Source organism: Pantherophis guttatus, chromosome 2, assembly GCF_059756535.1.
Source record: "Pantherophis guttatus breed Tessera chromosome 2, ASM5975653v1, whole genome shotgun sequence".
In the NCBI taxonomy this organism is placed as follows: Eukaryota; Metazoa; Chordata; class Lepidosauria; order Squamata; family Colubridae; genus Pantherophis; species Pantherophis guttatus.
The window spans coordinates 131,530,423-131,602,511 of record NC_142064.1 but is presented as its reverse complement, the minus strand read 5'-3'; the positions used below and the strand labels follow the sequence as shown (position 1 = coordinate 131,602,511).

The following is a 72,089-nucleotide window of genomic DNA, read 5'->3' as shown; positions in this document are numbered from 1 at the left end:
ACAAACAAACACTTTCCATTGTGTGCAGTGGGTTTTCCAAGTAAGAGGTGCAAGGTAACTGCACCGGGGCTGGGTTCTCACAATAAATCATAATATTCTTTGGCTGAATGAGAAGTACTTGGTGTTTGTTTAGCAAACCATGACCTAAACAAAGTATTATGTTAAGCCACAGAGTACTTGGTTCAATGTTTGTTTAAAAAAACTTTGGTTGAAAAGAGGGTATAAGTAGTCTTCAACTTACATCCACAATTGGAACTAGAATTTTCATTGCTAAGCAAGGTGAGTTGTGCCCAATTTTACAAACATCTGGCTTCCCCCATTGCTTCTCAGAAGCCAGTTGGGAAGGTCACAGTGACCCTGAGACACTGCAGCCATTGTAAATATATATATACTGGTTGCCAAGCGCCCAATTTTTCATCATGCAGTTAGTGGGATGCTGTGACAGTCATAAGTATGAGAATGGTTGTAAGTAAGTCCCTTTGTTGTAACTCGGAATGTTCGGTCAATGAATTGTTGTAAGTCAAGGAATACCTGTAATATCGCAAAGCAAAGGGGGATTGGGTGAGCAGGGTAGTTTCTTCCATCTGCGTAGTGATTTGATCAAAATAGAGCCCTCCATGCTACAGTAGTGTCACAAAAATCACAAGGTCAGTTGTAAGTCATTTAGCACGGGGGTCCCCAACTCCTGGGCTACGACCCATTACCGAGCCGTGGTCTGTTTGCAACCGGGCTGCAGGCCAGCACACAGGCGTGCAACGCAACTCGACGTGCGCGAGCGGCGGGCTGGCATGCACAAGCCTGCGCGCACAGCTCAACTTGTAGTCAAGCTGTGTGTGCATGCATATGTGCGTTGGCCAGCAACTTGCACAATTGAGCTACATGTGCATGCATGCCACCCCACTGCTAACACGAGTCAAGCTGTGTGCACGTGTGGACCAGCCTGCCACTTGCGCAGCCCAGTTCCCCGCTACCCTCCCTAGTCAGGCCGCCAAGTCACAAAGGTTGGGGACCACTGATTTAGCATATCATTTAACCAGCTTTACCAAAGGATACAGTAATATTCTTCTGACTTGCATACAATATTTAACATTCCCTTCTTGGCCTTAAAACTATTTTTACTTTTACTTATTTTTACTAATTGTATAGTATTGTGCAAGCTGAGTATTTTTTACCCTACCCTAACTTTAATGGACTTTTGAAAATTTTGTAGAAAGGATATTTTTGGGTTTCATGATAGATATCTGAATATGATTATTTGCAAATGGGAGGGAAGTAGAGATGTTGTGAAGGTCCTCCCAAATTCCAGAAGTTTATTTTTGCCCCATATGCAATGAAGAATCCCAGTGTAGTTGGGGGGAGTACTTCACTTGCCTTAAAATATCAGGTGGGAGGGAAAAGCTGTTGAAGATAACTAGGATTTAGATTGCTAGCTATCAGTGGCAGGGAAAAAAAATCCCCTTCCAGTTAAGCTCATCTTCTGGTGATTCCTGGATGGTTCAGATAATAGAGATATAGGAGGGGAAAGGTCAAGAATTTTTCTACAGGAGAGCATAGAAACATTTTGATTCCTGAAAAGTTTATTAGGAATTCCTCAAACAATATTAGAAAGGCACCGGCTGACTTCCCAAAACAAGAACGTCCTACCATTATCATCTATTGACTGGATAGTTGTGTGCTCTCTGGACTACACAATGGGACTAAAATTCCCAAGTCATGTTTTCCCATAAGGTGTCATGATTACCATGCAGTTATCATTAATGATATTCATTTCAGGGGGACCTAATTATATGTTCCATGATATAGTAAAAGTGAAGACTAATGGGTCAGAAAGAACAAGCTTTTCCCTCTTTTGTAATAGTGTTGTCAACTGTAGCACAATTTCTTTCTTTACTGTAGCCCAGAGAAAGTCCAGATGTTTTCTGAATAGACTCTCCAGATGCATATGGTGTCTGGGTGAGGGGGGGGAATCAGTATCCAGATTTGTCCTTATGAGGAAAGAGAGATTCTCTTTCATTCATCAAGCTCTCCAAATTTATCTAATCCTATTTATATACAGAGCTTAGTCAGTTATGACAGTATTGTTATCATTTTTCTACCAAGGATCAAGGAAATAAGAAAATGTTTAGAAGGAACCCCCCCCCCCCCAAAAAAAGAGGAGCCTTTAAATAATATAAACAGTTCTATTGCTTTTTTACTTTAATTGTTCCAGGGAGGTTATCTTTGCAACATCATTGTAAAATACAGAGCACAAAGTACTTTCAACAACTTTACTGAAGGCAAAGGAAGAACCAGAGTAAACAGCCAGCACACTTTGCCTGGCAGAAATACGATCTGGAGAGAATTTATGTCATTTTTTTATTAGCCCAATAAAAATTTAAAAGTATGTAACATAACCCTGTTTACTTCCTACTGTGAGTTTAACAGAGCATTGCCTCAATAGGAGGGGTCTTTGTAGTAATATACTAGTTATGTTAGTTCCTTCTATCCGAAGTTGGTTTATCAGTAAGACTGACTATGGAGCAAACTATAGAATTTATTAATCTCTATTAATTTCAAGGATTCAATGCAAGAGGACACTTCGACGAACCCTTCCCTCCCTGAACTTCTTGCAAGCAGCTTCCTTATTGTTGTGTATATAAAACATCGGAAGTCATTGTAGGCCAGAATATATGTATTAATTATTAGATTTTTATTTCACCTTTACTATTTTTACAAATAAATCAAGGTGGTGAAGAAATTAATGCTCCTTCCTCCTCCTTTCCCTCCCCCCCTCATAACAACAACCCTGTAAGGTGAGTTGGGCTAAGAGAGAGTGACTGGCCCAAGGTCACAAAGTGGCTTTTGTGGCTAAAGCAGGACTAGACCTTGCAGTGTCACGCTTTCTAGTCTAGTGACTTAACCACTAGACCAAGGGTCCCCAACCCCCATGCCGTGGCCCACTACTGGGTGGCAATCTGTTCAAAACCAGGCCACAGGAGAAATGTGCAAGCACGTGTGGAGCTGTACTCGCGTGAGTGGAGGGCGCTGGTGCTTGCACACTAAGCTCCATTGGCATGAATGGAGCTTTGCGTGTGAGGGCAAGTGCTTGCCACTCGTGTAAGTTGAGCTTCCTACATGAGCGCAAGCACCCTCCGCTCGTATGCGAAACTCCATTGGAGAGTGTGCACATGCACCATTCGCATAAATGGAGCTGTGCGCGCACGGGCACCTGCCACTTGCACACCCAACCACGTTCACTGGGTTGGGAAGCTGGGAAAGTTGGGGACCGCTGCACTAGACCAAACTCACCCTTGTGGTACTATGTGCTCTTCTGTATGCTACTCTGCCTAGCAACAGCTGACCCAAGTCTCTGGATAGTCTCCCACTACTTTATATTCAAAGCAAAGTCTCCCTGAAATGGGGCTAATCTCTTGGTAATTTTGTGGGCATGTCCATTTGACTTCTTGGCCACAGTACAGAAGTGATGTGTGGTTGCCACCTTCTGATTTTAATGTAGAATGAAATCTGGCCTTTCTATAGTATAGCCCAGAGTCACCTTGTAGGAGAAATGGGCGGCATAGAAAATTAATAAATAAGTTAATTTTAAAAAATAGCATATGGTTTTTCTATCATAGCAGCCCTTCCCTATTTCGTAATCTTCAGATATCACTCCTATCAACCTAAGACAGCTTGAAAGCAATAAAACAATACTGATGCTTTTTCCAAACTGGCGCCCTTCAAGTAAGTTATGTTGGACTTAAATACTGATCCTGCACTTAGCTTCTGCAGAAAATTGAGGATTTGGCTATGTCCAGACCCTTTAGGGATGGCATAGTGCCATCTTTACCACCGTCATCCTAATGTTTACTGTCGAGACCGTTCCCTATGTTTTAATTATGGTGATGGTATACTGTAGTGCAGTGTTTCTCAACCTTGGTAGCTTGAAGATGGGTGGACTTCAACTCCTAGAATCCCCCAGCAAAGGATACTTGCCTGGGGAAGCTGGGTTATTTTACTTTATGTATGTATGTATTTATATCCCTCTTTTATCACAATGAGATTGACTCTGGAGCAAATCAAAATCCAAACTATAGAATTGTTGGAAGGCAGCTCTATTAATTTCAAGGATTCAGTGCATTATGGTGCAGAGCGTAGACATATTTTAACATACCCCTCCGTCTCTAAACTTTCAGTCGTTCTTACCTAAAGCAAAGGCAGGCATACATTTAAGCAGGTATGGCTTCCTTATTCTTGCACAGCAAGCTTAAATGTGTACAATAAAGCATTGACAGCCAGAATATATGCATTTATGCATATATTTTTTAAATCTCACATTATTTTTATAAACAACTCAAGGTGACAAACTTACCTAATACTCCTTCCTCCTCCAATTTCCCCACAACAACCCTGTGAAGTGAGTTGAGCTGAGAGAGAGTGACTAGCCCAGGATCACCAAGACAGATTACCAAGATCACCAAGGCAGGACTAGAACTCATAGTCTCCTGGTTTCTAGGGCAACACCTTAACCATTAGACCACACTGGCTGTCAGGTTGGTACCTAGATCACTTTCTTTTTTTTTTTTTTGTTTAAAGTACTAATTACAACTTTTACCTGATTTACCAAATGTATTTGCTTCATTTTATAATACAACTTTTTTCTTTCTTTCTTTTTCTTTTAAATGATATTGGGTTGGTTTTTTTTTTGTATTACCTATTAGCCATCCTGAATAGGAGGTAAGAGCACACACACACACACACACACACACAGGCACACACACACACACTCACAAACTGACTTGGGAGAGCAAAGGCTCATTAATCCTGATTTTCCTTGCGTGCAGAATTATCTTATTATTGCACATCTTGGCCCTCTTCTGATAAGGGCCGATGCAAATGGTGCAGCACTTGTACAGCCACATATGGTGTAATTCCATGGTGGTAACTAAGAAGAAAATCTCTGCTTTCTGTGATGCTATAATAGAAGTTGATTGAGGGAGGAAGGAGGACTTCTCTGGATAGGCCATTTTTAGAAGACCTTGGCCCCTGATCCATGAGGAGAATCAGGCTGTCTATCCACTACTAGCATAAACACCCAACTGCCAAGTCCAGATGTGAGATTAGCAGGATGGAGGGAAAGTTGAATTGCCAGCATTAACAGATAAAACTAAACTCAGATAGGGCTTGTGTATTTTATCAGGCATTTAGTTTATCAAGATATAGTAGCGTCATGGCCTGGATTCTTTTTGCAACTATCTTATCCCAGCCAGGGTGAGGCTACCTGGTAGGTTGAAAGGGAAAATACCACATGCCTAAGGGATTTCCTTCATGCTTAGGTCTGTGCCTAATATCAAATTGGTCCATCTTTCATAGTTCCATCCACGGCCCTAGACAAAAGCCAGCCCTCTTAGCCGGAAGAGCCTTGCCGTCTGGAAGTAGCAAAGACAACTCCCGGAAATTGGACTCCAAATGCTGAATTGCTCCCACAGCCAATTTTTCTCCCAGGAGAGAAGCAGTTTAGCTGCCACCCTCCTCTTAAGCCATAAAGCCATCACAGGCTGCTGCATAATTGCCTCCTTCTCTGAGCTCCCCAGAGGCCTCCCCAGCCCAGGCACAACAGATAAGCATCTCCCCGCCTGGCCTGCGCTTTGTTGTTGAAGAGGGGAGAGCCACAAAGTGTCTGGCCGGGTCTCTGTTCTCTCCCCCATCTGCCCCCTGCACACCCTTCTCCCTCCCACGTCTTGCCCAGGCGAAGGCTGCAAAGAGGCCCAGGATATGGAGGGGGCGGCAGACTGCCAGGGTGTCCATCCGGGCCCTGCAGCGAGACACATCCTGCTCTGGAGAGGCATTCCACCACCAGGCCTCAAGCCAAGGTATTTATGGCTAGCCGCTGCTGGCCTTTTATTGCACTTGGTTGTGAGCCTGTTGTCTTGTCTCCTTGCGCTCCGCTCCATCTGTAGGAGCGCTCTTCACACAGAACAGAATTGTCCCTCCCAGGCCTCAATGGAAGGGATGCCCAGCCCTCAATCCCTTTGAACCATGGCAATTATCACATCTGCTTTCCCCAGTGATTTGTTTTCTTCTTGTGGTCCCCCCCCCCCCACTCCTTCATGTCTGTCTTCCGAGGGAAATATTCAGTTTCAAGGCTGACAGATGAGGATGGGCTCTCCTGGAAGGCATGAATATGCAAAATTATAATTTGAGATGAAATGAGTGGTAAAGAGGCACACCTGGGGATCAAATTGGTGTCTGAAATAAAACTAAGCAAGAGTCGCATAAACTAGGGAATATGTAACATTGAAGGTGTACATTCTTTTTTTTTAAGTCGATAAGTGCCCAGGTAATTACCTTATTTATTTATTTATTTGTTTGTTTATTCGCACCTATGCATCCTTACTGAAATTTTCCCTGTGGTACTCCAGGCAATGCCCTCTAGTGGGGCAAGTGAAGGATACCATCTCATGAAGCCTAACTAGTTACACAGTATAGTAGTGATATTTGTGACCTAGCCACTCCGTAAGTGATTTGTCCTTCATCCACACATGTAAAAGATGCAGGATGGAGCCTCCCATGTCTTATCTACATACTTTGGAGTTAAGATTTGTTCCAGAATTTCTGACCTCTTCAAGTTCCTTAGCCTATTTCTAAGGTTTCTCCTCTCAATAAATTATGGGTAACATGTAAACAAAACTAACCTGTCAGTTTCTGCACAATAGAAATGCTGTTTTTCCACCTTTATAATAAACATCCTCCTTCTCCTCTTAATCACAGACTGGTTGTAAATACTCTGACATTTCAGAAATTTAGGCGATTGGGAGGATGTCAAGCTATCAGACTAGTATTCGTTGGTAACACCATATATTTGTTAGATAAATCACTTGACAATCCATTGATTAAAAGCTGTCTCTCCCTCTTCTCCCCCCCACCCCATATTAACTGGATAGCTTTAAAAAAAGAAAGAAAGAAATATATTAGTAATAACAACTACTTGGAAGGCAAGAGCTATTTGGAGAGGCAAAGAAGGACCTAAGTAGATCCGTCAATTTTCCACAGAATGATGGTGTTATTGGAGACCTGGTAGCAAAGAGACTCCATCTCCTCTCTTCTCTCATTATCCGTAGAAGTGGCATCTGAGGGCCCACCCCCGTTTCCCTTCTGGAGCCCTGGCACCAAAGGCAAATTGAGGTGGACTGCAGGTAAAGGTGGACTGCAGGTGAGGCCCCTCTAGTTTTAAAGCAGCTCTGCAACTAGCAGCACACGGGGCATGCAAAATATAGAGTAAATGAGTTGAAAGGGACCTTGGAAGTCTTCTTGTCCAACCCCCTGCTCAAGCAGGCAAATCTGATATGGATATAAATCCCTTGCAACTGACCAACGAAAACCTATCCTCAGGGAAAGGGCCTTTTCAGCCAGCACCCCTATAATAAAGTAAACGGTAAAAGAGTCCCTGCGGATTTTTACTCTGTTAGTTGTTGCCAACTTTAGGGTGTGGTGCTCATATTCATTTCAAGGCCATTGAGCCAGCGCTGTCCGAAGACATTTCCGTGGTCATGTGGCCAGCATGACATCACAGAATGCTGTTACCTTCCCACCGAAGTGGTACCTATTTATCTACTTGCGTTTGCATACTTTCGAACTGCTAGGCTGACAGGAGCTGGGGCGAGGATAGGAGCTCACCCCATCACATGGCACTCGAGTCTTGAACCCAGGCTGCTGGCTTTGCAGCTGATAAGCCTAGCATCTTAACCACTGAGCCGCCATGTCGTCCACTCCTATAGTAAAGAAGGGCTTTATTGACAGTGCTGGCTAAAGAATCTTTTCTACTCATTTCCATTTGCCTTTTTAGCCATCATGGAGAGAAGAAGATCTTTTTGGTGCCAAGAGTACCTGCACTCTAAAAACACTTTTTCTTTCCTCTCTCTCCTTTTCCACTCACTGTGGGATAGCTAGGCAAACAAAATAGATAGCTGCTGGACACAGCCTTGACTTTCCAAATTACCAAAAAATGGGCTCTGAAAATCATGACCATCAATAGGGGAAAGGGAGCCGTTTTACCAACTCTGAGCTTCAGGCAGAGGGCATGGCAAAGCCTGTGCCAGAAGAAGTCAGAAAGAACCATATTAAAACTGGAGCAGGAGAAGAAGGTGTCAGGCTGGCTTCTGCATGGGCCAAATCTTCTAAATTCAGCCTTTGGCTCCTGGGTCACGTAGAAGAACTCGGGCTCTGCTTCGGAGCAGTTTTCGTATTACTGAGGGATGTCCTTGTCTAGGACCTTTGCTACTCCTTGCATTTCTGTTGTATCCGAGCCTAACTAGACATATTAGCTCAGGGGTGAAATCCAAATTTTTTCCCTACCGGTTCTGTGGGCGTGGCAGGGGAAGGATATTGCAAAATCTCCATTCCCACCCCACTCCAGGGGAAGGATACTGCAAAATCCCCATTCCCACCCCACTCTGGGGCCAGCCAGAGGTGGTATTTGCCGGTTCTCTGAACTATTCAAAATTTCCATTACCGGTTCTCCAGAACTGTTAGAACCTGCTGGATTTCACCCCTGGATTAGTTGCATATTTGGAAAAGGGTGGTGAGGTGTTTTTTTTTTTAATGTGGGGAAAAAAGCAGGTTGAGTAAAAACAAATAGTAAATGATAAACAGCCACTTCTACTCCCTTGTCCGTTCAGCAGAAGATGGGAAGAAAGGGTGGCGATGAAGAAGCCCCATGATCCTTCCTCCTTCTCCCCCTTCCCCTCCTTATCCTCCACTTTTGAGCGCTGCCAGATTTAGAGCATAGGAAAACAAGCAAAGTCATCATCTGTTTTGTTTTGTTTTTAAACCCTTTCCTTCCTTTATCCCTTCCTGGCAGGGCTTGACTTTCCTTCCCCAGGAAAAGGATTCGGGCAAGGGAGAATTGGAACAATGGTGTTGCCTCAATGAAGCTGCTATCTCTGCTGTGTTGTCACTTTATCCTTCTGGCGTCTGGCAATGAAAAATGAAAAGCTGGTCATGGAAGCAACCATTTCGATCACGTTCTCTCCTTTGATCGCATGAATTCTTCCTCTGGATCTTATAGAGTAGCAGCTATTCTGCTCAGGAACCGATTCTCCCTAGGTGTGCCACTCAGAGGAAAGCCTGCCAGAGAAATGAGCAGCTCTGGAGGTAGTCCTCGACTTACGACCACGATTGAGCCCAAAATTTCTGTCGTTAAGTGAGACATTTGTTAGGTGCCCCATTTTACAACATTTCGTGCCCACTTTGTGAAGTGAATCACTACAGTTGATAAGTTAGTAGCCTGGTTGTTAAGTGAATCTGGCTTCCCCCGTTGACTTTGCTTGTCAGAAGGTCGCACAAGAGGATCACATGACCCTCGGGTACTGCAATGGTCATAAGTATGAACCAGTTGGCAAGCATCCGAATTTTGATTACGTGACCGTGGGGATGCTGCAAAGGTCGTAGCTGTGAAAAATGGTCATAAGCCAGTTTTTTCAGTGCCGCGGTAACTTCGAACAGTCACTAAAGGAACTGTCATAAGTCGAGGACTACCTGTATTACTAGCTGCTCAGCCTTTTGTTCTTTTGATAAGGATTCGATTAATGATGTTTCCCCTGATTCCAGTTGTTCCTACTTTTTTGTGCCTCTCCTGTTTGCTCATGTTAGCTGGCAAGGCAGCAGAACAGGGATTCCCAGTAGAGAGTAAAGGAAACTGGGCTTTTTATTCACCCTCTATAAAGAGTGGACTGGAAGAGAGGAATGAGTAAGCAAGAGGAAGGGTCAAAGGTGGCTGCCCCTTAGAAAAGCAGTTGTTACCCTTATTCACTCCTCCGCTCTGGCTAAGTGTTGTGGATGGCAATGGTCAGCCTGACTGGTTCCAACGTTCCTTTCCATCATGCTAATCAGGCGAGCCAGTCAGGGGTAAACTGACTACACTCACTTGTCATCAGCCCCTATGTTGTACCTGTCCCTCAATAAAGATTGTGAGCAGTGGCCATTTTCACTTTCTCTCTTAGCAGGATGGGACAAGGAAACTAAATGAGCTTGGAGGAGTGAACTCTGCATGCGTAACTATGCTAGTTACCTTCCTCACCTTGGAAGACCCTTTTGCTCTTGTTCCTACTCTGTTGTAGGCCAGGGCAAAAGCAGGAGGATTAATTCTATTAGTAAAGCAACTAAGGAGCCTCAAGGAATTTTGGACTACAATTGCAATTTTGTGGCATCTGTTCAGATGAAAATTGAATGGTCTAATGCAGTGTTTGTGAGTGGCCGTGCCTACTAAGGCAACCATTCTATGAATAAATACATCTTCTGCAGAAGCCATTTTGTGAGCTACCTAACCACAAAACTCCAGTTTGTTCTCGTCCCTCAAAAATAAACCAGTCAGGCCAATTTTACCCACTTCTACTATTACAAGAAGTGGAAGTTGGATTGACAACGACTTTGGAGATTGGAGCTGTATAGTTTTACATACTGGTACTTACACACCTGCATATCTATTTCCTACCCTCAGTCTACCACTATTCTGAAAACTTGAAGTTATAACACATCTGCAAGACACCAGGATGGGAAAGGCTGACATGAAACCACTTGTTATTGTAACACATGTGTATTACAGCTGCCTGGCAGCTATTAGAGAATTCAAACAGTTATTAACAAATTATACTTAAGGAAAATTCTGGCGTAACAAAAAGAATTGTCACTCTTGTTATTCTACTTTTTATGGACATGCGCTCTGGCATAGGATCTTGGTTACACATCCCTTTAAATGATAACTATCCTAAACCTGCATAAAAGCAAATACTACTGGACACAGTGGGATCTATATGGTGTCTTTTTTGACACAGCTTCAGCTATGCCTGATTACGATTGCGATTAAATTATTAAAAAAGATGAAAATCTCTTTCACTGCATACATAGAAATCTGGACATGGATCGCCCAAGCATAAAACTGTATCCCCAGATTTCCAAAATTGTCTAGTGCAATCTTGGATGCTTGTTAGCATCCTGATTGTGTCCTGATAGACACACTGCGAGTTAAGTATTGAAAGTTTCTCTAGTGCTCATTATTTTCAGAAGAGATTTACTGTCCTAATTTTGCCCTAATTAGCATTGGCAGGACCTCAGTGGGAGTAGCTGGACATCCATTTGGGTTCTTAGCCTTTTAAAAACAATGAAGAAACATGGGACAGGGATCAAAGGGCAACATTGAAGGTGATAAAAGGTTTCAGGAGGGAGGAAGATCCAGAAAGAAGGAAAATGGAAAGGCTTTAGCTTGTTTATGTCCAGTGAGAAAAGATTTAGAATCGGCAAGACAGACTTAAAGGGCAGGATGGGGGAAAAAAGAAAAAAGAAAACAAGGCAATTAAGGACTGAGAAGACTCCTCATGTTGGAGGTTTTCTAATCATGGTAGATAAACATCTTTGGTTTATGAGCTAAAAATCCAACCTCAAGTGAGCATCCAAAAGAAAAATGAGAGAGTGGCCTTGAAGCATATATCAGTTGAAAATTATTCCAAGTGGTAATATGGCTACCATACTGTGTAAGAAAGCAATATTACTAAATGTGTATTAAAATATATATTTCTGGACAACTCTGAAAGATGTGTCCCGTATAGTGTGTAAACCCTAGCAGCCTCTCCATGCACGTCTCTTCGACTTTAAGTGGCCTTTCTATTTACATGCCAGCCACTTTGCATTTATTGTAGGCATTTCTGCAACATATCTACCAAGTGTTAACGGAAGAAGTGTTAACATGGAAGGAGAACAGCTCCTATGGGGAATGTATTTCATGTGAACAATTACTTCTGCAACGTTCAGTTCAGAGGTGGGTTTCAGCAGGTTCTGACCAGTTCTGGAGAACCGGTAGCAGAAATTTTGAGTAGTTCGGAGAACTGGTAAATACCACCTCTGACTGACCCCACCCCCATCTATTCTCTGCCTCCCGAGTCCCAGCTGATCAGGAGGAAATAGGGATTTCGCAGTAACCTTCATCTGGAGTGGGGAGGGATTGGGGATTTTACAGTATCCTTCCCCTGTCACGCCCACCAAGCCATGCCACGCCCACCAAGCCACACCCACAGAACCGGTAGTAAAAAAATTTGAAACCCACCCCTGGTTCAATTGGATATGGTATTTTCCTGTAGACCACCTCTTGAATCAAACAGATCATTCATAGCATTTTGACACTGATGCTTTACCCTTCTATATATCAGGAGACATACCACTGTATTTTGTAGTGGAATAATCTAGAAATGGAAGAAATATTTAACTTGCATTGGGATTTCCATGTTGGCCACTTGCCAAACTCATGAACTTGCCAATCTGTCCATCAGCCTGGCCTATTTTCCAAACCCTCCAATAATGTCCTTCCATTTCCTGCTGTTTTCATGCCTCAGCCTCCAGTTTTAAAAAAGCTTTTTAAATTTGAATTGTAGAAGAAAACAGAATTATGCAAAGTTAATTAATGCAAAGTGAGCTTCATTTGCATTTGTTATTGTTAGTTGCCAAAGTTGGGGGAGAGATAGCTGGAGAGTATATCAAGTATATGTATCCACCTTGAGTAACGTAACCCAAATGGGACTTATAAACTTCTTTAGAAATTAAAAATGTTGGATAATTTTAGTTAAGTGCTTCATATCTGTGCCTTCATTAAATTGTGGATGTGCTTCAAACAGAAGCATATCCACAAATTATAAAAATAAAAATATGAAATACAAAAGTCTGTCTTCCTTATAGATATCTTACAAGTTTAGGTTTTAAAAAATTCTTTAATTTTTAATGTGTTTTTTTTCCTTTTCTCCTCAACTCCAAGAAGCTTATGCTGGATAAGTTATTTTAGCATGTTCAAATTAACTAACCAAAGAAAACCAGGTTGTAAAAAGCTCATTGTTGAAATGTGTATTGTTGGGTTTAGTTGATTAAAGGACTGGCTAGCAGTCTGGTACATGATTTCCATCCCATCCCTCTTCTTTTGATATACCATGTTTCCCCAAAAATAAGATCCTGTCTTATATTTTTTTGAACTCTGAAATAAGCCCGATTGGGCTTATTATCAGGGGATGTCTTATTTTGGGGGAAATAGGGTATGAATCAGTCATGTTTATTCTGTTGACTGATTTGATTTCTTATCCAGTCAATTTCATAAATTCAGCGGGAGTATTAATGTATAATGCAGGAACGTCTGTATCACATCAACACTTGTTATGTGATAGGCATTCTATTTAGGAGACTACCACACTCTGTAACCAATGTGTTACTAACTTTTAACCTCTTCTTTTAAAACATCTCTATCATCACCGCTACCAGATCATAGGTTTTTCTCAGTGGTAAGACTCCATATATCTGATATGGTAGAATGTGACTTACAAATGTTTGTGCTTGAATATTTTTAATTTTCTCTCAAACTTTCTAATGGTTTTGCTGCAAAAGTCTAGCAAAGTTGGAAGATTGCCCAGATTTTTGGCAAAGGAGAAGGGAAGCTCTCTGCTTCCTCCTTATCCAGTTTGTCATTCTCACCTTATTTATTTATACTTGGTGTCGATTGTATTTATTTGTTTTAGTTGTGAGCAGCCCAACGTTTGATAAATGAATGAAAATAAATGCTTGAGTCCTCTTGCAGATAAAACTGTTGCAAATGCTTCCTGGTATAGCCAAATTCAGAAGTTATACTGGTTTAGATGAGAAATTTAGACTGATTGACGGAGAAGCCAGCAATTCACATTTTTTTCAATGTTAATTTGATATGGTTGAGAGAATGTATCAAGAAAGCTTATTTGGCAGTCACATTTCCATAAACTTTGTTCTACTAACTAGGATTATGCATATAGGATTGCTCTGCCTGGAAACATGGGTGGATGGGATATATCATCCTTTCTTGATCCCAGCAGACATACAGCAATGGAGAAAATGGAAGGTATGAAGGACAAGGTGCTAATGAGGAAACTGCCCAGCCAGTCTTGACAAGAGATCAAAGATGGATGCAAGGCTATTTTGGGAAGGGGGGGTACCATTGAGCTCTTGAGTAGACCAAGACTGGCCATAAAATCGGCCTCTGTAAGGCTGCTATTCCTCCCACCGCCTCACTTGCAATTTATGGCCTGACCAAATGCAGACAGACAGAGAGACAGGCAGACTGATTGACGTGACAGCCCATTCCCACCTCAACCAGATTGCTGGTCAGTGGGAGTCTGCTGTTGCCCATCTCTGTTGGGCCAGACACCTTCCTGGCAAAGCCTCCTGTGTAAACACAGTCACTGATCCCATACAGATGGCCTTCACCAGCTGACCTCTGACCTCCTTGGATTCCAAATGCTCAACAAACAGGCAGGCGGGCAGACAGAAGAGCAAAGGAGGCAGGAAAAGCCACAGCAAAAGAGTCATTGCAGCCCCATGAGCATCCCTGATCCATGCCTGGCAGAGGCAAGGCTCTTGCCCAAACACCAAGATCAAGGTGGACAGCAGGACCATGCTGCTTAGAAGGAGGAAGGTGAAACAGAGGCTGCGAGTTCTTGGATCCACATTTTTCATAAGAGTAATTTTAAAGAATGGTGTGTCCCTGGTCACCCGCAGATAACCTCTTCCTTATGGCTCAAGTTTATGAAATGATAAAGGCTTCCTGTCACACCTGAGATGTATCACAGCTACTCTTTGGGTATTATCTATGACTCCAGCCATCCTCCCCCTCACCAGCCAAATTGGGAAAGGAAGGTTAGGAGAGGAGCAGGATGGGGAAAATACAAAAACCTGGGGACTTGTTTCTGAGTTCCAGCTTCCCCCCCACACACACACACACACTCAACCTCCCCCCAGCACCCCACTAATCCTGCCCCTGCAGTGCAAGAGTAGCTGGATCAACATATATACTTTCATCTTCCATCTGCGGCTTTTGCTGTTCTGTGTCTGGGTGCATGCACAGGCATGCACAGTGTTTGTATAGCTACAGCTTGATTTTAAGGCACCAGGCTAGAAACTGAGAGATCATGAGTTCTAGTCCCATCTTAGGCAGGGCGACTTTGGGCCTGTCCCCCAAAGGAAGGAATATTAGGTTTGTTGTTTGCCATCTTGAGTTCTCATTGGAAAAGTCCCTCATGTTAGGAAAGATTGAAGGCAAAAGGAGAAGGGGACGGCAGAGGATGAGATAGTTAGTGTCATCGATGCAGGGCGCGTGAATTTGGTCAGACAGTGGGAGACAGTGGAGGGGGGGGCTGGTGTCGGGGTGAAATCCAGCAGGTTCTGACAGGTTCTGGAGAACCGGTAGCGGAAATTTTGAGCAGTTCGGAGAACCGGCAAATACAACCTCTGGCTGGTCCCAGAATGGGGTGGGAATGGAGATTTTGCAGTATCCTTCCCCTGCCACGCCCATCAAGCCACGCCCACAGAACCGGTAGTAAAAAAATTTGGATTTCACCACTGCCTGGTGTGCTATGGTCCATGGAGTCGTGAAGAGACAGACACGACTTAGCGACTGAACAACAGCAAAAACCTTGAGTTATTTATAAAGTAATAAAGATGGGATAAAAATTAAATAAAAAATAAAATAAAAATCGCTTCTGTCTAATGTCCAGTTTTAAGATGGCGGTAGCAGCATTAACAGCACAACTTGTTAGCCCTACTGAATGATACATGATCCCAGCTACGAATGGAGACACTATGCCAGCCGGACTCCAGCAGCTTAATCTTCAGCTCACATGTAGGGACTGTCACTATCTGGAGATCAAAAAAATACGTATTGTTTTATGTTTAAAGGAAGTCAGTGTGGATGCCCAGAGAGAACCCAAATCTGGTCCATTGTGACTGGACTTCAGGTTCTCAGGTTCCCATCATTTGGCCATCTGATTTTATTTTTCAACTGAACATGTCTTGGGGCCAAACATAAGGTCCTTTGAGCACAATCCTTGAGCCAGGTTATTAAACTGTGGTTCCTGTAAAGGAGCAGACTTTCTGCCTGCCTTCTGATTTATTTTCATGGAAATTGTTTTGATTCCCTATTTTGTTTTACATCTTATTAAGAGCTAGTTTTAGAACCTAGACAGGGGGAAAAAAAACAGGACAGAGATATTAATATGAATATTTGAAATCAGAGAAGAGGAGAGGAGAGGAGAGGAGAGGAGAGGAGAGGAGGAGAGGAGAGGAGAGGAGAAAGAAACAGGGCCTGAGCCCAAAAGGGATGGCGCAATCCTGGCTCGATGGAACAGAGGCAAAGGTTGAGCTCTCAACTTGTACAGCATCCTGTACTGGCCTCCCTAATCTTGCTTTACTTTGATTTATGATTGGAGGGAATGTGCAAAACTGCCTTTTTGGGGGGCAGTTGGTGGGGGGGGGAGAGACTAAATATATGGATTAGGCTGGATAGAAGGAAGAACTGGCAAGGAATGGGAGAGGAGAAAATGACATTGGAATGTGGCAAGATCACCACAGACAGACAAGTTGGTTCCCCCTGTAAGATAAACATATTCTATTATCCCTTCCATGGAGGGTTAGCAAGAGGACAAGCCCACCCATCTCCCATTTTCCTAAAGCCAGTGGGATGCATACAAACTAACCCTCATTTCAGCAAAGATGGATAGATAGATCAATGTCATAGAGGTCCACTGGTAAGTTTCTAGTGGACCATGCAGTGGTGTCTAGCTGAGAGTCCTATCAAAAAGTTCTAGACGAATCCAAGCTTGTTCTAATCCAACAAGGGACTTTTTATCCCAGAGCCATTGCTCAGAGATCTTAAAAGTTGGTCTTCAATCCTATGGATGCTTTGTAAATATTAAGCACAATGGGCTAGATCCAAGGATGCTTTGCCTTTTATTTGTAAAAGGACGGGCATCCCATGTTACCAACTAAATATACATACAAAATTTGCCTCCCCCCCCCACACACACAAACAAATGTCCTCTCCCCAAAAAGTTGTTGCTGAAATTTACAGAATTGTCTGGAGCAATATGAGTGCCTTTTTTGTGCAAATGTAAATGTTTTCTCTTAGTTCAAAGCTTCTCTTTTAAAGGTTTTATTTTTAGACAAGGCAAGCCTAAATTCAAGATCTCTCCAACTCCCTACTCCATTTCTCTGAGATGTTTTGTGTGGAGATGCTCTAGGCCCATAATGGCAAACTTATGCCACGCGTGCCACAGGTGGCACACGGAGCCATATCTGTGGGCACGCGAGCATTGCCCTAGCTCAGCTCCAGCACGCATGCGTGCGCCAGCCAGCTGATTTTTGGGCCTTTTGGGCCCATCGGAAGTCAGGAAATGAGCCATTTCCTGCCTCTGGAGGGCCTCCGAGGGGCGGGGGGAGGCTGTTTTTGCCTTCCCTGGCTCCTGGAAAGCCTCTGGAGCCTGGGGAGGGCAAAAAGCAGGCCTACCAGGCCCAACATGCCATCGTGTGCCAAAAGCGGGGGAGTGCAGGGGGGGTCACATGTGCATGCACGGGAGGGGGGGCAGGGAGCATTGAATTATGGGAGTGGACACGCACACGCACGACCCTCCTGCGCTCCGCCTCACTTTTGGCACACAACGGCAAAAAGGTTAGCCATCAGCTCTAGGCCTTTACACTCCCTAAAAATCTAGGAGAGATTATGTTAATCTTGAAGGGCTCATTCACACATGCATGCTCATCAAACCAGCAGCATTAAGTGAACGAACCATGCCACATTTCATAGCAACTCCTCAGTTCATTTCACATTGTGGATTTTTTTTTTTTTAATTAAGAAAGTTCACATATTCATAGGTGACTTCACAAGTGTCAAGTGATAAACGCCTTGCCAGAGAGATGGGAGACATCAAAAAGAGGTTAAGAATCGGGTCCAGCAGGGTTCTTCTACTAACAGAAAGAACAATGATATCAAATTGAATCCTTCCTCCTACCTGTCTCTAAACAGCCATTTAATTTGGGAAATAGCAGGTTTGAGTCAATGGGTAGAATCCTAGAGGGATTTTGAAGAGAAGACCCCTTTGAAAATAGAACCTCACTCCTATTATTGTACATTGGATTTAGCCACTAACTTCTGAGTATTCATTCAACCTGTACAGAAAGAACCTATTCAGCTGTTTCATGAGAGCACAAGGGTGGGTCTTGTTTACACAGCTTGTATTAGGGTATATCCTCACTTGACTTACACATATAGCATTCATTCTAGTTTCCCTTTTATTCTCTTTGACAGTTTATCTAAACAGGATTCAGTTACGAGAAGTCACAGGATGAATATCAAATACCTAAACCTGCTTTATACTATGATCGACCATCATACCTCAATTTGGACAAACTTTTTTTTGCAATAATTTTATTAAGCATTGCATTAAAAAGATAAAAGCTAATACTATCAAAAATAAGAATAAAAAGGAAAAAAATGCAGAAAAGAAGAAAAGTGAGTAAAGGAATATAGTAAAGAAAAAGAAAATATATAAAGAAGTAACTTACCTCTTTGTCACATGTATTAACCATTTTAATACTATATCATGTTCTAAAATACAACAAATGATCTCTTCTTCCCATATCTCATTTCTTATCTATAAACAAATCCTTAAAACCTCTGTGTCAGCAAAAGTCTATTAAGGTTTACCAAAGATAACAACATATCTATTTTAACCTTGATCAAATAACCCATATTTATATTCCTTGCCTTTACTTTTAACAATCTTGGTCTTTAATCCGTTCAAATAATGAACTTGAACTTGATTTGGTCTTCTTTTATCTTTGTCTCTGCTCACTTAATCTTTTAAAACTTCAATAGTTTCTTTTTTGTAAGTCTAGTACAATATGGAAAATATGCAAGTCATTCTTCTGATTTGTCATTTGATGTCCATTTTAATAATAATGACATCAGCTGGTTTCATTTATATATCAAATATATCATCTTTTCCAGTAATTTATAGGGTGCGTCAAATTTTTCAACTTTCAATTTCCAAACATTAGAATAGAATAGAATAGAATAGAATAGAATAGAATAGAATAGAATAGAATAGAAAGTTGTGACATGCCTTGGGGATTGTAAAGATATTTTGGTTACTTTAATATAATTTAATGTGCTCGGTAATTAACTACATAAATATCATAACTTTTTAACATTTTGTTTGTTTCATTGTAGCCTGTCATTTTTAAATCCATGTTTCAATCAATTTCAGTCCTATCAGATAAAACTTGTTCCTCTTTCATAATATCATTTCCACACAGTCTGTCTATAATGGCAGACAGCAAAGGGGTGAGCATAGATTGGCCACCTTTTTTGGGAGAAGTTGTAGATCATTTGCCCACATTGCATATGTGGGCATTTTCACATTTCCCAATCTTTCAATAGTGATTTGAAGATAATCTGTAATCACATTCTATTCTGCTGACCTTGAACTGTTGAAAATGAAGAGCAAAGAATCACCTACCCTACTGTCAGATTTTTTAGCCACACTCTACACAAAAAGACAATTAAGTTGCTTGCTCATGTTTCCTTGTCCCGATCCTTATTTCAAGTTGTTGTATTTATCTAGTCATATTCCAAAGCACCTTCTTCCTTCGAGAAGGAGTTACTAAGCAGCTAAACTACTTTTCCCCTGAAGTCTAGGTGCTATAAGGTAAAGTGAGACAGAAACGCTGTCCTTACAAAGGGCAATGAAATCACAATTCCATAGAGTCATAATGTTGTGTTTGTTGAAAAAGAACAGGCTCAGCTCTCAAACCAATTTGATCTACTTTAGTCTAGAGAGCCAGTTTGGTCTAGTGGTTAAGGTGCTAGCCTGGGAACCTGGAGATGGTGAGTTCTAGTCTCATTTTAGGCATGAAAAACCAGCTGGATGACTTTGGGCCAATTGTTATCTATCACCCAATGTACCTTATAGGCTGTTTTGTGGAGAAAATAGGAGTGGGATGGAGTATTAGATATGTTCGCTGCCTTGAGTTACTTATAAAAAATAATAAAGGCAGGACAAAAATCAAATAAATAAAAATAAATAAACACAGCCAATGTAGTTCCTGGAAACTCAAAATTGTTTTCATATGATTGTCAAGAATCTTCAGGTGTGGGAACTGACTGCCCAATAACCTAGTTTCAAGCCACACATTTCTGTTTTTTCTGGTGATTTCTACCTTTTCTATGCTTCTTAATTTAGATTCTTTTCGCACATTATCATTACAGCTAGGAATAGATTACAATGCTCTTTGTATTGATTTATTACAAGATCAATTCATTTGAATGCAAGGCAGTTTTAGCAATACAATTCCATCCTGATATGCATGGCTAGAAAGTCAATCAATCGGTACGCTTTTATAAATTATCCACAAACTTTTATTTCTGTTCTTTAAAAGATATGAATGACAGTTAAGAAGCAACACTTGCAAAATGACCTATTGGGCAGGACCTTATTGTGCCTGATGTGTAGAAATCAGAAAGCTCCTGTGTACAGCTTGTAGGTTATTAATCCCCACTCACAGCATCTCTATCTCAAATCACAATTAGTATTTCAGGCTATGAAATAATGCCCCTGTATGGTTGCATTCACACAGGAAACATACACACTTTGTCTTTTCCCTGATTGTATTCATTTTGGATTCACAACAGGCAACACCTCTTCTAAACCCGTTAAATGTCTATCTTTGGAGCAATTGTTAAATTCAATTGTTCAAATAATATTAGAAAAAATTCCTAGACGATACGATAGTGAATGCTCCAGCCTCAGCCTATGACATATAGAGAATGAGAGAGGGGGTGGGGAGCAAACAGACAGCTCTAAACTATGCCAATTATCCCCATTAATGAACACATTATACGCAAATTCCCATTCTTTGCTTATTTATTAGCCATTTTGGAGTCTGCCATAGTAAAAAGCCAAGGGTTCCTTAGATAAAGCACTTTCATGCCCTCTAGTGTCCAGATCGCATGGCTGCATGGCCTCAGTTTGGAACATTTAACTATAAGGTCAATCCCAAATAATTTTATGCTGAAACCAAGAATGTCAAGATCAAAGATCCAAGAACTTTTAATCAGTGAACTGTCTGGCTTTTAACTGCATAACTGATTACATTACATCATCTAAAGAAAGCTGCTTATTTGGGAATTCTGTGAGAGTATGAATAAAAGCAGCTTAAAAAGAACAACGTGTAGAGAAAGAAGAACCCCATTCTGTATTTTATGTTTAAAAAGTAAATTCTGTTCTTTCAAAGGTTTCCCCCTCTTTTTGAGAGATTATTTATTTATTTATTTATTTTCTATGTGAGCCATCTTAAAAATTCAGCAACTCTTATTAAATACATGAATTCCATAAATGAACCTTCCTATTCTGCAATATTATACCATTTACTCAGAGGTAAATCTCACTATTTTCAATAAAGTTTGCTCAGAAGGAAATGGGTTTTAGTCTTTGACCTTAAAAAAAACAAACATTCACAGTAGATCATTATCTACTTCCAGTAATCCTCATTTCACAACCACAATTGGAACTGGCAACTTGGTTATTAAGTGAAATTGTCTCTAAATAAAACTACTAAAACTACAACTGTGCTTACAATCTTACTTCAATTTTGCTTTGTTTTACAGACCTGCAAAGTCTGTAAGTGTGAGGTTTAGTCGCAAAGTTACTTTTATATCATTGTTTTGTTTTGTTTTTTTAAATTTGATTTATATGCCGCCCTTCTCCGGAGACTCAGGGCGGCTTACAATGCGTTAAGCAATAGCCTTCATACTTTTGTATATTTATACAAAGTCAGCTTATTGCCCCCACAAACTGGGTCCTCAATTTACCTACCTTAGAAAGGATGGAAGGCTGAGTCAACCTTGAGCCTGGTGAGATTCGAACTTACAGTAATTGCAGGCAGCTGGTGTTAATTACAATGCTATCAGTCTGCTGAGCCACCAGGCCCTAACTACAAGCAGTCATTAAACAAGAAAATAGCTAAACAAGGACTAATTGTAGTTGGATAGCAAGCAAAGGTTATTGTTTACTAATGGAGGCAATGGAATTATAACATTAAAAAATGTTTCTGTTTTTCCCGTCAGTTGACTTCTTCTACCCTGACATACACACACACACCAAATCTACTTGCAATAGGACAACACTGGAATGTTTCCACAAGACATTTATATATGGTTAACCATGGTTTATTGAATTCATCCACCAAACAAAAGACGCAGTGGCTCAGTGGATGGGATGCGGTGGATGGCTCAGTGGATGGGATGCGGTGGCTCAATGGATGGGATGCTGAGCTTGTCAATCAAAGGTCGGCAGTTCAGCGGTTCGAATCCCTAGGGCTGCATAATGGGATGAGCTCCCGTTACTTGTCCCAGCTTCTGCCAACCTAGCAGTTCCAAAGCACATAAAAATGCAAGTAAAAAAATAGGGACCACCTTTGGTGGGAAGGTAACAGCGTTCCGTGCACCTTTGGCATTTAGTCATGCCGGCCACATGACCACGGAGACATCTTCGGATAGCGCTGGTTCTTCGGCTTTGAAATGGAGATGAGCACCACCCCTTAGAGTCGGGAATGACTAGCACATATGTGTGAGGGGAACCTTTACCTTTACCTTTACCCATGGTTTATAGAATTCATCCACCAAATTCTATAGATTCTCATAACATGCTGAACAAAACACATGCCACATAGATTGGATTTACACAACACTCTAGCGTGGAAAACCTGTTGGCTAATGTGGGATTATGAAGGTGAATGAAAGTAGCTCCAGGGCTAGACAATGGGTGGCTCCGTAGATATTGCTGAACTGCAACTTCCAGCATCTCTTACCATTAATCAAATTGGCTGGAGCTGCTGGAAACTGTAGTTCAGCCCTATCTGGAGGGCCTATCCCTGGGTTAAATTATAAAATGTTTATGCTTAATGAAATTTATCAAAGGCAGAATTCATGCATATAGGTCAGTGATCACCATTCAGTCGAATGAGTAAAAGCCAAGCAATATCCTCAAGCAGTACTGAGGCAGAGAAATAATTTTGGACTCCCGAAATTAGGTAATATGGTTTTGCTTATAAATAGACCTTGTGTAGGCGCCCTTACTTAAAACACCTCAGAGTAATTATTTGCAATTAATTGGATTTTTTAAAAAATGCGCATGGTGACTATACATACAATAGGATATTTTCAAAAATATTAAATAAATAAATAAAACATCATTATATGTAATCATGAAAATACCACTTAAGAATATTTATTTCTCTGGGATCATGTCTGAGCCGTGTTTGTAACAACAAAGCCATCCATGATTAACTGAACTATAATTTACTGAATTAACCTGAATTAATTTTCTCGATCTGCAGGATACACTATCCAACCCATACCCTAATCATACCGTATAATATGCTGAGTCACCAACTAGCCGGTTACATGTTCAGCCATGCTTGTTCTGCAGATCTAGGGCTTATTTCTTATTTTCCAGTGGGCAGAAGCAGAATTTTTGCCATGAGGAAATGTAGAATCTCTCCCATCATTAGCATTCTTTCAATGATGGTGAATCTTTTTGAGCTCAGCAATTCAAAAATTCGGAAAATGCTAATTTGACTGTGTTGGCAGGTCTCACACATACACACACACTGAAGAAAAGAGAAGTAATTCTCTATCTCTTCTCCTGCCAATCTATGCCACCATGAAAAGTGGCACTCAGCAGCAGTGCCAAGGATGGGCCTGAAATAGAGGCCCAGGCCTTAACTTCAGCCCCAGTGCCACCACTGCCACTCAAAAAGGCCACCTTGCAGCCCCAGGATTTGCATGTGCCCCTTAACTTAAGGCCATGTTTTCTTTCTTTTGACAGGCCCCTGTGGCCTACTCAAGGCTGATCTGGATCCCATCAGGCCTTCATTCTTGAAGTGGCTTCAGAAAATGCACTTCTGCAGCCAATGCAAAAACACATCCTGTTCTTATACAATTTTTGGAGCTGCAGAGGCAACACACAAGCATACCTCATTCACACAATGCCTGCACATCCTCCAAAAATCATTTGAGAATGGGGGCGTGCTTTCCAGAATAGTTATTGTCGATTGTTTAGTGAACGCTGGCATGTCACCCAAAACTTCATAGCATTCCTTCTTTGACATGTATATCATAGGTTCACCATCACTCCTCTATCTGCATCTTTGCTCATCCTGTTGTTTTCCAGATATGACAGATTACAATTAGCATCACCAGTGAGGCACTGAGAAGAAACAGAACAACGGAAACGTTCAATAGAGGAAAGAATCAGAAAAGTCCTGGTTGCGCTTTGGAGAAATATCTAGTTTTTGGTACAGTGCAACAGTACCAAGTAAAGCATTAGTAAATTGACGCCTGGATAATGCAATAGTTATTCTTTAAAAAGCGCCTCCCACATAATTTAAGAATGGAAGAAAGAAAGTTAGCCCGCTTAGCATTCAGGTGCACAGTTGTTAGAAGGGTGAGTTCATCAGCTATAGGTACATGATTTTCTGATTTGCTGGGTAAACTCCTAATACCCAAATAGGGCACTAACTGAGCAAAACAAGAATCAGTCTTCCCAGAAACGTTACCTTTCAGTTGTCTTCCACCCTCTGTAAAAATGAATGCTTGGGAAGAAGGTCTGCATAAAAACATCCAAGAAGGGGGCCCAAATGACCCTTCTCCAGTCATTTTCTCTGCAACAAATTTTTAACATGTGCTGAAATCCAAGAATTTATGCAAACAGGTAATCTGATTCTGACTGTGTTGATTTTAGGGTTGGAATTAGGGTTAGGCTATATTCCTCTTTTCCCCCTAAACTTTTTATAATTAGAGTTTTGGCTCCATTGGTTTAGAAAGAAAAATTCTCATGAAACCTTCCATATGTGCAAGACCACACAACTGTACAGCTACCTCTTAAGCTTGGCACCAGAGTTATTTAACTCGTTCTTTTAGATTTTAGAAAGTGGCTCCAAATTATCTTCCTTTCTATTTTTCCAAGAGTTTGAAATCTTGGACAGAAAAGTTAAAAATTCCCCAATGAAACAAACAAGGGTGTGTCAGGACATTCAGCCCAAGAAATGGCAGCCAATCATAATAATATTTAATGGGCTATTTTGAAAGAGGAATCCACTAGTGAGTTTTTAAATAATCCTCCCCTGCCCTTTTTCAACCCACCATCCACACAAAGTAATGTGCAAAGGCTTACGGCCAGCTGGTAGTGGGGCCAAACCAAAAATATATCCGCTGCCATGAGTAATTATGAAACCAATCATGAGAAAAGAGATACTTTCCTTTTGAATGGGTGAAATAGTAAGATGTGTGGATAGGTTTCACCATCGCTTTCATATATTGCAAGCCAATATTGTAGTTTTTCGATTCCTTGAGAGGATTAAATATTCCCAGTGACATTTTCCACTTGAATATATTGTATAATCTGGAGAAGAACAGTAGCATGTTCCTCAATGATTGTGCTTCTTGGAGATTGTGTGGATGCTGAGGCAGCGCCTGGTGGGGAAACAAGTACAATAGCATCTATAAACACATGCAGAGAACTCTACAATATCTGACTGGATATATGGCCTGCTGGGGAAATTGCTGGAGCTGTCAGCCCTGCATTGTAGCACACACCACCTGTAGTTGGAACAAGTTGCATTGTCTGCCTTATTCCAGGTGCTGTATGATTCAGATCATGGCTAGGAGGCTTTCCAAAAACATACCTGAACGCCAGTGGTGGGCAAACAGCAAGCTTTGTGTTATCCTCATTCCAAATAACTGAGCCTCAATGCCATGGCAAACCACCAGGAACAACTGTGTTAAAAAGATGAGGCATTCTCTTTTCCCCAAATACTGCAAACCTTGGAGCATTTATAAGCGTGCTCTCCAGGAGCAGCGATATTAAGATATGGATTTTTTTTAAGGGGGGGGGGTAAATGTGCTTAACCTGAAATGGAAGCTTTGCCTTGATTTTTCACAGTCTCTTCTTTTATTCCATGATTCCATATTATTTGAGCTCAGACATACTGAAAGGGATGGATATCACAGGCTGAAGAAGGCTAGAGAAAACATAATGAAGCGGAAGAGATCTAGGGTTATCCCATTTCCCCAGGCATTTAAAAGATGGATTCCTGGCAAAAATTCAGCAGGCACAGCTTTTGTGGCACAGTGGTTAGAATGCAGTACCGCAGACTATTTCTGCTGCCTGCCGATTACCTGCAATTTGACAATTCAAATCTCACCAGGCTGAAGGTTGACTCAGCCTTCCATCCTTCCGAGGTTGGTAAAATGAGAACCCAGATTGTTGGGGGCAATATGCTGACTCTGTAAACCGCTTAGAGAGGGCTATAAGGCACTGTGAAGCGGTACATAAGTCTAAGTGCTATTGCTACTGTGTTTCCCTGAAAATAAGACCCTGTCTTATATTTTTTTGAACCCTGAAATAAGCGCTTGACCTTATAGCCATGCGCTCAAAAGCCCAGTTGGGCTTATTATCAGGGGATGTCTTATTTTGGGGGAAACAGGGTATTTTACATGTGCATCCACGTTCCATTTAGCAGGTTGGAGAATCTGTGACCTTCAGCTATGCTAGTAGTACTGTATTGTCTGAAAGTCCACAAATTTTCTATTATATAACCTGCATTGCCATTTTGATGATGATATCCTTGTTACGATTCTCTTTATCAAGTTGCTAGTATCTTTAAAAGATATGAATGACAGTTAAGAAGCAACGCTTGTAAAATGACCTATTGGGCAGGACCTTATTGTGCCTGATGTGTAGAAATCAGAAAGCTCCATTGTACAGTTTATAGATTATTAATCCCCACTCGCAACATCTCTTCCTCAAACCACAATTAATATTTCAGGCTATGAAAGAATGCCCTGTCTGGTTGCATTCACACAGGAAACATACACTCTTTGTCTTTTCCCTGATTGCATTCATTTGGATTCTGGTGCATTCTGAGGTGGTACACGTGTTACCTGGTCCACTTTGAGCCATAAGAAAGAGAATGGAACCATCTGCTAGTATTCATCAGTGGAAGTGAAAAGTTGGTTGGCTCATACATAAATACATACGTTAAGAGAAGAAAAGAGATGAAGACAGACCCATGTATATGCAGGAGGCTGCATTAAGATTGCATGTTTGCATTTTATAGCTTTCTTTAAGCAAAAAGCAAAAAAAGAAAATTATACTAGCTTTTTAGATGAAAGAAATGCCCCCACTGACTTAGCTCAAGACATACGTTACTTAAAGGATGTGGTACTTTAAATAAAGGTTTTGCAGGGTATAATTGAGGCAAGATTTCATCCTGGCAGTTTTAAACACAAGCCTTAATTATAATATGAGTATTTGCATGCCAACGCTAACCAGGCGGCTAGAATTCATTCTGGCCTCCCAGTCAGGTCTCCTATGTATTTTTGAGAAAGGCTTATGATATGGAATGGCCCCCCTATATTAAAGAAAGCTTTCATTTATCCCAGTCCTCTTATTAACTGCTAGCAGGAAATGACCCTGCAAAGCCCACAAACAGAGCACAAGGATCTTGCAGGACTCCATTCTCTGCTTCTTTCCCATTCCTGGAAGGCAGAGGTATATAATATGTATGTTCCCTCTGAGGACAGAGCCCCTTCCTAACTTTCATGGCTAAAATAATACACCTATTCACAAAGAATAAGTTGAGTATGACTACTTTTGAATCCTCTTTCTAGAAGCCATTTGGGATGAAGGTAGCCCAAAGGCAGCTTTAAAACAGATGCCATTTTTAAATGCCCAGACAAGCTCTTGTGGTGCCTATATCAAAAGTAACCCCTTCCTACAACAGATGTATAACAGTAACGGATTTGGAAGGGACCTTGGAGGTCATCTAGTCCAACCCCCTGCTCACGCAGGAGACCTATACTAGGGATTTGAACCGCCGAACTGCCGACCTTTCTGATCGACAAGCTCAGCATCTTAGCCACTCTTTCTTCCTCTATCCATTTTCCAAGCTAAACACAAAAGGGTTTATCCCATCGACTGTCTTCTCCTACTTACCCCTGTGGGTACTGAGGAACCACAATCACAACATAAGCCTGCTGGCAAACCAGTGTTGGGTTGCTCCCGGTTCATACCAGTTCTATAGAACCGGTAGTAAAACCGGCGGGAGGCTTCACTCACCGACCCCAATGTCATCAGGGTGCGCCTGCGAGTGGCCCTATAGTGAACCGGTAGTAAAGGTAAGTAGAACTCACCCCTGTGGCAAACAGCTTCCAGTTGGGGGCTGTTGCAAACAGAGTGTCCTCCTCAGCATGCTTGCTGGCTCCCCACAACCATCTCCTCCTCTTCTCCTCTCAGGACAAATTTTCCAGTGAATGAAAGTGGTTCATTAGCAGCCAGATAGCAATCAGTGCCCAATGGAGGAACTGCGCCTATGGCCAAGCTCTTGAAATTCCATGAAATTAACCAGAGGAAACCACCTGTTGAGGTTTTCCTCCACTAAAGACCAGGGAGATTTCTTTGCAAGTGCAACTATCAAAGGTTGGTCTTGCTGAGAAATGCTGGCAGTGCCAGAAACAGTTAAGATTGACACCTAAGATTATATGGTTCTTCAGCTCCAGAGAAACAGAAAAAAATAGGATTATTTATTTTTAATTACAATAATGTAATTAGGTTAGGAGGTTTCCAAGAAATGTATACATGGGGCCCAACATGTGCCAGATTACCTATTCCCAGATTTCCAGGATTTAAAACTCTTGCTTCTCTATTCAAAAATAACATTGACCTTAAGATACAAGCCCCCAGGTTAAGAATGTGATTTAAGGATGACCCATAGTTAAGAATGGAGTCTATTGTAACAAAATCTGAGATAAACATACAATAATTCAAGTTAAATACACAATAGTTCAAGTTCATTGCACAATATTATTTATTGTGCACAGCTTACATACAAATTCGACTTAAAGACAGTCCTTGGGAATGGCAATATTTCCTAAACTGGGGATTCCCTGTATAATCCTTTACATCTCCCATTTGACCCCAAGTTCTGGTACTGGATGAAGATTTCAGAAGATGCCCTGGACAGCTAAAGTAATTCATAAGTATAAGTCCCAAAGCAAGCATAGATTTTGGACCCTCCGTGAAACTGGAGACTTTTAGGCATCTTCTGTCTAAATTATAATTTACTGTCAATGGCTTTGCTTACTGCCCGGGTAATTTTCCTAGGATCATTGGCTCCTATTAGCAGCAATGCCTTTTCATCCATCCATATTACTGTCCTCTGTGTCACATGTCCAATTATTGAACCTGCTGGAAATGTTATCCCCCAGAGCCTCAGCCCTTCCCCAAACTATAGTCTAGTTTTCTTCCAAAACTTGTCTCTGTCCACATATTAGAGTCTATAATTGTGGACTCAGCATTAAATCACTTGTGGTATTCTTCATCACTTAGCTAAGTTAAGCAAGAAACCTGGGGTCTTTTAAATGTTGATGAAATACAACTCCCAACAGCCCTAGGCAGCTTGGTAAATTATGGGAAATGCTGGGAATTGTAGTTCAACAACATCTGGAGGGCCATAGGTTCCCTGCATCTGACAGATATTTGTTCCCTGGGCTATGAGGTCATCCTGAAGTTGACTTCAACATGACCTCTGCCGAAAGATGCACCTGAATTGCCAAATCTTACTCAGGTATGGTCCTTCCTTCCTCACCTCCTCAGGCTGTTTGAAAAAGTGAATGCTATATTCTAAGGTCCTCCCCATAATACATATTATGAACAAATTCTCTCACACACATACATACAAATTGCATGCAGAATTTTGTAGTTATCAGTGAGACTTAGACTGCTCCCAGAAGAACCTTTTTTTAATGACCAATCAAGATGTATCACTCGTTACAATAATGTTATCTTCAAACTTTATTCATCAGACCATATGTTATATTCTTTTAAGTCATTTTTCCTCTTAATGAGGATCATATGCTTAGCAAGACGGGTCTGGCATAAAGGCAGAAATCTCAGAAACTGGTTTGTTCAAACAGCACTTTGATCCTATTCGAACTGGGATGGGTTCATCATCTGCAGTGATATTCTTCATTTTCACATTTCCCTTGTGCATCTCTTCAGCCCCACTCCATCCCCGGCAAATTTTGAAGGTGTATTTTTTTTTCCTAAATTGAATTCTGGAATTTACACCTTCACTTTTTTTTTTTTTTTTTTTAGATTGTGCTGCTTTACCTCTATCTTTTAGATCAGGGGTGTCAAACTCGATTTCATTGAGGGCCGCATCAGGGTTGTGTTTGACCTTGGCAGGGCGGGGGGGGGCATGGTCAGGAGCAGAGGTGGGTTTCAGCAGGTTCTGACCAGTTCTGGAGAACCGGTAGCAGAAATTTTGAGTAGTTCATAGAACCGGTAGTAAAAATTCTGACTGGCCCTGCCCCCAGCTATTCTCTGCCTCTCAAATCCCAGATAATCGGGAGGAAATGGGGATTTTGCAGTATCCTTCCCCCAGAGTGGAGTGGGAATGGAGATTTTATAGTATCCTTCCCCTGCCACACCCACCAAGCCACACCCACAGAACCGGTAGTAAAAAATTTTGAAACCCACCACTGGTCAGGAGGCGTGGCCAGCTCGATGTCACTTGTGTCGGGGGTGCCTGTGATGGCCCAAGTGCACTGCGGCCCTCCCGAGCTCCGTTTTTGCTGGCAGAGGCACCATAGACCGGTCCTTCACAGTTTCCTGGGCAGCTGCATGGGCCAGATCTAAGTACCCTGTTGTCTGGATGCGGCCTGCGGGCCTTGAGTTCAACACCCCTGTTTTAGATTCTGAGTAAAAGGGATATTTTTATATTCTAATATTAGAATATCCTAATATGCAGACCCTAAAATAGTACTGTAATGCAGAAAGAGGGAGACAGGATTGTGAAGATACAGACAACCTTTTTCGGATACTGTCCAAATTATACAATTCTTTGATGCAATTCTTGACCACATGAAGCTCCCTGGGTTGATCCAATAAGTCCAATTTTTTAACGTTGTGCTGCACGTATCCATTTCTTCATTATTTTCAACACAGAACTACTAATATAATCATAGGAGGACTCAGAAGTTAACAGTTAGGGGCATTTGGAAATTCAGAAATGCCTCTTTTTACAAAATCCGTACACAAAAACATGCACACAGTACAGGCGTTAAGAGCCTTCTGTGCACTTGCTTACAATTATTACTGTGTTCAGAGGGATGAATGGCTGGCAGGCAAAAGGGGAAAGTGATTTAAGGCATTTCCATACCATATGAGGCTAGTTGCACTCCTCGATCTTTAACAAAGCTGCTTGAAGCCAAGTTGCAGTCATCACTTCTGCAAACCTCCAAACACCGACAACAGATGGGAACCCACCATGAGCCAATCAGTGCTCATTTCCAGCTGACCAATAGAAGAATGCGACATATTACCCAACTTCATGTCCCATGAGATCTATCCCAGAATCCTGAAGCAACAGAAATCCCTTCATCTAAACCTCACCACACAAAAGGGGAATAACGTAAATTTCTAGCAGCTCCATCTTTCCCACTCCTTTCAAACACATGTTGTGTGCATTTGCAGCACAGCAAAAAGACTGTTTTGCTCTGGTTTTTAGATAAACTGGCTGAACCAGGTTAAAAACAGCAACAGAGTGATTCCGTGATTCAGAGCTAATTTTGAACTGATGCAAAACATCAACAATAATAAAACAGGTGGAGTTGCTCCTAGGTAGTAACTCATCCCAATCTATCTAAGGTATGGGTGAATGGAGCAGATTTATTTGCAGAAAAATGCAATCCATTTAATTGTTAAACAATTTAACAATTCAGATTAAGTTCTGCAAGCGATAATAGCAACAGCTTTTACTTATATACCGCTTCACAATGCTTTACAGCCCTCTGTAAGCAGTTTATAAGGTCAGCATATTGCCCCCCCCCCCCAACAATCCGGGTCCTCATTTTACTGACCTCGGACGGATGGAAGGCTGAGTCAACCTTGAGCCGGTCAGGATCGAACTGCCGAACTGCTGGCAATAGGGCAGTGAGCAGAATTAGCCTGCAATACTGCATTCTAACCACTGCACTACCACGGCTCTAAAATGGGAGAAAATGGAAAACGACAAATGTAAAAGAAATTTCATGCGGAAGGAACAGTCAAAAGAAGAACAGCCCTCTGGCACTAGATGGACGACAAGAAACTCAACCAGGCAGCCACAAAATTTTAGGCTTGTTTATTTAGAGGTTAATAATTCTGGCCACTATTCTGTGTTACTCAGAAAAAGTGCATCTGACTTCAAGGGCAGTTTAAAGTGTTCCATTATTGTTGACTCCTGGCAATTGCCTGGACAGGTCTCTGCAGTTTTCTTGACAAGTTTTCAGAAATGGTTTCTGCTTGCTTCCTTCTTAGGACTAAGAGAGAATGACTGGCCAAAGGTCACCCAGCTGGCTTTGTGCCTAAGGCAGGACTAGAACTCACGGCCTCCCAAGATTCTAGCCTGATGTCTTAATCACTACACCAAACTGGCTCACTTTGAGTCAGTTTTTGACTCATAGCAACTGAATAGACTAATCCTTGCAGTTTTCTTTTGCAAGCACCCTTGCCTCTTTCCTCATGTTGAACGAAAAAAAGATTAGCCCAAGGTCACCCAGCTGGCTTTCTGCCTAAGGTGGAACAAGAAATCAGGGTCTCCCAGTTTTTAGCCTGATGCCTTTAACTACTACATTAAACTGGCTCTCCTAAATGTTTATAGGAGGGAGAAATATTATGCGATTTCTATAGCTTAGAAATTAGCAATAGCACTTAGATTTATATACCGCTTTACAGTGCTTTACAGCCCTCTCTAAGAGTCTAAGAGTCAACCAGTGTGGATTTGATTAAAATCGAGTTGATTTAAATCACAATTTAAATCATGATTTAAATCGCTAGTAAAAAGGCTTGATTTAAATCAACTCGATTTAAATCATAATTTTTAAAGAGCAACTGTCATCTCTGCTACTCCTTTGACCCACTGTTAACTCACCGATAGTCCCAGTGTTGCAGAATATACAGCCTCATGCTACATAACTAAGCTCCAGTTCATGCTGAATAAACTAAATTATTTATGTATCTTAAATAGAAAACTATCTTATGATAGATTTTTACCCCAAAAGTTTTTTATTAAAATAAATTCGATAAAAATCAAAAAAATCCGATTTAAATCAAAAAAATCCAATTTAAATAAAAAAAAATCTGATTTTTTTGATTTTTTAAAAAAAAATCATTGATTTTTATCCACCCTGGAGTCAACCTATTGCCCCCAACAATCTGGGTCCTCGTTTTACCCACCTCGGAAGGAGGGAAGGCTGAGTCAACCTTGAGCCTGGTGAGATTCAAACTGCCAAATTGCAGGCAGGTGGCAGTCAGCAGAAGTAGCCTGCAATACTGCACTCTAACCACTGTGCCACCGTGGCTCAAGAAACTAGCAAGGAACCTACAGGTAAAGGTGCTATTATGATCAACATCATTGTCATTACTATTGCAATGAAGTACAGAAAATGCCATCTCTCCATTGCCATCCAGTGGTCACCCAGGCTTTTGCAGCCTAGATCTGGTAGCCTTACATTTCTATGGGGAAGTCTCAATCGTTCATATACATGCACAGAAGTGGTAAAACTAACATTTTTAGATGTTTAAACTAACATCCTAATCTAGGTTGCATATGAGTTTTAATTACTTTTCTCATTTAGAACAGAAAAATTCTTGTACGTTTGAAGATCAGGAGTGAGTCATTTTTATGGACTGGGATTTCATATCATGACAAAAATGAACAGCAAGCTTGGCTTCTCTCTACATTTACTCACACTGTCTTCCCAATCACCTAGGAATCTAATACCAGGTAAGTAGCAAACGATGGGAAAGGTTTTAGAAATGAGACAACACACAGGAGCCCTCCTGTGGCCAACTAAAAGATGGCAAGTCTTTGTTACTAATGAAAAATCCAGAGACTTTTTAATAGATAGAATACTTTATTGGCCAATTGTGATTGGACATCCAAAGAATTTGTCTTCAGTGCATAAGCTCTCAGTGTACATGCAAACCAAGTAATATAATCATAAGATAGCAATAACAGAAGGTAGTAGAAAAGATAAGAAGAATAGTAATACAGCCATACTATCCTTAAAAAGGTAAATATCTTTAGACATAAGACAATACTGTGGGAATTAGGTGTTCGGCAGAGTGATTGCACAAGGGGGAAAAACTGTCTAATTGTTTTGGCATGCAATGCCCTATAGCTGCATCCTGAGCGGAGGAGCTGAAATGGTTTACGTCCAGGATGTGAGGGGTCTGTAGATATTTTCTCAGTCCTCTTCTTTAAATATTTTCTATGATAGTGGACTGATTAAAATGAACTGCAGGTCGTCCTTGCTTAACAATGGTAATTGGGATTGGAATTGCTAAACAGTGCAATCATAAAATGTGATATCACGTAACTGCAATAACAGTTTTGGCAGTCCCAGGTTACTGTCATTAAGCAAATCACTATGGGTCATTACATGAGAACCTCGTGGGACTGCAACTTCTGACTTCTTGCTGCCTTCCCTATTGACCAGGGCTGTCAACTCGCGGCCCACAGGCCAGATATGTCACACGCTGGCCATGCCCACGCCCAGTTTACCAAAGGGGGAAAAAGTCACGATACATCACGTTACAATGCTGTGACGATGTGGGTTTGACACCCCTGCTATTGACTATGTTTGTGGCAAGCTGGCAGGGAAGGTCACAAATTGTGACCACATAACCTTGGGACACAACAATAGTCAAAAATCCAGGTAGATTACTGAGGAGCCATATTGCAGTCACATGATCGCGAGGGAGCTGCAACAGGCAGAACTTTAAGGACCCCTCATTGCAAGTTTGAATGGTCACTGAATGAGTGGTCATTAACCAAGGACCACATGCAAAGGAAAAAGACCGCATCTGTTAGAACCATGATGGCGAACCTATGGCACGCGTGGTAAGGACTGATATCCCAGCGACGTCGAAGCTGTTCCAGGAGAGCTCTTTATGAGCCAGATTGCCTCCTGAGGTGCGACGCAGCGGAAGCCCCCTGTGCCCGTACAGTCGCAGCGGGAGAGCTCCTTATGAGTCAGTCTGCCTTACAACTCTGTTCTATGTTAAGCCAGGCCGCCTTACAACCTGTGACAGGAGAGCTCCTTGTGAGCCAGGCGGCCGCCTACGAGAGCACAACGCGGCGGAAGCGACCAGCATCCTTACAGCCGCGGCGGGAGAGCTCTTTACGAGCCAGTCTGCTTCTAAATCAGTGTTGTCACCTAACGCAGGACAGCTCCTTGCAAGCCAGGTGGCCTTCTACTGGAGCACAATGCGGCTGAAGCACCCGGCACCATTACAGCTGTGGCGGGAGAGCTCTTTACGAGCCAGGCCGCCTTTCAACTCAGCGCTAAATCACCTGAGGCAGGAGATCTCCTTGCGAGACAGGCTCCCTTCTCCTGAAGCTCAGTGTGGTGGAAGTGTGGCGGAAGCCATCCCCCCAGTTCAACTCAGCTCCACCGCACATGCATGCGTGCCTCCCGCCGGCCAACTGATTTTCAGGTCTCTGCCGCGCATGTGGGGGGGGCGGGGTGCATGCGGGAGACACATGCACATGCACGGGGCCCCTGGGAGTGTCCTGTGTGCATGCGCAGGGGTCACACGTTCATGCACAGGGGGCGGGGGAGGTCACATGCGCATGCATGCGGGGGGGGTGGCAAGCACAGGGGGGTTGTGTGTGCATGCATGGGGGGCAGGACACACGGGGTGCACGCGCATATTGCATCATGGGTGCTGGCGCGCGCTGTCAGCACACAACAACAAAAAGGTTAGCCATCACTGCGTTAGAAAGTGAACTGCCCAGTTGGTCAACTGATTCTGCACAAAATGTTTTGTAAAAAAGAAAGCAAAAAAAAAAAAATGTTTCCTGAGGAATGGACGGGGGAGGGGGAAGAATTGGGAAGGGCCATTTAGGTCATCAAGCCCCTGCTCAGTATGATTCCAAATTAAAACAATCCCCACAGATGGATATCATCAAGTGGTGTTGGAAAATCATTATTTTCATATTCCGACAAAGGCATACTGCCAACTATTAGCGCAGTCCAGGTTTCACCGATGAAAACTGTCCTTTGATGTTTCCTAAGTCAGGAAAAGCTCTTGCTCCAATGTGCAGTTAGTCAAAATTTGCAGGGGAGTTGGGGTCTTTGAGATTGCATCCACTATTGGCGAAGGCTAAAAGCAGCTACAGTTCCGGGTATGGAACTGGAGGGACAGAAAAGGGATTTAACACAGATTTGTCCTCCTCAACATGGCGCCTTCTTAATGTGTTGAGACCCCAAGTCTTAGATTTCTTGATATTTTAGCATCAAACTGATGAAAACTAAGTCTTTGCAGCCGAACTGAGAAAGGTTCAAAGGTCTCACATTGTTCTTATTTTAAGATGTTGAACCCCATATGCTGAAAGGTGCTTGGAGTTATAATTCAGCATGAACTGAACCAGCCACATGTTTTTATTCATGCTGCAATATACACGTCTTATAAAATTCAAAATAACAAGGAGAAATAACAGACTCCTGGCTTCTTACAAACTAACAGTTTTATTGTAGGACAAGCTTTCCTGGATTCTGTTCCACTTTACCTAATCTGTGGAGGGAAGCATTCTCCATGCATGAGAAATGCACAGCTGAAAACTAGAGTGAGGAACATAATGATATAGAATATAGAATAACAGAGTTGGAAGGGACCTTGGAGGTCTTCTAGTCCAACCCCCTGCTTAGTCAGGAAACCCTACACCACTTCAGACAAATGGTTATCCAACATATTCTTAAAAACTTCCAGTGTTGGAGCATTCACAACCTCTGGAGGCAAGCTATTCCACTGATTAATTGTTCTAACTGTCAGGAAATTTCTCCTTAGTTCTAAGTTGCTTCTCTCCTTCATTAGTTTCCATCCTTTGCTTCTTGTCCTGCCCTCAAGTGCTTTGGAGAATAGCTTCGCTCCCTCTTGTTTGTGGCAGCCCCTTGGAACACTGCTATCATGTCTTCTTTTCATCAGACTAGACATACCCAGTTCCAGCAACCGTTCTTTATATGTTTTAGCTTCCAGTCCCTTAATCATCTTTGTTGCCCTTCTCTGACTCTTTCTAGAGTCTCAACATCTTTTTTACATCATGGCAACCAAAACTGGATGCAGTATCATGAGAAGAAAACACAACAGGCATAAGTTTAACATTACTTGCCAGTTTAACACCATTACTTGCAGGTAGGACAAAAGTACAGTAAGCCAGCACATATGATTACATACAGCCAATTTTGGTTTAGTGGTTAAAGCATCAGGCTAGAAACCAGGAAATTGTGAGTTCTAGTCTTACTGTAGGCATGAAAATATTGTTCTTGTGGATTATTCTCACAGGATTGTTGATGTGGAGAAAATAGGAGGAGGAAAGAGTATTGGGTATGTTAGCCACCTTGAGTTATTCATAAAAATAATATAAAAATAAAGGCAGGATAAAAATAAATGCATAAATTTTAAAAAAATCTAAACCTATAGTGTGTTCTGCCCCAGCTTCGGATTCCCAGAGAATGTGACACACACCAAGCTTCGCAAACACTATTTAATTCCAAACAAACCCCTTTCAAGAATGCAGGCTTCCCATGCAAAGGGTCCTTATCAAAGTTATTAAGAACAAAGTCTGACAAAGGTTGGCAACCAACCCAGAAAACCAGATATGAGAAGTCGCTCGCTCTCCAAGATGCTCTGTAGTAATGAGACATTGTTTCTAGCAAGAAAGCACTAGCTGCATGCGACTTAAATAGGCTAAGGGAGTGGCCAATTATCCTCAAGCCCTACTCTCGAGTAGACCTCCTCCTCCTGAGTAGCCACTCCTGCCTTTTGGCAGCCCTGCATGCCCGAGCATTGAGGAGAGGCTCCTCCACTTCGCTCTCTCCACTGGAAGGAGCCTCTGGAGGTTCTGAAGGCCCTGGCTGAGTCTCTGCCTCTGGCACCCCATCCTCTTCAGCCTCCTCACTGTCCGATGCGAGCGCCAGTTGCGCAGGCTGCTGGCGCGACACCACACCAGCCTCCTCGTCGTCGGGATCAGCCACGATCCGTGCCGGCCACTGGCGGGCCACAACATAGTGGTAACTCAGACAACATATGCTAACAGTTAGGAAAAGATGTAGGGTTCTGCCTTTCTCACAGGTAAAATACCTACCCATGTTTCAGATGAAGGATCAGAGCTTGTCAGTGTGTGTGTGTGTGTGTGTGTGTGTGTGGTGTGTGTGTGTGTGTGTGTGTACGGGCATGCACATTCACTTGAATAGTATGCATTTGTGGAAAGAGATACCACTACTTCATTCTTTTTTAACCTTGGCAACTTTAAGATGTTTCCCAGAATTCCCCCAACCAACATGCTGACTGGAGAATTCTGGGATATGACATCCAGACATCTTAAAATTTGACAAGGCTGAAAAACACTGCATTATCCACAATCACACTTAGCTTTTAATGTTACATTTTGCAGACATCGAAGAAGAAAATAATATTTAAAACCAGTCTTCGTGCATAATGGTGTCTATTATTCAGACAGGACAATGGCTAGGCCTGCTAGGACAAACTCACCCATTGCCCTGCATGTGCATCCTAAGACTCGCCCAATATTCCCTGTTAGGGATTGCAAACATCGGGCAACCAGGCTTTCCTTCATTACCCACCTTTTAATCAAGAAGCCTCAGAATTTCTTCTTGCAGTAATTTTAAAAAAAAAATCCTTTGTGCATCCTCCTCCCACTCCCCCAGAAAAGCACCTTCAAATTGTTTTGTCTTTTACCTGCAAGTTGCACAGCTAAAGAAGCTGCGAATCTTCCACGTATAAATCCTGCTGACTTGGTCTGCTGACATATTCCCCTATCACCTCTTTCCTTTGCTTGTTGCATTTAATTCATACTAATTAGGATAATTAGCATTGTTCTGGGCTCCCCACCCCCCTTCCTGAAAAGAGGTGTATGTATGTGTGTGCATGCATCAACACCCACACATATACCCATTTAATTGAACCTGTTAGGGATTTCTTTGTGCACCTGAACCTGCCAGGCAGTGGCCTTAGAGTTATGTCAGGATTCAAGCCATCCATTACAATTCCAAGATAGATAGCTGGATATCTAGATAGCTAGACAGACAGACAGGTAGACACAGACGGATAGATAGACAGACAGACATACACACAGACAGACAGAAAGACAGACAGATAGACATAGACAGACAGACATAGATTAGATAGATAGATAGATAGATAGATAGATAGATAGATAGATAGATAGATGATAGATAGATAGACAGACAGACAGACAGACATAGATTAGCTAGCTAGCTAGACAGACAGACAGACAGACATAGATTAGATAGATAGATAGATAGATAGATAGATAGATAGATAGATAGATAGATAGATGGATGGATGGATGGATGGATGGATGGATGGATGGATGGATGGATGGATGGATGCATGGATGGATGCATGGATAGATGGATGGATGCATGGATGGATGCATGGATGCATGGATGCATGAACAGACAGATAGAATAGAGGAAGCCTGCTTGTGTGTGTGAAATAGATTTTTCATGTGTCAATCTGCAGAGAGAGTAAAGAAGATGACCTTGACAGAAATAAACAAGATTCCTTATCAAAGCAACAAGGGGAACAATTTATCTTAAGTGAAATCATGCAGAAAGTGTGTGAAAGTGGCCCAGACAGACCCTTCCCTAATTCACCTAAGTATAGGAAGTGGAGTGGGAGGCACAGCATAATCAGACTTGCAAGATTTTGTTAATACCAACAGTTTCCATCGAAGTATTCTGAACCTTCCTGTGGAGTGGATTTCTGGCCTGGCCTACCTGTTGGGGCTGACACAATCTTAGGTGGGGTGTATAGCAGTTCCTTTCATAACCAACTCTCCCTTTGGAAGAGTGTGAAGCTTGGGGAGGGGGTAGATTTTCTCCCTTCTAGTGGTGATTTGCTCTGCATTTTTTCTCCTTCTCCATGAGCACCTCTAACTATTTCCAGGGGCTGGTTTCAGATCTGGGACATGTGCCACCAGCATGGACATTCCCTTCAGCACTAGCTGAGGGGCTCAGCTCAGTCATTACTATTGATGCATCCTTTTTCTTTGTTTCATGCCCTTCCTCCATCTTTTACCTGTTACTTGGTCTGATTTTAAACACAGGTTGGAAATAACCAGGCTGGCAGATAACAGCTGCAGAGCAGGAATGTGGGATGAAGAAGGTGGGTTTCCTCTACCTCACTCCATGCTCTCCCCTGGACCTGTCATCTATTAGTTGGGCAACTTGGGAGGTGTCTAAATCTAGCACTCTATGCATCCATCTAAACTCTCCCCCTTCCACATTAATGTTTCTTTACCTGTTAAGGTTTGATGGAAAGAGAAATTAAGCCCAGAGAATCCACCAATTGGTTTACACTTAACTTGCCTTCATAAGAAAAAGCACTCTTCATTTTGCCCTATTACTGCTGCAGAGAAACATCTGACCACGAGGATGGCATAATTTATGCCAATATACTTTTCTCCCAACTCAAGGGCTGATGGATGGTATTTCAACTTTGCCACCTGGATGTATCCTTAGGCTAACCTAAACTTTGACTGCCCCTTTCACTCCCACCAAAGGGATGCTAAATGCAAAAGCTGAAAACCCTGAGCAAGGGGAATGTTCCCAATGGAAATTCTGTAAAAGCTGATGTAAGATGATGGATGGATGGTTGATTGGTTGGTTGGATGGATGGATGGATGGATGATGTCAAGTCATTTTCAACTCCTAGCAACCACACAGATTTTCTCCATGATGATCAGCCTGTTTGTTCAGGACTCCCAATTGAGCATTAATCGCCACTGTAACTGAGTCCATCTATCTTGTAGATGGTTGTCCTCTAAGCACAAGATAGTCATACAAAGTTCTTAATGATATGTTTCCACAGAACTCTTGGATCAGGAGGTCCAAGTTATGGAGGGAGGAAGAATATTACAGCTCCTCTCCGCCAAATTTACCCCCTCTGGAGACATCACCTCATCACTATCACATCCCCTCCAATCAAAAGAAAAAGTGTGTCCCTCCACCTCAGAAGGTTTTTTCCCCACTCCTGATTTATGGAACTACTTTCTAATTAATTGCTTCTGGAAGGACATTACACACAATAAGTAAGTTTAAAACAAACTGTAGATAGCTGTTTCCTATCTGCACTGAGGGAGAGTAGGCACATTCACCAATAAGCCATGCTTTTAACTCATTATGAGGTCCAAATAGACCCAATATTTTGGAGAAAGCAGCCACCTCAATATATCCTTTTGATCTCAGGCAATGAAATGAGCCAAAATATATTCACTACCCCAATACACCTGAAGAGGTTTCCACAAAGAGATACCACCCTTGAGGATGCTTCTACAAATAGCCATTTATCTCAGCCTGTGATGGAGTATCCAAAGTAACATTGCCCACTGACTATGTAATTTGTACTGCTTTCTTCAGCTTTCTCTAGCCTGGTGTCCTTCAGACGTGCTGGGCTTCAAACTAGAGTCCTCCAGCTTTTGACTAGGCCCACTGGGAAGAAAGGAATGGTCCAACACTTCTAGAAGGCTTCAAGTTGAGGAAGCCCAAAATGCAATGCCTGTCCGAATTTTCAGACTTGTCCATGTAGAGGTGTCAGAGATCTACTCAGAACCCTTTGTATGCAAAGCATGTCCTCTTCCATTGAGCCACAGCCTTTTTGTTGTTTATGTTCATCTCCTCTGCATACTTGCATGGATGGAAAACCATAAAATAAGTTTCCTGTGGAGAACTTAAAGCTACAGAGTTTATTTAGAGTTTATGCTTGACCTGTACTCCTTCCATATTCATTGATACTCCTTTTACTTTAATTGTTCTCTCGCACATCATGGCAAAGACCCTACCTTTCTTTAATTTAATTTAATTTAATTTTAAAGAAGAAGCAATGAGCTATCTGGAAAATGTTTCGCTGAAATGTTATTTCTCTGCCCCAGGCAATATGAGCACTAATGAACACCACATTGAAGATTAAGGCCAAATTAACTAAGACATTATCTCTCTAAATATCAAGCAAGTGACCACGAACCAACACACACACAAAAAAACCCCAAGTGGAAAAAATTAATTCAGAAAGTTAGTAAGAAAAGTGATACAATCAAAGAGAGGGACGGAAAAATTCTTCCCTGCAGCCTCAAAGAAAAGATAACAAGATATTTCCTCTCCCCATTTCTGCCATAACTCACTCTTTACCAGCTGCTTCACATAGAGGGGCACCGGGTAGACTATCCAGCCAGACTAGTCCAACTCTACTACTACAGGTACTCCTCGACATACAACCCCAACTGAGCCTCAAATTTCCATTGTTATGCAAGAGAGTTGTTAAGTAAGTTTCATTCCATTGTATGATCTTTTGACACAGGTGACCTTTTTTGGTGTATTTATTATTATTATTTACTAATTCAATTTGTATGCCTCCCCTCTCCGAAGACTCAGGGCAGCTCACAATGCATTTAAAATCATTATAAAAAACATTTAAGAATTAAAAACATTAAAAACATTAAAACTCATTCACACCATTCATGGCCGGATCTCGCCAGATCGCAAGAGCGAGATCAACGGTCTCAGGCCTGCCGGAAAAGCCAGGTCTTCACCGCTTTTTGGAAGGCCAATAGGGTGGGGATGGTCCGGACCTCAGGAGGTAACTGGTTCCAGAGAGCTGGGGCAGCCACAGGTTCTTAAATTAGTAGTTGTTAAGTTAGTAACATGGTTGTTTAGTTAATCTGGTTTCCCATTGACTTTGTTTGTCAGAAGGTCTCAAAAGATGATCACATGACCCTGGGATACCGCAACCGTCACAAATACATGCCATTTGCCAAGTGTTGGGATTTTGAGAACATGGCCATGGGGATGGCTGCAATGCTCATAAGTGTGGAAAACAGCCAAAAGTCACTTTTTTCAGTGCCGTTATAACTTCAGAAGGTCCTTGAACAAATGGTTGTACGTCAAGAATTCCCCTGTACTAGCAGCACCTATCTGTATTCTCAGATAGAAAGAAAACCTTCCCATCACCTACCCACCTGAATCCTGACCTGGAGGTGCAGAGAAATCCACATTCATTCAGGTCCGGTTCATTCTTGATACAATCTCTTTGTGTTTTACCATTAATAAAGGAGAATATTTGCAGCTCAGGGTTGAAACAAGGGGTCCTTGAGGCTCTCTTGGGTTTGCTTGTTTTCTTGCCATCATTTCATTACCCTTCCTAGGTCACATCATCAGTGCTAGTGAGGAGTGCTGTTTGCTGCCAGAATATAAACTTTCAGCAAACAGCACTCCTTACTAGCACTGATGATGTGACCTAAGTAGGGTAATGAAACGACTGCAAGAAAACAAGCAAGCTCAGAGACCACCAAGGGCCCCTCATTTTACCATTAACATTTCTTAGGCAACTCATTACCACTGTGTTCAATTTCATGTTTCTCCTGGCATGCCCATGTCCCATGTGCACCAGTGGTGGGTTTCAAATTTTTTTGCTACCGGTTCTGTGGGTGTGGCTTGGTGGGCGTGGCATGGGTTGGTGGGCGTGGCAGGGGAAGGATACTGTAAAACCTCCATTCCCACCCCACTTTGGGGGAAGGATACTGTAAAATCTCCATTCCCTCACCAATCCAGGGAAAGGTTACTGCAAAATCCCCATTTCCTCCCGATCAGCTGGGATTTGAGAGGCAGAGAATAAATGGAGAGTGGGGCCAGTCAGAATTTTTATTACCGGTTCTCCGAACTACTCAAAATTTCCGCTACCGGTTCTCCAGAACTGGTCAGAACCTTTTGAAACCCATTTCTGCTGTGCACATAATAAACAGGGTGGAAACACTCTTATAGGCAGCCATTTTCATTTTTCATTCTTGGCAATATGTCACATACTGCTCCTTCTCTTCTACCAGCACTTGAATGTTCCAGCAATTTTCCCATCTTTAGTAAATATTCCACCAAGATACATACAGTACATTAATTGATTTACTCTAGTTTCCATCCTTCAAGTATAATTTGAATTCTTTCATTTCCTCATAATAGATGCATTTCCCTTTATCTTTGATACATTATTTTTCACATCTATACTTATCTTTGCATTATGCAGCCTGTCCAACACTGGCTGCAATTCATTTGGGTTCTCAACCAGCAACACGGCATCGCCTCCATGTAAAATGACATGTACATGTGTGTCTCTAGCCAATACGCTTCTTCTTCATCACAGTCTTTATACAGTTATTGTTTTTAATTATTCCCTACTTAGAACTGAACATTACGCTAAGCATTCCATTGACTGCTATATGCTTTATTTCTATTGCATATCACTTTTATTGCATTCCACAAGAAACATTCAATTGTATACTTGTGCAAAATGTTCAACAGTCAAAACATATGTGCCACTGGCTTTCTCAGATGCAAACATTTTTCTGGTACCTCCTGATGAGTAAAATCTGGGCTGCATATTCTGTCTGGTTTAAACCTAAGTTGTACTTCCCAGATTTTGTTCACTGTCATCACTTGTATCTTTTTAATTAGAGTTCTAGAAAAATGTCTTTCCTAAACTAATGCCCCTGTAGTTTAGGCATTCACTCTTGCTACCATTCCTTTTTAGAGTGGGACAATATTAGCATACTTCTAATCATCCCCTGCAGATGAACTCTTCACACCCATTAAATAAGCCACATAACCACTGTGCAAAAGCAAACTGGCATCCATATTTCTCCAACAACATTGTGTATCTCAACAATGAGAGCCACTGATGTATGATTGATATTATGCTTCAATATTATTATTCAAATGTATCGCATTTCATTTCATCACTTTTACTTTTAATACCTCTGTCAGAGGGTTGTTTCCCCTTTCACTAGCTTCCCACATGGTGCTTATTATTTTCAAAAGCATTCTGCAATCGCCTCTGTCCCTTTTAATTCTAACTATTCCTTCTTCTCTTTAACTACATTGCTTGCAATTAATCTTTTCTCTTTATTTCATATGCAATATCCTTGTTGTTTTTGCTAAATCATTCTCTTATAAGCATTTTGTCATCTACAGCAGGGGTCCCCAAACCCCGATCTGTGGGCTGGCACCAAGGCGCAGTGTGCCATAAACCGGGCCGCATAAACATGCAAAGCCCCATCCAAGAGAAGCACATGAAACCATGCCTCCTCCAGTCTGTGGAAAAACCTCTCTCCATGGAATCGGTTCCTGGTGCCCAAACAGTTGGGGGCTGCTGATCTGTAGCCTTTTTGCTTCATCGTATTACCTAGCATCCATTTTCATATCTGCCATTAGCACAATTCCACTCACTTCTATGGCACTCTATAATCTACTTATTTTGAATCTCTTCCGAACAGCCGGCATATCTTCTTTTCTTATTTGCACATTCCATTGACTTTCCAGGGAGATTATCTGTCCTCCAGTCCTATTTCCATAAATAAGTCATAGTTTTTCTTCTCTCACTCTTCCTACTTCCACTCTAATTTCTCTCACTTTTTTCTTTTTCTTCCATGCCCCTTTTCCTCCCGGGATATGCTCTTTGCATTATGAAATAGCAATTTGTCCCATGTTCCAAACTACTCTTTCTCCTCCATTAATTTTCTCTGTCTTTAATCCTAAATAATGAAACTGTTGTTTTTAAATTACTCCCTTTTCCACATATGAATGGGAAGCAGGCCTTCATGGACCAGTGCTTAGAATGAAGAGAGAAAAATCAGTAAATATACTATAAAACTAAACAATTGGTGCTTTGATGGGTCTTTTAGAACAGAAAGGGCCATTATGACATCACGGAGATTGAAAATTCCACAATGTTGATAACGTTGTTAGGTAGAGATGTTAAGACAAGCTGGTGGATAACTAAGACAGGAATCCGGGACCATGAAAATCATGTATATCCAGCCATAGTTCCCATGTCTAGAGCACCAGGAGCAGGGGATGAAGGTTATACAGACTACAGATCTGGTGAATCAGCTCCTATGGAGCTGGTTTCAAACAACCCGGTAAGTTATAAAACCAGAATTCCCACCAACTCACCTACTGATAAAGTGTATATTTTAATATGATTGGGAATGACCATGCAATTTACAATTTTTGTCATGGATCAAAAAAAAAAACCCCACACCTTATTTTGCTTTTGGTTTTGATTGGTGAATCCTGAACTTACAATAATGGACCGCTTGATCTCAGAAGCTTGAAGTCTGCTCACCACTGCAGTGAGTCATGTCTGCACCAAACCAGAACTAATCAAATCCTTATTCTCCACAGAGAAACCATTACGCTCCTGCTGCAGTTTGCAGAATACCAGGCCCAGAGGTTATTCCAACGACTTTCCAATAACCGCTTACTGCAACTGATTCCATGTTGGGGACGCTTTTTCAGGTGGGAACCTCTAAAGAACAAGCTAAACATCTAGAGCAGGGAAGATAATAGGTACAGAAGGGAAAGAATATATAGCTGTATCTAAAAAGGACTCACTTTGACAAAGATATTCATTGCTCACTCAATTGTTGCAAATTTTATCGCCAGTTATTAAATCTGTTATTTTTAAAAGTTCTCCTTGCATTCCATTAAAAAGCACTCAAATTAATGTACCATTCAAATAGTTAAAATGCTTTTAATTTTTTATACGGATAAACAGCCAAACACTGATAAGCAACAGATAAAACAACGGCTAAAAAAAAACCCTGGATAGAAGATTTTTGCATGCCATTAATAATAATAATAATAATAATAATAATAATAATAATAATAATAATAATAATTTTATTTCTATACCGCCCTTCTCCCGAAGGACTCAGGGCGGTGTACAGCCTTTTTAAAAACACAAATAAAACAACAATATAAAATTTAAAATAATTAAATAAAGTGGCTCAGATTTAAAACCCCAATAAATTTAAATATCCCAATTTAAAAACTATTGTGTTGCTAGTCCGGCCTGGCGGAATAATAGGGTCTTTAGTGCGCAGCGAAACGCCCGGAGGTCGGAGATCTTACGAATTTCCGGGGGCAGTTCGTTCCACAGGGCTGGGGCTCCCACAGAGAAGGCCCTTCCCCTGGGCGCCGCCAGTCGACATAACTTGGTTGACGGCACCCTGAGGAGACCCTCTCTGTGGGAACGGACTGGTTGGTGGGAGGCTATTGGTGGCAGAAGACGGTCTCGGAGGTACCCGGGTCCTATGCCATGGAGTGCTTTAAAGGTGGTAACTAACACCTTGAATCGCACCCGGAAGACCACTGGGAGCCAGTGCAGCTCGCGCAGGAGGGGTGTCACATGGGCACAACGAGTTGCGCCCATAACTACCCGCGCGGCCACATTCTGGACCAGTTGGAGCCTCCGAGTGCTCTTCAAGGGGAGCCCCATGTAGAGAGCATTACAATAGTCCAACCGGGAAGTAACAAGGGCATGAGTGACCGTGCGTAGGGCGTCCCGATCCAGAAAGGGCTGCAACTGGTGAATCAGGCGAACCTGATAAAAGGCCCCCCTGGCCACGGTCGTCATATGCTCTTCTAAAGACAGCCGTGCATCCAGAAGGACACCCAGATTGCGAGCCCTCTCCGTGGGGGGCAGAGATTCACCCCCAATAGTCAGCGATGGCACCTGCTGACTATATCGGGGCGCCGGAAGCCACAGCCACTCGGTCTTGGAGGGGTTGAGTCTGAGCGACATGATAAATTTCTAAAGCCCTTGCACAAAAATAAAACCAGCTGGGAGGACTCCATCACTGAAACTGCCCTATCTTTGGAAGTGAACTGCCTTTAAATACAGCTGTTTGGGTAAATCGATAAATTAAAAACAGTGATAAGGATTTCAAATATGTACCATTTGCATTAAAGTGAAACCTTGTTTTAGCTATAGTTTTTCTGCTACTACTCATATTCAGGGTGCTTCCAAAATGATTTGTGAAACAAACTTTCCAATTCATGGTTTGATTTTACAGTCTTAACTGTTTTGGCATGTTTTCCTATTTGATCGAATGAAGAATGAAAGCTCAGCTCACAGCACTCCAAGGAAAGGATGAAAGAGAGAGAGCAGATGCTAATCAGAAGAAGCGCGCTACAAATCAGCCAAGGGAAGATGGCAGAGAGAGAACATCACTGCCTTCTAAATCTATCTACGGCTTGTTTGACAATGATGGGCGGTTAGATGTCTTTAGTATGCGGAAGCTGGTCTATGAGAGAGGTAAAGATGGGATATGTCAGGGCAAAGAGTGAAACCTGGTTTTATATTTGTCATTTCTGTGGTGAGAAGATCCCACTAGACACCAAAAAAAAAGCAGAGCTGGTTCTGACCAACGCAAGCAGAAAACTTTTTCTTCTTTCTTTAGAGTAGAATAGAATAGAACAGAACAGAACAGAACAGAACAGAACAGAACAGAATAGAATAGAATTCTTTATTGGCCAAGTGTGATTGGACACACAAGGAATTTGTCTTGGTGCATATGCTCTCAGTGTACATAAAAGAAAAGATACATTCATCAAGAATCATAAGGTACAACACTTAATGATAGTCATAGGGTACAAATAAGCAATCAAATCATATTAGGAAACAGTCAATATAAATCGTAAGGATACAAGCAACAAGGTTACAGTCATAAAGTCATAAGTGGGAGGAGATTTAGTTTGAGAGATAGGGGAGGAATGATCTAACGAATCCAATATTACATAACTGACCACAGATCTTATACAGCAGATTAAACTCAGGCAAGTGGGTGTCTCAGAAATATATCAAACCACAAATCCTTATTAGTTCTAATTAGCGTGATGGCCATCTGTTATGGAAATTTCAATCCAAACCATCTGGAGGGCATCAAGTTGGCCCTCAGTCTGATAGATGTTGGAATAATTTACATCACTTTGTTGATCAGGGTTGTTGTTATTATGCAGAGGGGAAACTAGAGCAGTCTTTCTTGGCACTTTTAAAACAGGAGCTTTCAGTTTTGCAAAGCATTGTGGGGATGAAAGTTTAACAGCTTCTCTGAACTGTATGGCAAAAGAAGGCCTTGCTAAAACAACAGGCAGTAGTTGCATCAAACACTCCAGTTATAAATATACTCTTTGACTTACAGCCATTCATTTAGTGACCATTTAGTGACCTGAAAAAAGTGACTTATGACCATGTTTCACACATACAACTGTTGCAGCATCTCAATGGTCACGGGATCAAAATTCAAAAACTTGGCAACTGGTTCGTATTTATGACGGTTGCAGTGTCCTGGGGGGGGTCACTCAATCATCATTTGTGACCTTCTGGCAGGCAAAGTCAATGGGGAAGACAGATTCATTTAACAACCATGTTACTAACTTAACAACTGTAGTGATTCACTTAACAACTGTGACAAGAAAGGTCACAAAATGGGGCAAACTCACAACATCTTGCTTAGTAAGATAAATGTTGGGCCCAATTGTATTTGGATGTTACGGCGTAACCGTACTCTAAGGACAATTCCAGTTCCCATAGAAGAATGTTACCCAATTAGGTGCTCTTTAGAAGTGCAGGGACTTGGGTCACCGAAGTTCTTAGCCAGTGTGGCCAAGGCGTTTGGAGAGTTATAGTCCTTATGCATCCAGAGAGGATCTCTGGAAGAAGCCGATTTAAGCATGAGAGTCTAGAATTGGGCAGATAAAACACCTTGTAAGATGCTTGCTGGTTGCTTAAATTGTTGCAGGCTATGCTAAGATCAGTTTGGAAAAAAAACAGTATGAGCTGGCAAGGTATTTCCTATTCTCAAGTGAGAAGCCGTGCTTAGCATACCTTGTATGATTATTCCTTGAACGCTAAGCTACCCCTGAATAAGCAGTTTTGCTTTGTAATTTAAAATACATTCACAGACGACAGGGATGCAGACAGGAAAGCATGATCACGCAAAGTCTAAAATCAGCTTGGTCCCGTGATCCATAATTTTAGCTTGCAATCCAGATTGGGTATTTAGAAATGCAGAGCAAATTTCTCCGGTGTCGATTGGGTCATACCATCTCTTGAGTTGCAAATGTTCAAGTGACCATCAAAGGATGACAAAGAAATACCAAACCTTGCCTGAAATTCTGCAGTCAGGATAGAGCTATCAAAGCAGGGGTGAAATCCAAAATTTTCCCTACCGGTTCTGTGGGCGTGGCAGAGGAAGGATATTGCAAAATTTCCATTCCCACCCCACTCCAGGGGAAGGATACTGCAAAATCTCCATTCTCTCCCCTCCTGGGGGAAGGATATTGCAGAATGTCCATTCCCACCCCACTCTGGGGCCAGCCAGAAGTGGTATTTGCCAGTTCTCTGAACTACTCAAAATTTCCGTTACCAGTTCTCCAGAACCTGTTAGAACCTGCTGGATTTCATCCCTGTATCAAAGACATATCCTTGCCCTTCCCTACAGCAAAGGCTCTTGCTATTCTGCTAGTTCAGTCTATAGCCAAGATGCCCCAAGAACATCAATAACAGAATGACCAAATGTCCCCCAACATCATATATTTGGGTAGTGATCAAACTGTAATCACCCATATCCTGATATGTGACTTGATTTCTTTTGTCTAGATCAGTCTAGAGCACTAAGATCAATGTACCAGCATGATGAATTAAGTTCATCGATGGTAGAAATGAAGCCAAGGATGTTGGAAACCAAATGCATTCATTCCTGCAGAAAACAGATTTATTTTCCAAGCAGAAGAAGCAGCAAAACAGAAAGGTTTTAAGCATAGTTTGGAAACTGTGTAATAAGGATGGGGCACAGATTTGGAATTAATGATGAAGTTCTGTGCCAGGGTAATATATTTGGCAGAAAGTCTCAGCACAAGCTGTGTAAACAGGATTTTGCAGAAGAGAAAACTTTGAAACCAACTTGGATACTGCACCACATCCTCTGGCAGCTAGGAAAAGGGAAATTTGGAGCAAAATACTCTGTTCCCCTTAGTTCCCTTTCCTCCCCTGCCAGTCAGTATTTTTCAAGATCTTCAACAGGATATGGGGTCCTCGACTTACAACAGTTCATTTAGTGACTGTTCAAAGTTACAACAACATTTTTTTAAAAAATGTGACATGACTATTCTTCACAGTTTGTAGCATCCCCATGATCATATGATCAAAATTCAGATGCTTGGCAACTGGTTCATACTTATGACCATTGTTGTGTCCCAAGGTCACGTGATCATCTGTTGCGACCTTTTGACAAGCAAAGTCAATGGCCAGATTCACTTAACAACCAGGTTACTAACTTATCAACTGCGGTGATTTACTAAGGTCATAAAATGGGGCAAAAATTCACTTAACAAACATCTCACTTAACAACAGAAATTTTGGCCTCAATTGTGGTCGTAAGTCAAAGACAACCTGCATATTTCCCAACCAAGGTATCATGAGAGCTACATGGGAATATCTCTAGCTAGCTAGCTAGGTATCATCGATCTATCATCTGTCTATCATCATTCTATCAAGGCACACATCCCAATGAAAGAAAAATAACCTGGAAGTTCCTGTTTGGTGTGTACCCTGAGAAATCCACAACTGAAGAGAGGAAGGAGCTGGATCGGCAAATGGCTTCCCAGTATCAATGGATGAAGCATTCATGGAAACAGCGCTTCCCCTGGGCTGCCACCATGAGAACCCAGTGTGACTGTAAGTCCTGCTTCTCCAGTTGGTTTGATATCTTCCTAGGCTCCTCCCACTGGGCGGAGAAACAGAGCTCCACCTTTTAAAGGGCTGCTGCCCTGGACAATAAGGTGATCCTAACTGTTCCATTATGCCTGCAGTTGAGCTTTCCTTGGCCATCCAGAAACACAATGAGGATCAGAGGGAAATGGAAGCAGCCAATCCACCTACAGATACCTACAATGAGGTGAGGAATAAAGCAGAAAGCATGTTTCTTGAAAATAAGATAAGCCAGAGCAATTAGAAAACTTGCTGTGCACTGCCATTTTTCACGTTGTCTGTTGGTTTGGTGCATGGCTCAGCATTGAGATGGCTGCTTGCTGTTTTTTTTTGTTTGTTTTTTTAAATTAGACATGCATATTTTCTACTTACCACTGAATGTCTATAAGCAGTCAGCACTCCTATAAAATTAGAGGTTTCCATGCCAAGTATTGATGAACTTGTCAATCAAGGCCAAATAGTCTCAGAATAGTCAAAGTTAGTATTTCTGGGGGTGGGTGGGGGGGAGAATGAAATCTCAGAAACTTTTCATAGACTTTAAAAAGTTCAGCTTTGGGAGAGGTGAATCAGGATGGATTGTGTGATTAGGAAATTAGTACTAGTAGAAAGAGAAAGAGAAAGAGAAACAGAAAGAAAGAAAGAAAGTTTGAGTGGATATATCCTTACAATTTATATTGATTGTTTCCTAGTATGATTTGATTGCTTATTTGTACCCTATGACTATCATTAAGTGTTGTACCTTATGATTCTTGACAAATGTATCTTGTCTTTTTATGTACACTGAGAGCATATGCACCAAAGACTATATTCTATATGAATCATTATGGAGTTTGTTTGGTAGCAAGAATATGTGATAGTCAAAGGGCAAAACTTTTGCAATCTTGCAAAAGTTAAGTAATAGTATAGGATAGGATAGATAGGATAGGATAGGATAGGACAGGACAGAACAGAAATAGAAATAGAATACTTTATTGGCCAAATGTGATTGGATACACAAGGAATTTGTCTCTGGTGCGTAAGGACTCAGTGTACATACAAGCAACAAGTAATAAATCATGATCATAATCATCCTAAAATACATTCATCATAAATCATAAGATACAACACTTAGTGATAGACATAGGATACTAAATAAGAAACCAACATAAATCATACTAGGATACTAAATAAAACAATTAATATAAATCGTAAGATACAAGCAACAAAGTTATAGTCATAAGAGGATAACGAAATAGGTAATAGAAAAGTTGAGAATAATAATAGTAATACAGCCCTACTTGGTAGTTTGACAGTGTTGTGGGAATTAGTTGTTTAGCAGAATGATGGCATGGGGGAGCGGAGGGGAACTGTCCTTGTGTCTAGTTGTTTTGGTGTGCAATGCCCTATAGTGTCGTCTTGAGGGAAGAAGTTGAAACAGTTTATGTCCAGGATGCAGAGCGTAAGTAAGAGAATATGCCTAAAAACCATTCCATTTGCACCAGTGGTGAAATTCAAATTTTTTTACTATCAGTTCTGTGGGTGTGGTTTGGTGGACTTGGTGGGCGTGGCAGGGGAAGGATACTGCAAAATCCCCATTCCCACCCCACTCCTGGGGGAAGGATATTGCAAAATCTCCATTCCCACCCCACTCTGGGACCAGCCAGAGATGGTATTTGCCGGTTCTCCGGACTACTCAAAATTTCCGCTACCGGTTCTCCAGAACCTGTCAGAACCTGCTGGATTTCACCCCTGATTTGCACGAAATCTAAAAACATGGGAGGTTGGTTAGATTCATTTTATCCACTGTTGTTGACACCAACTGAGAGATGGTCTCTCAAATACCAATCAGGATGTTACCTGCCGGTGATGCTAGGACTGAACCTAACATGTGCATTGTGGGTGCTGAATCACTAAGCCTAAACTAATATTCTGTCTTTCACCAGAATAGTGCGTCCTTCCAATATGTTAATGAACAACAGTTCCAAAAGGCACTGAGAGATATTGAGGCTGACATTCCCCGGACTGACCGACATCGGACCTTCTTCCAGTGAGAACAACTCCTTTCCCAGCCACAACTAAGCCGAAACAAAAAAGGCTGATTGCCAAGACCATTTCGGAAACTCTCAATTTTCAGGCTGGGTGGCTATTTCTTCCATTTTACCAGACTCAGGAAGTAGAACATTTATAAACACCTAGTGAACTGAATAACTGACAGGTTTCATTGGGCTTGACAGATCAAAATTTGTGCAGGGCTAAGTGGGAATATCTATCTAATCCGATTTGATTAAAATATGGGCATATCAGAAACACAAAAGCACTATCTGAAGGAATATTTGCATTTTTACTACGAACTGATTTGATTACTCATCCCTCTCAGAAAATGCGGAATCTTTTTTTTACCGTGCTTTTATTTGCTGAAATTTACCCTGCATTCTATTTTGGAGAAAACAAAATTACTCAAAAGTGAACTCTTACAGCCAAGACAGATTCGGTGATCTAAAGTCATATTTCTTGACCATGGGGTTTTGGGGTTTTTTTGAAAAGTTTTTTCAGTTTTATTTTTTCTACACATAATATAAAACGAACATTTTCTTATACATAATTAATCATACATATATATATTTTCCTTAAAGAAAGCATTAAAATAAGATATTTTAATTACATTCGGGGTTGCTCTTCTACCCTTTCTTCTTTCTTTTCGCAACAAACCTTCTTCTTCTCCTTTCTTTCCCTTCCCAGCCTCCTCTCCTCTCCTCCTTTCTCCTTCCTCCTCTCCTACCTCATCCTATTTCCCCTTCTTTCCTCCACTCCTCTCTTCTTTTCCCCCTTCTCCCCTTCTCCCCTACTCCTGTCCCCTGCCTTTCCTTCCTCTCCTTTTCCCTTTCTTCCTTTCCTCTCATTCCCTCTCCTCTTCCTACCCTCTACTCCCCTCTCCTTTCTATCTTCTTTGCTATATAATATTCTTCTTGTTTGGTATCCGAGCAACTCTTATATTCTACTCATATATACTTTCAATTTCTTTTCAGATTTATTCTATCTATCTAACCTTAAATTGACCATGTGTTTTTTTTTTAAATGAAAAGCAGTTATAGTGTGATCCGGTCTTACTCATGGCTGGGTATCTAGACAAACAGATGCTTAACTTTCCCATTTCTGTACCTCCTAATATAGTTACTAGCTTTCTCAATAGAGGCCACTTAAAGGAGTTAAACATCCCTGCCTTAAACCACTGCTCTAATCAAATTGGTTCTCCCCACCTCCAAAATGCTTTATTGCTTTTTTAAGGACAGCCTCAGTTTATCTGTGCCAAGAACCACAACAACAAAACAGGGACAACCTTGAAGTTGCTTAGTTACCTTCCAGCAGCAGATTGCGCAAACTTTGATTTATATTTCTACTTAGATTCTAAGTATTATTTATACATGAATGCAGAAACTCACATATCACTGTATAATCTGCAAACTCTGTTCAAACCCCTGTCTTCTCTTATTTGGAGATGAATGATCTGTCCCTGCCACTGTAGCTCGCACCTGTGACATTCCTCTCTCTCTTTATAGACGTGAAGGACTAGTGAAGCTGCTTTACCTCCGGGATATTCTCATCACGTTTGCGGCCTTTCACCAAGGTGAGGAAACCACCACACAATGTACTTCCAGGAATTGCAGCTGGCAGTATGAGTCTGCTGCCTATTTTTTCCCTATTCTCTACCCTCCCCCCAGTCTCTCTATTCCTGACACTTAACTGTTCTACCGTTCATCATTTATATGGGTCTCTCAATGTGCCAAATACTTTCTAGTTCAAAGTATTTTTCAAATAGATGCAGGCAGGGCTTTTCTTAAGGAGGTCTAAGGAAGGAAAAAATTTGTCCTCCAGAGGTATCTGCTGAATGTTGTGCTAAACATTCCCATATTTCACACAGAGCCAGGTAGCTGCTGCATAATGCAGGATGTGCAAAACCCTATCTCCGTCTCTCCCCATGCAGGGCTGGCTCCATCATTGGGCATCTGCCTTAGGCCAAACATGCTTATAGAGTAAGCAGGGCAATCTGTGCATGCTTTCTAAGATATAGTAGCTACTGCTCTCAGGTGCTGGAAGGACACCAGTCTAATCAGCTAATCAGTTAATGTACTGATTAAATTTGGATAGGTGGCTGGGTGAGCCTCAAGCAGCAAATTGTCTTAGGCTAGCTCTATTCCACACCCATAAACGCCTGAAGCAGTCACTTAATTTCTGTTCTTCCCTCTTAGATCAAGAGTATCCAACCTTGCCAATTTTAAGACCTGTGGACTTCAACTCCCAGAATTCCCTAGCCAGCATAGAGAAAATTCATGGCTGGCTAGGGAATTCTGGAAGTTGAAGTCCACAGGTCTTAAAATTGGCAAGGTTGGACACCCCAGCTTTAGACTGTTCTCTATTCTTCGTTTTGTAAAGTGCTTTGAAATGCTGGTATATAGGAAGCAGCATAAAAATGGTGCACATATCTCACTTTAAAAAGTTTATCAAGCCAAACAATCCCTTCTTATTCTAAAATCTGTTCTAATTCGATAGGATATTTTCCCAAAGAGGGATGCATCACATTACAGCCTAGATGTAAAATTCTACCTGCTGGGAAGGGATGCTGTAAGGTTGGGGACTTTCTGTTCCACAAGCACAGCTTCTTCATTTTGAAGGAAAGAAAATTCATACCAGAGTGTTAACCGTTGTGGTACAAGAGTAGAAAGTTCCATTGCTGCAGATACTGAATTAGCAAATACTGAACCATTGTCAGCTTTAGTCCTGGAATTATAATAAATTCTTATTATTTGCAGTAGTTACATTTTATCAAATTGTCACGAATAGTAAATTAATGAATACTGAACCATTACTCCTAGGGAAATACAACATTAGATTCCTGCAAGCTTCTGGTACGACATGTTCATCAACTGATCAATACATCACCTTGTTTTATGTGTGTTTCTGTTAAAGGACACCTTATTTAATATATATTTCTTGCAAATAAAAGTCCTTGGGGGGAAAAAAAAGATTAAACAAAGACCAAGTATTTAAAGTTTCATTAAATAATCTTATTTATAATGGCCATTTTAACCAGTGAGATCAGAAGGCAGGCATGCAACAGACAGGTCACTCAAAATTTTCACCACATTGCACATGTCCTCAAATAACCGCAAAAGCATTTCAAGTATTGATTTCGGGGTTACAAATAAATTTAGCAATAAGGCAAATCCTCAAATATGGAACCCACACATAATGAGGATTGACAGCTAATTCAGATCAGTCGGAGTTGCACTTCTGTGCATGCTTTTATCTATGAATCCAGTGAGACATATTTTTTAAGAAGGCATGCAGATGACTCTGTTGCCTGCATAAGAGCATTCTAATAGGACATTTATTATTTATTTCCTGTTTTTATTTTGCTGGGCAAATGACCAAACTTCCGAAGAAACTATAATGTGCAAAAGTAATACATATATATAACAGCGTGTAGAACTCAGAGAGCCTTTGTATGAGAAATGACAGTGTTGAGTTCTCTGTTCTCATTATTATTATGCAATTCATATTATTGAGCTAACCTCCCCTATCTAGTTTTGAACAATTCAACCATACTGATCGGGAATTCAGGCCCCAAGGAAGACACATAGAATGACTTCTGAGCAGTTTCCTTTATTATTCCTCCCCTATAGACAGAAAACTTGCCAAACTAAAGCAACTACTTCTACCATTAATCAGAACATTAATCACTTTGTTTCTCTCAACCAAACTATCTAAACTTCCCTACCTCTTTGCTCTCTGAAATGCAGCCCTTCCCTCCTGGGAATCCAGACTACATTCCTCCACAGGTAAAGCAGGGGTGAAATGCTCCCGGTTCGGACCGGATCGCCCAATCTGGTAGTGATGGAGGCGGGTAATTCGGAGAACTGGTAGCAAAAATCCCTGCCCACACCCCCACCCCCCGCCCAGCTGAGCTGCACAATCATCAGAGGCTTTTTTTTTTTTTTAATTTTTAAAAGCATTTTTTCTACAACCTCTTCGGCAGAAAAAATGCTTTTAAAAGTAAAAAAAAAGCCTCTGATGATCGTGCGGCTCAGCTGGGATCGTCAAATGCTTTTAAAAGCCTCTGATGATCCCAGCTGAGTTGCCTGTTCGGCAAAGGCTTTTAAAAGAAAAAAAAAGCCTCTGCCGATCAGGCAACTCAGCTGGGATCGGCAGAGCCTTTTGAAAGCATTTGTTTACAACCTCTTCGCCTAAAAGGTTGTAGAAAAAATGGTTTTAAAAGTAAAAAAAAATGGCCACGCCCACCCAGTCACATTACCCCACCACCACCAAGCCACGCCCACAGAACTGGTAATAACAAATTTTAGATTTCACCACTGAGGTAAAGATACTCTGGAATCCAGTTCAACTCATGGAGACTGCCTTTGTGCAGATTTCATGGCTGCATTATGAAATTGGTTTGCCACCACCCTCTTCCCAGCTGTTTTTTCCATTTCCCAATCTAGCCAATGACGGTGGAATTCCACAGTGACTCCTATTCAAGTGCTAACCGGTGTTGAGCCTGCTTAGCTTCCCAACCCATACAAAGTGTTCTGAATCTAAATTCTGAATGAGTGGTTGTCGGGTAGTCCTCCCTTTTCTTCCTGCTTCTGCTTTGTTCTCTCCTATCCCACAGAGATTGGATACTGCCGGGGGATGCATTACTTTGCCAGCCGCTTCTTAGAGACTCTGGACAATGAGACAGAGGCTTTTTGGTGCTTTGTAGGATACATGCGGCGGTCTGCATGGGGCTTCACCACCACGGGTGTCCGTCGGAAGATACGTGAGTGAAGGGAAAATGGAGGGGTGAAAACAGATGCAAGCTTTGCAAAGAGGCTCTGCTGACTAGAAGCATGCTGTTTGAGGCAAACATCGTGTCTTCTCTTCAGAGAAAGCTTCAAGGGAAGAATAGGATGCTTTCTGCAAGTTTGCAGCAAAAATCGATTGTGAAAAAGAGCCATTGGCTGGTATTTTGGCTGCAACGCCACTCAGGGACCTTCCCCCACTGGAGAGTTAAAGTGTCCTTCAGCTATCCTGGAGCTGTCAGAAGATGGTAACGGTGTGAAACATGTTGTCCCTTTTGCCATTCTCTATCCTGCCCAGTCATTGCATTCACAAGACTTCTTTCATGAGTGAAATGCCTACCCTGTTTCCCCCAAAATAAGACATCCCCTGATAATAAGCCCAATCGGGTTTTTGAGCGCATGGCAATAAGGCCAAGAGCTTATTTCAGGATTTAAAAAAATATAAGACAGGGTCTTATTTTCAGTGAAACACGGTAATAGATTTCATTCACCCTGAGGCTGCCCTGAGACAGTGTCAAAATTAAGGGGAAAATGCAATTTCTATACTGTATGCCTAAGGGTGATTTAAGAAGGGTTCATTGATAGCATTGATATCATGGGGACACAAGAGATAAAGGGTATTGTCTGTGCTATGATTAAGTGTGGGGTGGGGTAGATCCTAAGACTTGTCACTGCAAGTCTCAAAGCAGGCTTCTTTTTTAAAGACCAAAAGCCAACACATAAAGAAATCAACATCTATGTGTTGTGGCCCTGGGGAAGAAAATATATGTAGAGCCATGTATACTAGCCAGCCCTGATAGGTGGTTATATGTATCATCAAAATGAAAAGAAAGACATTTTCACAATGGCAGCAAAAAAAAAAAACCCACAACAAAACACCACCCTGCTCTACCATTGTTTTAATTATAGCTGTCTTTGAGAAGAGGGGCAAGAGAAAATTGAGCAGGTAGTTTCTGAGCAGGTGGAAGAGAGATTAGAAGAGGGACTGGGAAAGATTATTAGATGTTGAGACACTGGCTGCAGGCATTGACTTGCCTGTGTATATTCAGCTTCGGAAAGATAAATGGGTATCTAAAGCAAGGTTGTGTGGATTTAATGATTTAAAAAATAATAATCTGTGTCAAGAAAATACAAGCTTCGCAATTTGTATAAGTGAAGAGACATGCCAAAGGGCTAATGTTTGTTAATGTGTGCCATCTGCCAAGTCTGAATCTCCACTGATACAGGAATGGTCAGGAAACATTGTCTGTAGAGATTCTCATCCAGGTCATGGTTGTCCCAAAGGTGCTTTTTCAGGAGGCAACTGGACTTTCTTGTTTTTTTTTTTTCTTTTGAAGACATTTCGCTTCTCAACCAAGAAGTTTCTTCAGCTCTGACAGGATAGTGGGGGTTCTTCAGCTCTGACAGGATAGTGGGGATCCTGTCAGAGCTGAAGAACCCCCACTATCCTGTCAGAGCTGAAGAACCCCCACTATCCTGTCAGAGCTGAAGAAACTTCTTGGATGAGAAGCAAAACGTCTTCAAAAGAAAAAAAAAACAAGAAAGACCAGTTGCCTCCTGAAAAAGCACCTTTAGGACAACCATGACCTGGATGACAGAGAATCTGTACAGACTGCCAGGACAATGCTTCCTGACCATTCTCTCTTTCTTATTTATTTATTTATTTATTTATTTATTTATTTATTTATTTATTTATTTATTTATTTATTTGTCTGTCTGTCAAATATGTACAAGGTAGCAAGTATAAGTATGAACATAAACATGAACAAAGGAAGTACCGTAAATACAGATAAATGGGGACAGTAAGACAGGGGCGGTAGGCACGCTTGTGCGCTTATGCACGCCCCCTTTACGGACCTCTTAGGAATGGGGTGAGGTCCACGGTAGACAGTTTGAGGTTGAAGCTGTGGGGGTTTGAGGCTGTAACAATGGAGTCGGGTAGAGCATTCCAGGCATTGACCACTCTGTTGCTGAAGTCGTATTTTCTGTAATTGAGTTTGGAACGGTTTATCTTGAGTTTGTATCGATTGTTTGCCCGTGTATTATTGAGGTTGAAGCTGAAGAAGTTGTTGACAGGTAAGACTTCTTGTATCAGTGGAGATTCAGGCTTGGCACAACTGGGTGAACAAATCCACTTTACCTGAAGTGTGAGAAATTTACACTTCAGGTGTAAATTTGTGTAAAGTGTTTACCCAATCGGAATCTTTGTGAGCAACACTCCAGTTCTGATCCTTCTCTGACAGAGAGATGACATTAAGACATACTGAAAAGAAGGATGATCTTCTCTTGTCATGTCCATACAGAAATCTGTGAGGAACTTCTGAAGCACGTCGACCCCGAACTCTATGACCATATTGAGAGCGTCTCCAAGGAAAAGCTGCTCTTCTGCCTCAGGTAAACATCCATTTCCTTTTGTCGGGTATAACGGGAGCTGACCAATTGCCCTCCACCTGCTTGTAGGGTAGCATTCCCCTCCCCCCCAAACCTTCCTTCTCCAGAAGGCATATCTAGCATTCTCATCATTCTCTGGGACTGCCCATGCTAGCATCATCTAAGGTTGCAGGATGCAGAAGGTTGCAGCTAGAGGTCACCAAAGTCTGCAGAGAAGTCGTTATCTGCAACTTGCCTAAATGCAGTTAGGCATTTGCCTCATTTAAACAATGGTTTTGCACCTGTACCGCACTAAGATATATATATGAAATATTAAGTAACAAAAGACTCCGATAAATACTGGTACTTCTGGAGGGGAAAGATTTACATATCTCTAAGGAGGCACTTTTTTATTTGGAAGATAAAACATCCCTGCAAAAAGTCATCTACAGATAGTCCTCAACTTGGAACAGTTCATTTAGTGACCATTCAAAGTTACAACAGCTCTGAAAAAAGTGACCCATGACCATTTTTCACAGTTTGAAGCATCCTCACGATCATGTGATAAAAATGCAGATGCTTGGCAACTGGCTCATACTTATGACCGTTGCTGTGTCCCAAGGTCACGTGATCTGCTTTTGTGACCTTCTGACAAGCAAAGTCAAATGGGAAGCCAGATTCACTTAACAACCGAGTTATTAATGTATCAACTGCAGTGATTCACTTAACAACTGTGGCAAGGAAGGTCGTAAAATAGGAATTTTGTGCTTCCCCATCCTGCCTATTATCTCCGTATGAGCGAGGGAGGGGCTTGTCCGAGATGTGTTCTCAAGTTACTTTTTTGACCTGGGCTCAGACCCTTTTTATCTCACCATTGCCTTGGTAGAAAGCTCTTCTTCCTGTTCTTCAGAGCCATTCCCTCTCCCCTTTACAGATAGAAAAGTGGTTTGCCACTGCCTCATTCTGGGATATATAGGAGATGACCAGGCTGAGTCGGAGGGAGGGGTCAAATCAGGGGTAAAATCCACCAGGTTCTGACAGGTTCTGGAGAACCGGTAGCGGAAATTTTGAGTAGTTCGGAGACCCGGCAAATACCACCTCTGGCTGGCCCGAGAGTGGGGTGGGAGTTAAGATTTTGCAATATCCTTCCCCCAGGAGTGGGGTGCGAATGGAGTTTTTGCAGTTTCCTTCCCCTGACACACCCACCAAGCCATACCACGGCGCACCAAGCCATACCCACAGAACCGGTAGTAAAAAAAATTGGATTTCACCACTGGGTCAAATGCGTCATCAGTCATGAGTCCCTTCACGGCCAAAAGAGATCTAAGTCCAGGGCCCCCCTCCCCCTCCCCCCGGAATTTATGTGACTTTTATCTACCACCAATTTGTTTGGTTGGACCTGTTAGTAGTTCAAATTCTTGTAGAGAATTTGTAGAGAGCTTAAGCTTACAATAAATCTTTATACTCGTTTGAACTGCCTGGATCTCCCAATTTCCTTGGTGCATGACAAGATGTTTTTTAACTCCCATCTAGCTAATAGCCCTGGATTTTCTGGTGGTCTCCTTTCCGAATATTAAACCAGGCTTAAGTTAGCTTCCTGATATTAGACGCGGTCACCTAGATGCCACCATCTGCTGTAAGATTGCTCAGCTGTCTTTCTTAATGCCCTAAAACGCAGATGCCAGCAACTGAGCAGGAATAGAGGGACTATTAGGGCTCTAAGCCACTAGGTACGGGTTCCCAGGTCCTACGCTACGGAAGGCTCCTAAATCTATTTATTTATTTTTACTTTATTGAATTTATTGACCGTCCGTCTTACCGCATGGTAACTTGAGGCGGTTTGCAATAAAATAAAATCCAGCAGGCAGGCTTCTTCTAAACAAATTTAGAAGAAGTCCTGTCCAGTGATGGGATTCAATTTTTTTTTTACTACCGGTTCTGTGGGCGTGGCTTGGTGGGCATGACATGGCTTGGTGGGCATGGCAGGGGAAGGATACTGTAAAATCTCCATTCCCTCCCCACTCCAGGGGAAGGTTACTGCAAAATCCCCATTTCCTCCGATCAGCTGGGATTCAGGAGGCAGAGAATAGATGGGGGTGGGGCCAGTCAGAGGTGGTATTTACCAGTTCTCCGAACTAGTCAAAATTTCCGCTACCGATTCTCCAGAACTGGTAAGAACCTGCTGAAACCCACCTCTTGTCCTGTCCTATGTGCTCGCTTCTCCCACAACTGGCCCCCTGGCTTACACACATATATATATATATGTGTGCTCACTTTTTCTCCTGTCCTGAGATACATCATGAGAGGAAAGCCCTCTTGGTCAGTCCTTTCACCTGTTTAAAAAGCTTTAAAAAAAAAAACTTTTAATAAAACAAAAAAGTAATTTGTCAAAAAAAAAAATAAAAGACTTATAAGCACCACAGAGATAATAAGCAGCTGTGCAGCCCAATATCTTGATTTTTCACATGGAAGATATTAGAAAAGAAAGCGTGTGGCGGAGTGGGGGGGGGGAGAGAGATGTCTCTGCTGCTTCCTGGCAAAGCAGGATGATCAAAGGGAGCATGTTGGGGGGGAGGGAAGGGGAGGGGGGAGGGCTGAGTAGAAAAAGAAACTGGGTGGGGAGAAGCATCTAAAATACCATCAGTTGGGTGTAAGGACCCCTAATGGGCACCTGGCCTAAAGTCTTCTTTAATCTGGCAGAACTACCCTTGTTTGAAGATAGAAATCCTGACTCCAGTCACACATAAGAATGGCACATGCCAGGAACATCTGGTTTACTGCTGTAGCCCCATGACATCGCTTTCATTTCATCCCCAACCCATTCTAGCCTTTAAATTGCCTTTACTGGTCCAATAAGGGCAGTTTTCGATTTACAACCCTTCGTTTAGTGACCATTCAAAGTTACAATGGCATTGGGGGTGAGGGGGAAAGTGACTTGCAACTGTCCTCACACTTACAAGTGATGCAGCCCTTGCACACAAGATCAGAATTTGGGTCAGTGGTGAAATCCAAATTTTTTTACTACCGGTTCTGTGGGCGTGGTTTGGTGTGGTTTGGTGGGCGTGGCAGGGGAAGGATATTGCAAAACCTCCATTCCCACCCCACTTTGGGGCCAGCCAGAGGTGGTATTTGCCGGTTCTCCGAACTACTCAAAATTTCCGCTACCAGTTCGCCAAAACCTGTCAGAACCAGCTGAATACCACCTCTGGAAGTGGTATTTAAGTCTAAGGGCTATTGCTATTGCTAACTGTTAAGCAGGGATGAGAGCTGATTGAGTGTTGCTCACCAAAAAAAAAAGGAAAGGAAAAAGAAGAAAAACAGGCCAGCACATGAGCCAACAAGTGTACATAGTACACTCTGCAAATGCAAAATCAAAATGTCACCACCAAGAAGCAAACCAGAGCCTAGGCATCTGGGAAAAGTAGCAGACACAGCCCTGCTGTACTGCTTTACTTTTTTTAGATGGTTCAGAGAAGGAACAGAGAGTACTTTAACTAAATCATGGAGAGAGAATCACAATTAGGTCCTAGACTTGAAAAACCTGCCCTCTCATTTCAGATTTGACGATTAAATAGTGGAAGAAGCAGAGTCTGTCCATCCTTCCTTTTCCGGAGCATAATATTCAAAATAAATGCTCAGGTCAAACCCCAGCAAGCTTTTTGCAGCAGGCATAACTGGCTGAGAAAGCATCTATCAATGGGAAAGTGGGTTGGGGGTCCTGGCCAAGGGGGAGGTTAGGACGGCAAGCTCTTTTTCTCGGCTTCTGCCACAGCTCTCCTCCTGCCTTCATCTCAGGTGGCTGCTGCTGCTTTTCCAGAAGGACTTGGAACACTCAGATGCCGTGAGAGTCTTGGAAATCAGCGCTTTGGAGTCTGGAAAGATGAACTTTGGTGCCTGGATATGGCGGACACGTAGGGAAGGTGAGCACTTCTCCATGCGGAAGAGCGATCCACAACATATTCTGTTATTCTGTATCAAAGTGTCTCCTGTTTGAGCAGGGAGTTGGACTAGAACAGGGCTGTCAAACTCGATTTCATTGAGGGCCACATCAGGGTTGTGTTTGACCTTGGGGGCCGGGGTGGGTGTAACCAAGGTCGGTGTGGCCAGCTCGACATCACTCGTGTCGGGGGCGCCTGGAGTGGCCCAAGTGAAAACAGGCCAACGAGCCAGCGAAAACGGGCTCCCGAGCTCCTGAAACCCTCTGCCAGCGAAAATGGAGCTCGGGAGGGCCCTTCTGAGCTCCATTTTCACTGGCAGAGGCACTGTGGGCTGGTCCTTCGCTGGCGGCCCCACGGGCCAGATCTAAGCACCCCACGGGTTGGATCTGCCCCCCCCGGGCTTTGAGTTTGACACCCCTGGACTATAAGACCTCCAAGGTCCCTTCCAACTCTTTTATTCTGTTATTCTTCTGAAGCTAGAGCTACCCTAAAGAGCCCTGGCGGCTCAGTGGTTGAACTGTGGTATTGCAGGCAAACTCTGCTCACAGCCAGGAGTTCAATCCTGATGGGGCTCGAGAGTCACTCAGCTTTCCGTCCTTCCTAATTCGGTAAAATGAGGAATGTTGGGGGCAATATGCTGAGATAGTAAACTGCTCAGAGAGTGCTGTAAAGCACTATATGAGTCTAAGTGCTATTGTTAAATGCTCAGCAACATGAGCTGAGATCTCGGATGCTGATCCAGGAAGCCAGAAAGGCTCAGAAGTAAGTAAGGGTGTAGGACCCTTTGGTAGGTTAGGCTGCAAAGAGCATAAAGGAATTGATAATGCAATTGCTTATCAAAATTCATCACAGGCAGTCTTCAACTTATGACTGTAATTGAGCTCAGAATTATGGCTGTCAGTCATTGCAGAAGTAAGTCAAGGCATCCCTTGATTAGGTTGTCCCAAAGGTGCGTTTCCAAAGGGCAACTGGTCTTCCTTTGTTTTTCCTTGAAGACGTTTCACTTCTCATCCAAGAGAACTGAAGAAGTTTCTTGGATGAGAAGTGAAACATCTTCAAGGAAAAAGAAAGTCCAGTTGCCTTTTGAAAAAGCACCTTTGGGACTTTATTTAAAAGACAGCTTGACCTTCTTTTCAGGGCATGCCCTGAATATAGTATATTATACGGTACTATATTCAGGGTTTAGTTAGTAACAGGCGCTCTGTGATATTCAAGTTTTTAGATTTCTGTATGGATAAATCATGTGGCACAAATACACACAGAAATTTTATTCTCATCTTTGTAATTGGGTTGTGTGTTAGCTTTGGTGATAGCTTTCACATTAAACATAACACATTAACACATAACACATTCACATTAAATATAAATATAACACATAATATTCTAAGTTATTAAAAATACATACCACACCACTATCATTTTGTGGACATTTTGATTTTCTGCCTTCAGCTAGCTACCTTGGTAAGTAAAAATTGCCTTTGAATCCATATAGGTAGATATGGGGAGTAGGATGTTGGTTCCTACTATCCTGTTTCCCACAAAATAAGACATCCCCTGATAATAAGCCCAATTGGGCTTTTGAGCGCATGGCAATAAGGCCAAGCGCTTATTTCAGGGTTCAAAAAAATATAAGACAGGGTCTTATTTTCGGGGAAACATGGTAAATGTTGTACAATTTTTGCTTTAGCTCCAGAAGCAGACAGAATGTTTCTGGTTTCCTCAAAGGAAGTGTGACCAAGAAAAGAAAACCTTGATCCCTTTCTTCCCCACTCTGGTTGCCAACTTCTCCCTGTGAATGCTACCCACATCTCTTCCTTCCAGATGTCTTCCAAAACTTATCTTAGATCAGGTCCAGTTCAGGAGGAGGTCTTGTCAAACACATCCTGTTCCCTGTTCATAGGTGTGGAAGCACCAGCTCCTATCACGTCCGTGGATCGGGATGAGATTACATTTGAAGTGTTACTTTGCATTGCAGTCCTAATCCAGAACCGGAAGCAGCTGCTCCAGTACCAGGATGTCAATGACTTTTTCCTATTCACACAAAGGTAGGCAAGTGGCGTGAAAGGGGCAGGTTTTCCGCAACGGATTCCTTTTCCTCCAATCAAATTTAAGTTCAGGAACCAAAATCCTTTTTGTGCAAAAGGAATGCATTCTGGAAGACACGTAATGAAGAAATCCAATCATCGCTGGGCTCTTTTGGCGGTGTTTGCAGAAAGTTCAGAGTACCCCATGCACATTGTGTCAATCACCAGTACAACAACAGTCCTTTAAATAAGGCCAATATTACATCCCTCACCCAGACATATCACATTCCTGCACCAGGGTAGAGGCCAGCTTTAGCAGCTTCCTAGAGCCATCAGACAAAGTGGTTGTGGTTAGTGTAAATGGGCAGGTGTCTCGGGATGCAGGAAGTCCACTTCAAACCATTTCCAGTTAAAACCAAAGTGAGCAGTCTATAGCCTTGAGCCCATTGTTTATGTGCCTCCCCACCCGGACATCCTCGCTTATCAATTACTGCTGAAAATGAACCAAGTGGTTTCCTGCCATTATGCAGAAAGAGACACAACCTGTAAGACACTCCCCATATAAAGGCATCCCTTAAAAGCCAGATGCTGTTGTGTAACAGCCCAGGGCAAATCATCTTCACACCAGATTCCAACAACTGGCAAAATGCTTCCATAACCCATAACCCTTCTCAGATCTGATCATCTGCTTCCTTCTTTACCTGTGGAGCAGCATAACTGGAACATATTCATGGAAGAGGGGACAGATGACCAGACTGCGGAAATGAGCTGTTCTCACTCTTTGGGTGGGACATATAAAGCTTAGTATTATCTGACAAAGGGAAGTGATGTTGATCTTGATGTCACTTGGATATCCTGCTTTGAGATCTGATGGCCCTTCACCTTGTAAGAGCTTGGCTGGCACTTAGTTTAGGGCCCACTTCCAAATAAATCCAGCCAAGGACACCACGGGCAAAGAGAAGCTTAACTAGATGGATCCAGCATTCTTGGAGTCCAATAACAATACGTTCCCAGCAAGGCAGGGGTGAAATCCAGCAGGTTCTGACAGGTTCTGGAGAACTGGTAGTGGAAATTTTGCGCAGTTCGGAGAACCGGCATATACCACCTCTAGCTGGCCCCAGAGTGGGGTGGGAATGGAGATTTTGCAATATCCTTCCCCCCAGGAGTGGGGAGGGAATGGGGATTTTGCAGTATCCTTACCCTACCATGCCCACCAAGCCACGCCCAACAAGCCACACCATGCCCAACAAGCCATGCCCACAGAACCGATAATAAAAAGAGTTGGATTTCACCACTGCAGCAAGGGATGGGATCAGCGGTAAAATCCTCTGAAGTCTGCTACCGGTTCTGTTAGTCTGCTACCAAAAGTGCGCTTCGCCCAGCTGATCGTCACCCAGCTGATTGTCGGAAATACCAGTTTGCCCGAACTGGTAGTATTTTTTTACTACCAGTTTGGGAGAACCAGTCCGAACAGGTAGCATTTCACCCCTGGATGGGATGCAGAATTTTCCTCCACTGTGACCAATGTTCTTCCATGTTGTCACAGGATGCAAGGCAGACTTCAGTTGAACATGCTGCATGGGGATGGGCGGCCGTGAACATCGTGTGCCAGGAAAGCAGGACTCTCTATTCTAGATGCTGACAAGAACATCCCGGTGGGATAAGAAAAAAAAATGGGCTTGAGCACCCTCTGCTGGACGAAATGAGATAACAGCTTCTTGAGAACTACTTCCAATGATATAAAACGTAACAAGTTAATATTTTGTCCAGGCCTCTTAATAAGTGAATGAAGAACTTTAAGACATCCTTTCACATAAAATCTGTACCTGACTGCACCGTTGGTCCACAGCACAATTTTTATTTGGAGGAATTTCACATAATTTTCAGAATCTTCAATGAAATGCATATTCCAGGCTGCTTCACACACAAAAAAAAGCAAGTTACTTAGTTGCATTGATATTCAGAATAGAGCTGGAAGGGACCTTGGAGATCTTCTAGTCCAACCCCCTGCTCAAGCAGGAGACTCTATAAAATTTGAAACAAGTGACTATCCAATCTTAAAAACCTCCAGTGATGAAGCACCCACAACTTTTGATGGCAAACTGTTCCACTGGTTAATTGTCCTCACTGTTAGGGAGTTTCTCCTTAATTCCTGGTTGCTTCTCTCCTTGATTAGTTTCCATCCATTGTTTCTTGTCCTGCCTTCTGGTGCTTTGGGAAATAAGTTGACCCCCTCCTCTTTGTGGCAGTCCCTCAAAAATTAGAATACTGGTATCATGTCACCCGTAGCCCAGATTATTAGATGCCCAGAAACATCTGAGGAAAGGGGTTGTTTATGCTTGTTGGAGGAAGGTGTAGTATATCAAAGTTAGGATGTAGTCAGTTTTCTTAGTATTGTGTCATAAATGTGCCCTTAGTTGCAAGAAAGATTTGCTGGTCTATTAGCTACAAAGGGAAAAAATAGTTCAGGAACTGGTAGACAACTAAGTTCAGGGATAAAAATGGAAATAAAAACAGAAGGTTTGGGGCCAAATTGATTAATGTGCCAGGAGATTAGATTATTTGACCATTTAAAAATATCCCTCCTAAACTGACAATTATTGAAAATGAAAAAACATACGTCAAATTCATTGACATTCTCCAATTCTGTCACGCTGGTATTAGTCCATAATTCAGCAATTCAATGTTTAAACTGAGTTTGATACATCTTAATATTTGTGGCAGGCGACAAATAAAAAAAAAATACTAGGAGCTTCAGCTTTTCAAGTATCATGTACCACAGCACTTCCTCTATCAAGTATCTCCAATTTTAAAAAATCCAACTGCAGGGTTTAAAAAATACAGGCCTGTAGTATTTGCTGAATGTCCAGGATAGAGATACAATCGGCAGGAATAAACTGCATTAGTAAAGAGCACATTTCCTGTGCTTTAGGTGCCTTTTCTTACAAATGTCTATCTATCCTGAAGTGACAATGCCTCAGGGGTCAGCAGCCTGTTGCTAATATGCCTGAGTGAGAATCTCTTTCTTCCAGGCTTCCTGTCCCACCTGAATCTTCTAAAAAATGCTTTTTTTTTTTTTTTTTTTTAAAAGTTTGATGCTGAAAAACATTTGTCTTCGGCATTAATTTTATTTCTAAGAATGGCTGTAAATCTCACATCTGAGCAAGCATGCTTAGAAAATAACAGTGTTGAATGTCTGGAATCCAGTGCTTTGCTGGAAAGTGTCTGGTTGTGGGGGCGGGAGGGGAGAGGGTAAGGAAGGAGAGCTAAGATAATAGAGACGAGGGGGCTGGAAGGCACAGCAGAGAGCACCTTCATCTGCTAAAAGGTGACTTTGAAACTCTCTACAGTATGGGAGCCATTGTGGTGGTTAAGGTACCAGGCTAGAAAACAGGAGGATTGAGAGTTCTAATCCTGCCTTGCTGGGTGACTTTGGGCCAGTCATTCTCTCTCAGCCCTAAGAAGGAGGCAAGGGTAAGCCAGTTCTGGAAAAGAAAAAAAAAAAACTTGTCACAAAAACTGCAGGGTCAGGCAGTCACCAGGAGTCAACATGCTAACTCAAACCATGCACATGCATACACACACATACAGTACACACACAAAACAGCCACTTATTGAAAGCATCCCCAGATTCCAAAATGACAGCTATTCCCCCCACCACAGATTGCCTACCCTTCTATTACTTTTTTATCCAGTTGTTATTGCAAGATTCTTTTTTTCCTCTGAAAGTATTCTGTTAAAAGTCGTGGTACTGTGTTAATCTCTTCCTTGAGATGAAACAAACTTTTCTGGGTTGTGAGACATAAAATAGCAAACCTTGCCTACAGCGAGGGGTGGGCAGGCGAAGTGTTTTGAAAACCAAGGTAGTTATCTAAAAATGATTGGGAAGATTTACCTTGTAGGATCCATCTTATGTTAAAAAAAAGTAACATGAAAACAGAGGACCTAATGATTCATTGGTACAGACCAGTGGTGGGATTCAAATAATTTAACAACCAGTTCTCTACCCTAATGACCGTCTGGGTGGGCATGGCCATGGGTGTGACAGGCAGCACTTGGCCTCCTGCCCCCCTGGGAGCAAAAACGGGGCACAGGGGGGATGCGCTGCCCCCCCCTCCCCGTTTTGGGCATAAGCCTCTGCAGCCTCCTGGGAGCGAAAATGGGCCACGGGGGGGGGGGGGTCATGCCGCTCCCCCCCGTGCCCCGTTTTGGGCCTAGGAGGCCTCTCTGCACTTACCTGGGAGCCAAAATGGGGCACGTGGGGACTCCTGGAAGGGGCGGGGAGGGGCCAGCCAGCAATTTAATTACCAGTTCGCCTGAATCTCACTATTGGTACTGACACATGGGAAGTGGCAGAGGGTTCTTGATCTTTTTTCAACTTGTCCTTCTTCAACATTATCTTGCTCATATAAAGTTAGTCCTCAATTTATGACCACAATTAAGCCCAACATTTGAGACAGTTGTTAACTGAGTTTTGCCCCATTTTACAACCTTTTTGCCACAGTTGTTTAAGGGAATCATTGCAGTTGTTAAGTTAGGAACACTGTTGTTAAGTGAATCTGGCTCCCCCCCCCCCCCAAATTGACTTTGCTCATCAGATCATCACAAAAGGGGTCACGGTAACCATCATAAATATGAGTCAGTTGCCAAGCATCTGAATTCTGGTCACGTGACCATGGAGATGCTACAACGGTTGTGTGAAAAATGGTCATAAGTCACTTTTTTCACGTTATAACTTCGAACGGTCACTAAGTGAACTGTTGTTAAGTCAAGGACTGGCTGTCCATGCAAGTCCGTTTCAGATGGATCGCTCCAACCGCTCCATCCAAACACTTTCCAGTTGTGGAATGCGTATCTAATTTTTTTTCTCTCTCTCCCTTTCTTTGCACCTCCAATATTTGCATGCTGTTTCCATTATCTACATTGAAAACCATTTCCCGCAGAATGAAAATGGATGGGGTTTAGCAAATGGCATGATAGAATATGAAAAATGAGAAGAGGTTTGGAGAGAAGGAAATGGAGTCTTGAGCTCAGAAAGCTGAAAAATCTGCTGGTATTACAACTTTGGTTCCCTACTTTGAGGGTTATATGCAGGGCTGAAATGCTCCCGCCAGATCTGGTAGCAATGGCGGTGGGTGATTCGGAGAACCGGTAGCAAAAATCCCTGCGTCCCCCCCCCACCCATCATGCCCAGCTGAGCCACACGATCATCAGAGGATTTTTCTACAACCTCTTCCAACGAAAAAATGCTTTTAAAAGTTAAAAAAAAAGCCTCTGATGATCACGCGGCTCAGCTGAGATCGTCAGAGACTTTTCAAAGCATTTTTTTCTGCAACCTCTTGGCCGAAGAGGTGGTAAAAAAAATGCTTTGAAAAGTCTCTG

The 72,089-nt window shown here is 42.1% G+C and overlaps 1 protein-coding gene and 1 long non-coding RNA gene across 3 annotated transcripts; both read left to right on the top strand.

Moving 5' to 3' along the window:
• Positions 1–5,728: 5,728 nt before the first annotated feature.
• Positions 5,729–11,436, top strand: LOC148115327 (uncharacterized). The gene is made up of 2 exons (XR_015731922.1): positions 5,729–5,849; positions 9,981–11,436. It is a non-coding gene; the product is annotated as an uncharacterized LOC148115327 (long non-coding RNA).
• A 34,291-nt stretch (positions 11,437–45,727) lies between these two features.
• On the top strand, positions 45,728–68,542 carry LOC132711026 (TBC1 domain family member 25-like). Of its 2 annotated transcripts, XM_060688947.2 has the most exons (12): positions 45,728–45,924; positions 46,190–46,303; positions 47,905–48,104; positions 51,348–51,527; positions 51,662–51,747; positions 53,483–53,586; positions 55,097–55,164; positions 58,207–58,353; positions 60,679–60,769; positions 64,541–64,665; positions 66,584–66,728; positions 68,254–68,542. In XM_060688947.2, exons 1-12 carry the CDS (start codon positions 45,860–45,862, stop codon positions 68,303–68,305), a joined length of 1,377 nt encoding a protein of 458 aa, XP_060544930.2. In that variant the 5' UTR covers positions 45,728–45,859; the 3' UTR covers positions 68,306–68,542. The 2 variants fall into 2 exon arrangements, with proteins under 2 accessions (XP_060544930.2, XP_087742877.1); XM_087886751.1 differs by lacking the exon at positions 47,905–48,104 and having other exon boundaries at positions 45,731–45,924; positions 68,254–68,465.
• The last annotated feature ends 3,547 nt before the right edge of the window (positions 68,543–72,089 follow it).

Bases quoted from the DNA above. Each gene is read 5' to 3' on its own strand.
- LOC132711026 (XM_060688947.2), top strand. From the start codon at position 45,860: ATGAAGGTTATACAGACTACAGATCTGGTGAATCAGCTCCTATGGAGC. The intron at 46,304-47,904 runs GTGGGAACCTCT...GATCGAATGAAG, and splicing joins TGTTGGGGACGCTTTTTCAG to AATGAAAGCTCAGCTCACAG. The intron at 48,105-51,347 runs GTAAAGATGGGA...CATTCTATCAAG, and splicing joins GAAGCTGGTCTATGAGAGAG to GCACACATCCCAATGAAAGA.